Below are 72,089 nucleotides of genomic sequence, written 5' to 3' on the forward strand. Positions count from 1 at the left end.
CTATTTTCCCAAATAGGCCAGTGTGTAAACAGGAAGGTGTTTGAGAATACTATGTCTCCCATATAAAATCTCCTGGACTGAGAAAGGAGGGGCGCAAATGTCCAGGGTCCTGGGCCTCATGAATGAGCCCTAGTTTGTGCTTCAGTGTACCTTTAACCAGGACAGGAAACACTTGCTGACGTGAATGAGGAATCATGTCTTGTGTTTACTTCAGAGGGAAGAATAGGGGTCTAGAAGCAGGAATAAACAAACCTTGGTTACTTCTTTAATTCATTACCCCAAGCCCAAACTCTGTTTAAATTCTTCAGTAATTGAGGACCCCAAACTTAAGTTTCTCTGTCCTGTCAATTACTCACCAAACATTGTTTCTTTGTCTAAAAAATATAAAAGCTGTCTGCCTTGGCCACTTCTTAGGTGTCATTTGGGTCTTTCCTGGTGACTCAGACTGTGAAGAATCTGCCTGCCAATTCAGGAGACGTGGTTTTGATCCTTGGGTTAGGAAGATCCCCCGGAAAAGGGAATGGCTACCCACTCCAGTATTCTTGCCTGGAGAATTCTGTGGACAGAGGAGCCTGGCAGGCTGCAGCCCACGGGGTTGCAAAGAGTAGGACATGACTGAGCGACTAACTTGCTAGGTCCCATTTGGAGTTCCCAGGTGGTGCAGTGGTAAAGAGTCTGCCTGCCAGTGTAGGAGACACAGGAGACATGGCTGTGATCCCTGGGCCAGGAATCTCCTCTGGAGTAGGAAATGGCACCCCACTCCAGTATTTTTGCCTGGGAAATCCCACGGACAGAGGAGCCTGGCGGGCTACAGTCCATAGGGTCCGAAAGAGTTGGACATGACTGAGCATGCACTTAGGTCCCATTTACATGTACATGAATTAAAATATGTTTCTTTTTCTCCTGTTAACCTGTCTTGTGTCAATTTTATTATTAGTCTAACAACAAGAATTTAAGATAGGGAGAGGGGACAACTTCCCCCTCCCCAACTATAAATTCAATTAATTCTTAAATAAACAAGGTATTGCATTCGATACTGAAGATGCCCTCCTTTAACTAATAAGAATTGTAAAGCACAGATACTCTGGAGAAATAAAAGAGTGGAAAGACTGAGATAGGAACTCATATTTACGGAGATTTGCCTAGAGAGTTCCTCTTCTCTTCCTTTCAGCACTGCTACGAGTATAGTCAGCTTTTGCTTCATCCAGCATATTAAAAAGCAGAGATGTTACTTTGCCAACAAAGGCCTGTCTAGTCAAGGCTATGGTTTTTCCAGTAGTCATGTATGGATATGACAGTTGGACTATAAAGAAAGCTGAGCACCCGAGAATGGATGCTTTTGAACTGTGGTGTTGGAGAAGACTTTTGAGAGTCCCTTGGACTGCACAGAGATCCAACCAGTCCATCCTAAAGGAAATCAGTCCTGAATATTCATTGGAAGGACTAATGTTGAAGCTGAAATTCCAACACTTTGGCCACCTGATGCGAAGAACTGACTCATTAGAAAAGACCCTGATGCTGGGAAAGATTGAAGGCAGGAGGAGAAGGGGAGGATGACAGAGGATGACAGAGGATGAGATGGTTGGATGGCATCACCAACTCAGTGGACATCAGTTTGAGTAAACTCTGGGAGTTGGTAAACTCTGGGATTTGGGGGAGTTGGTATTGGACAGGGAGGCCTGGCATGCTGCAGTCCATGGGGCACAAAGAGTTGGACATGACTGAGTGATCGAACGGAACTGAACTGAGTGTAGTAGTTTTTTGGCTTTTTTTTTGCATTTACTTATTTATTTGTCTGTGCTGGGTCTTAGTTGTGGCCCACAGGATCTTAGTTGCCACATGTGGGATCTTTAGCTGTGGCATGGAGGATCTAGTTCCTTGACCAGGGATCAAATGCCCCCTGCAATGCGAGCTCAGATTCTCAATCACTGGGCCATCAGAGAATTCCCATGTGTAGTAGTTTTGATTTGTTCTAAACCCATATTTCTAAGTTCTTTCTTTAGTTATAAATACTGATGAAAGTTTATTTATGGGCCCTCTGGAACTCACAAAAAAGAAAAAAATTTACTGATTTTAAATGTGGAAACAAGATTCTTGTTTTTCAGCTAATTGTTGAATAAGCTAATTTTGTTTCTTCCTCATAACAACTCTAACAGAATATCAGTGAAAACTTTTGGAAAATATTTACTTTCAAACACAAAAAAAATTCTGTGAAATCTCTTTCACATACCACATAGTAACATTTGCAAAGATTATCTTTGAACAACTTGTCTAATAAAAAGCCCAAGAGTTAACAAAGCCCTCTTCTTCTTCTTTTTAAAATAGATGTTCTGTCAGAGGATGATTTTTCAAGGTTTTTTGATCCTCCTTGGTCATGTACTGTCTCATCCTGGAACACTGATTGCATTGAGAACAAGTACACAACAGACTAAGTTTGATCCTTGGGCCCTGTCTTGCTTATGCAAGCAAGCTATATCACTGATTTGTTTATTGTTCAGCTATGGATGAACCTGTGAAGACAGTTATTGCATGGACTGTTGCAGTGAGTGTTGCTCGGAAAGACTCTAGAGAAACATGTGCGGGGCTCCCGCCATAGTAATTCTATACTTCTTTGAATAGCACTGTAGCTGCACTATAGGTTCTCTAAGGAAATGAGGGGAGAGGGAACAGACAAGTGCTTTACTGAACACTTATATTTGCCAGACATCCTGCCAACAGGACTGTATAGGAGTTTTTTCTTTTACTCCATTTTATGTCTAACTGGCTCCTATTCTTCTTTCAGATCTCATCTCAAGTGCTGCTTCTTAAAAGTGGAGCTTTCCCAGACTTGACCATTTCCACCTATCATAAATTCTCAGAGCACCCTGAACCTCCCTTCCTGATGTCAATCATAGTTGCAACTTGGCATTTATTTGTGTGGTTACATTTTTAATGTTTCATCAATATCTATCTCTCTGTCTAGAGTCATGAGGACAGTGCTCCTGATTGCTTTTCTTTTTTAAAATGTTTATTTGGCTGCACCAAGTCTTAGATGTGGCAGACAGGATCTTTGATGTTTGTTGTCACATTCGCACTCTTAGTTTCGGCATGTGGGATCTAGTTCCCTGACCAGGGATCAAACCCAGGCCTCCTGCATTGGGAGCTCGCATTCTCAACCAGTGAGCCACCAGGGAAGTTCCCACATCATTGGTTTTGCTCGTTATTATATCTACAGTACCAACTACTGTCTTGTACACATCAGGTATGTAATAAATATTTACTGATCAAATGCATGGTTTAGAATTTGAGCTTACAGTCATACAAACCTAAATTTGAATCCTGGTGTTGTAGACTGAATAATGACCCCCAAAGGATATCAGGTCTTAAACCCTGGAACCTGTAAATGTTACCTAATATGGAAAGAGGGTCTTTACAGATGTAATTAAGGATGCTGAGGCAATAAGGTTAGCCTAGATTATATAGAAAGAAAGTGAAAGTCATTCAGTATTGTCCGAGTCTTTGTGACCCCATGGACTATACAGTCTATGGAATTCTTTAGTTCAGAATGCTTGAGTGGGTAGCCTTTTCCTTATCCAGGGGATCTTCCCAATCCAGGGATCGAACCCAGGTCTCCCACATTGCAGGTAGATTCTTTACCAGCTGAGCCATGAGGGAAGCCCAAGAACACTGGAGTGGGTAGCCTATCCCTTCTCCAGCAGATCTTCCCGATCCAGGAATCAAACCGGGGTCTCTGCATCACAGGCAGATTCTTTACCAACTGAGCTATCAGGGAATCCCAAGATTATATAGGTCAGCACTACATGAAATCCCAAGTGTTCTTATAATAGAGAGCTAGAGGGGGGATTGACACAAACAGAAAAGAGGAAAGCAGTGTGATCATTTGGAGTGCTGCAAAGTGCTGTGACCACAAGCCATAGGATGCCAGCAGCCACCTGAGGCAAAGAATGGGGATTGTCCCCACCAGCCCCCAGGAAGAGTGTGGTTCTGACACCTTGGTTTTTTTTGTTTTGGCTGTCCTGAGTCTTCTCTAGTTGTGGTGCATAGGCTTAGTTGCCCCACGGCATGTGGAATCTTGGTTCCCCAACCAGGGATCCAACTCACATCCCTGGCATTGGAAGGTGGATTCTTACCTCTTGATTACCAAGGAAGTCCCAACTGACAACTTGATTTTGGGTACAGTGCAACTAAATTAGGACTTCTGGTCTCCAGATTGTGAGAAAGTAAATTTCTGATTTTTTATACTACTAAGTTTGTGGTAACTTGTTACAGCATGCTAGGGAAACAAATACATTTGCATTTACAAATTATTAGATATACTGTGTGATCTTGGGCATGTTACTTAATATTCTTGAGCCTGTATCATCCTCTCTAAAGCAGGGAAAATCACATGAGCCCTCTTGGGATTAGGGTCATGATTAAGAATAATGATGGGACTTCCCTCGTGACTCAGACTGTAAAGAATCTGCCTGCAGTGCAGGAGACCTGGGTTTGATCCCTGAGTTGGGAAGATGGGCTGGAGAAGGGAATTGTTACCCACTACAGTATTCTTGTCTGGAGAATTCCATGGACAGAGGAGCCTGGTGGGATACAGTCCATGGAGCCACAAAGAATCAAACACAACTGAGCGAATAATGCTAAGTGTGGTACTATGTATAAAGACCATAACAAAGAATAGGCACCATTATTACAATTTTGTTAGACATTTAGCAAAAGTTATTTTTAATTCTCATAGCGCTATGATGTTGAGTACCATGTTTCCTCATTTTACAGCTAAGGAAACAAGCATAGGGAAGTTAAGTAATTTGCCCAAATTACAAGTCCAAAGGGGTAAAAGAAGTATGATGAGGACAGGACTTTGGAATTATTTTTAGAGGTGTTTTTTATATTCTGTGTAACTTACTGCTCTGGGTCACCCCATCCATTGTCATAATAGTTTCAGTGTTTCAGAGGGAAGAACAGACATGAAACAGAACAAAGTAGTGACTGTCAAATGGGATTTCTGAGGCTCTAGCACGGGACTAATCTTGAAAACCAGGCTTTGTCAAGTGAAAAAGGGCTTTACAGTTTCTTTCAGCATGCAATAACTTCTTAAGAAATAGGACTGGTGGGTGTGAAGTTTCTTCTGATTAAAAGAACATGGAAGATATGAAGAAATTCCTTGCCATAAGGGAATAGAAGAGGGAACTAGGCTACTTCTGATGCAATGGATTATGGTAAAAAAGAGAGAGCTAACAGTAGTGAATTCAAATATTAGGAATCCAGAGACTTCCCTGGTGGTTCAGTAGTTAAAAGACTCCATGCTCCCAATGCCAGCGGCCTGTGTTCCATCCTTGGTTAGGAAACTAGATCCCGTATGCCACAACTAATTAAAAACAAATAAGAAGAGTCTGCAGGCTGCAACAAAGATCCTGTGTGCCACAACTAAGATCAGGTGCAGCCAAATAAATTAAAAAAAAAAAAAAAAAAAAGAATCCAGTAACTTGGCTTCTGACTCCAACCCCCATCCTAATGTTCTATTTATCCAGTTCCAACTTTTATACACTTACTTCTTTACATTATGAGTAATAAAGCTTGGCAGAGTATTAATGGCTAAGACCTTATGTGATTTGACTCTTGTGTCAAGATCTTCACATAAAATAAACCCAACCATAGCAGCTAGCCAAATAGGGGCTTATTTTCCTCATTGGTCCAGAAGCAGTATATTCAGGATTGGTGCAACTACTTGAGGAAGTCATAAAAGACTCAGGCTCCTTCTTACATCCTTGTCTGCCAACTTTATGTGTGGCTTTTGTCATCATGGTCTCAAGGTGATTGCTCTTTCTTCAGAAATTTTGTCCTCCTTTTGAGGAGGAATAAAGGAGGGAGGGGGAAATGGCAAAGGGTTAATAGTTTCTGCCATATAAGCTAGTCTCTTTTTCACCAGGAAAACAATAGCCTTCCCAGAAGACCCATACAGCAGGCTCCACTTTCATTTCATTGGCCAGGAAAGGTCAAATAGCCACTTTAGCTGCAGGGATCGCAAGGAGATAAGTTTTTAACTGGGCATATTTCTCCATATGACATGGAAGAAGAGAGAGTAGGTAAACAGGTACTGGGAAGCAGCGAGCTGTGTCCTCCATACTGGTTCACCTCTCTGGTTTCTTTGAAGATCAGGATTCCTCTGGTTTACTGCTATGCCATAGTATACTGACCTTTTCCTTTCTTTTCTTTTTAAAATAATTTAATTAATTAATTTTATTTATTTATTTTTGGTTGCTTTGGGTCTTTGTTGCTGTGTGTTGGCTTTCTCTAGCTGCAGCCAGTGGGGCTGCTCTTCAATGCGGTGCACAGGCTTCTCATTGCAGCGGTTTCTCTTGCTGCAGAGCCCGGGCTCCAGTAGTTGCAACACGCAGGCTCAGTAGTCGTGGCAGACAGGCTTAGTTGCTCCAAGGCATGTGGAATCTTTCCCGACCAGGGATCAAACCCGTGTCCCCTGCTTGGGCAGGCAGAATTCTATCCACTGTACCACCACCAAGGAAGTTTCTCCCCTCTTTAATTGGGGCCAACCTCTTTCTTATCTCAAAGACTTTTGCATTTATAATCCTGTCTGGAAGCTCTTTTCCCAGATTTTCCAGGGGCTGCAACTTCATGTCATAGGTAACTTGCAGAACTCCTCAGAAGAGCCTTGTCTCACACTTCTCCCTTATCATCTAAGGTAGCCAGCCACTTCTGCTCCAATTAGTCTTTTCCACAGCAAGTTGTCTATTCATTGCACTTCCTCTAATCTGTAATTTCCAGTTTGTTTACTTATTTATAGTTGATTTCCCTCCCCTTGAAAGTAAGCTTCCTGCAAGCAGGACCTGGTCCAGCTTGTTCATGAAGGAAGGAGTTCAGAACAAGTCTCCCTTAAATGTGTTAGTTTGGCATGTGAATTATTTTGAGGTGAAGAAAATCAGGGCTCAAAAGACTCAGGAAGAGCTTTCTACCACCCTTAAACTGCTTGAAAGAAGTTAGATAGAGTGTCTGGTCCAGAAAGAGATCACTACAAAGAATGTGGGCTAGGTGGGGTGGGCTGGGGAGAGCTCGGTGGATCCATTTATTTTGAATTCCTCACTGTGTCCCATTGTTTCTGCCTAGCATGACAAACATTTGCTCTTCCAATCTTTCTGTGAGTTGTCTTCCTTCTCTTTGAAGACCCTCATGCCTAATCTGTCTCCTTAGCTCAGGATGGCCTATAAGCTTTAATTGCCTGCATGCCTTTGACCCTCTCATGTCTGTGTGAAGCTCTCATATGTATGAAATTAAATTTATTCCTCCTTAGTTAATCTGTCTTAATTAATCAATAAGCCAAAAATAAAATTTAGAAGGGTGGACTTCCAAGGTGACAAAGTGCTAAAGAATCTGCTTGCTAATGTAGGAGATTCAGAGATGTGAGTTTGCTCCCTGGGTTGGGAAGATCTTCTGGAGAAGGAAATGGCAACCCACTCCAGTATTCTTGCCTGGAGAATCCCATGGACAGAGGAGCCTGGCGGCTTACAGTCCATGGGGTCGCAATAGAGCCAGACATAACTGAGCATACATGCATAGAAGGGTAGAGGAAAATTTTTTCCTCCCTTACATTCACAGTTGTATTCCTGGCATTTCAGGGATGCATGCATACTAAGTAACTTCAGTCATGTCCAACAGTTTGGGACCCTATGGTCTGTAGTGAGAGAGTTAATTCTTAGGTAGATTGATAAGGAGTCTGGGGCCTTCAAGGAGGAAGGGGTCCAGAGCCCTTAAGAAGCAGAGAGGGGTCCAGGGCTCTTAAGGAGGAGAAAAGGACAAACTTTTTTTTTCTACGTTCCTTCCTCTTAGTCACATAAAATGTTTTTTCTTTAAACCCAGAGCTAATGGCTCAAGGGTATATTTTTCCTTAAGCTCTGTTCAGTTCAGTTCAGTTCAGTTCAGTTGCTCAGTCGTGTCTGACTCTTTGTGACCTCAAGGACTGCAGCACATCAGGCCTCCCTGTCCATCACCAACTCCTGGAGTTTACTCGTGTCCATTGAGTCGGTGATGCCATCCAACAATCTCATCCTCTGTCGTCCCCTTTGCCCTCCACCTTCAATCTTTCCCAGCATCAGGGTCTTTCCCAATGAGTCAGGTCTTCACATGAGGTGACCAAAGTATTGGAGTTTCAGCTTCAACATCAGTCTTCCCAATGAATATTCAGGACTGATTTCCTTTAGGATGGACTGGTTGGACCTCCTTGCAGTCCAAGGGACTCTCAAGAGACTTCTCCAACACCACAGTTCAAAAGCATCAATTCTTTGGTGTTCAGTTTTCTTTATAGTCCAACTCTCACATCCACACATGACTACTGGAAAAACCATAGCTTTGACTAGACGGACGTTTGTTGGCAAAGTAATGTCACTGCTTTTTAATATGCTGTCTAGGTTGGTCATAACTTTTCTTCCAAGGAGTAAGCATCTTTTAATTTCATGGCTGCTGTCACCTTCTGCAGTGATTTTGGAGCCCCCCAAAATAAAGTCTGCCACTGTTTCCACTGTTTCCCCATCTATTTGCCATGAAGTGATGGGACTGGAAGGAATGATCTTAGTTTTCTGAATGTTGAGTTTTAAGCCAACTTTATCACTCTCCTCTTTCACCAAGAGGCTCTTTAGTTCTTCTTCGCTTTCTGCCACAAGGATGGTGTCATCTGCATATCTGAGGTTATTGATATTTCTTCCAGCAATCTTGATTCAAGCTTGTGCTTCACCCAGCCCAGCGTTTCTCATATAAGTTAAATAAGCAGGGTGACAATATACAGCCTTGACGTACTCCTTTTCCTATCTGGAACCAGTCTGTTGTTCCATGTCCAATTCTAACTGTTGCTTCCTGACCTGCATGCAGGTTTCTCAAGAGGCAGTTCAGGTGGTCTGGTATTCCCATCTCTTTCAAAATTTTCCACAGTTTATTGTGATCCACACAGTCAAAGGCTTTGGGATAGTTTATAAAGCAGAAATAGATGTTTTTTCTGGCACTCTCTTGCTTTTTTGATGATCCAGTGGATGTTGGCAATTTGATCTCAGATTCCTCTGCCTTTTCTAAAACCAGCTTGAACATCTGCAAGTTCACAGTTCACATATTGTTGAAGCCTGGCTTGGAGAATTTTGAGCATCATTTTACTAGTGTGTGAGATGAATGCAACTGTGTGGTAGTTTGAGCATTCTTTGGCATTGCCTTTTTTTGGGGATTGGAATGAAAACTGACCTTTTCCAGTCCTGTGGCCACTGCTGAGTTTTCCAAATTTGCTGGCATATTGAGTGCAGCACTTTCACAACATCATCTTTTAGGATTTGAAATAGCTCAACTGGAATTCCATCACCTCCTCTAGATTTATTCATAGTGATGTTTCTGTTAGATAGTTAGAATAGGGAAAAAGAGTCCAAAATGGCGGTGGCTAAAAGACCTGGAAGGGAAAGCCTGCGAAAATAGAACAAAGGAAGGTTGGAGGACCTGAGTGAGAACCTCAGGTAAAACACACAACGCTCCTGCCTAAGCCCAATTTGCATAGGACAGGCCCAGGGGGAACAAAAAAACATATAAAAAGAGGAGCCAAAGCCCTCTTCTCTCTCTCTCTCTCCCACACGATGGGGCGCTCTTCTCTTCCCGTCTTTGGATTGAAGTGCCCTCACACCTCGAAGATGGGTTTTCCTGCTATCATCTAAATAAATAGAGCTGTAACACTGAGCTATAACAGTGATTTATTTAAGAGCTATAACACGGTCTGTCCTCCGAGAGCTGTGACCCGCCAAGGGGCTTTAATGTCCATCACTCCAAATCTTTGTTGTGATGAGACAAAGAACCGAGGAGCATACACTCGCCTGACACTTCCTAAGGCCCATTTGACTTCACATTCCAGGATATCTTGCTCTAGGTGAGTGATCACACCATCGTGATTATCTGGATCATTAAGATTTTTTTTGTACAGTTCTTCTGTGTATTCTTGGCACCTCTTCTAAATATCTTCTGCTTCTGTTAGGTCCATACCATTTCTGTCCTTATTGATATGCCACAGCCTTTGACTGTGTGGATCACAGTCAAAGATCACAGTTAAAGATCCACAGACTTGTGGATCACATGGCTGTATATTGTCACCCTGCTTATTTAGTTTGACCCCAGCTCCACCCATCAACAGAATATTGGATTAAAGATTTACTGAGCCCCTCTGATCAGAACAAGACCCAGTTTCCCCCTCAGTCAGTCTCTCCCAGCAGGAAGCTTCCATAAGCCTCTTATCCTAAACTCTGTACTAAGGATTATATAACAACAATGTATCTTGCTCAAGGACATGTTTCTCCTTTTTAACAGGAACCTTATAATTAATCTTGTTATTTTATGTTGTGGGAGTAGGTCTAGTAAGACCTTTCTATTGTTAGTTCTAATCTTGTTATATTAAGATGTATGTTGTGGGAGTGGGTCTGGTAAAAGCATATAAGGCCTTAATAAGACTAGTGAGTGGGGGCACTCTCTGTTCCCCTTCTGATGTCTATGTCAGAAACTTTCTCTGTCCTTTTTTATACCTTAATAAAACTCTGCTACACAAAAGCTCTTGAGTGATCAAGCCTGGTCCCTGGCCCCAAAGCTAAATCTTCTTTGGAGATCATGAATCCGACATCATTCAGCATAAGCTATCAGTAGTCTGCCAGGCTCCTCTGTCCATGGGAATCTCCAGGCAAGAATACTGGAGTGAGTTGCCATGCCCTTCTCCAGGGGATCTTCCTGACCCAGGGATGGAACCTGTGTCTCTTATGTCTTCTGCATTGGCAGGCGAGTTTTCTTTGCCACTAGCGCCACCTGGGAAGCAGTTGCTGGTGAATGGTTAAGTGACCAGTTAATATCTGTTGTATACAAAATAAATGGAAAAGGGGAAAACAGTTGGAATTCTTTTAGCATATCTATCAATTCTAGTAATCACCTACACTGCTTCCCTACTGAAAAGTATTTATTTGTCAGAGTCTTTTGTCTGTCTCACCAACTATTATAAGATGCCCGTAAGTGTGTGCAGACCTGGGAGTAGACATCTCTGAAGGGAGATGGAGACCTGAAGGAGACCTGGTTGTTGGAGCCAACTGTGGTGCAGGTCCAGTGCCAGGAAGCTGGTTTTGTCTGCATGGGAGTTGGTTTTGCCTGAGTGGCTGTGTAGTTTCTTAAACTGAGTCCACTCCAACTTCCCCTCAAGGAATGTAGTGTTTGGAGACTAGGACTTGAGGAACTTCTATGAGAACACCTTTCAGATTTTCTGTTCTTTGGTCAGAGGTTTTGTGACTCACACTGCCTTATTCCTCTTCTCCCTAATGACTAATAAGTTGGCTGAACTATTTGATAATTTGGTTGATAAGCGGAGCCTTTTTTTAACAGAGCCTGCCTAGTACCTTTTCAGTGTTGAAAAAGGGACAACAGGTCCACACTGAAGTCACTTATGTTAAGTCCCCAGTATTCTTGCCTGGAGAATCCCATGGACAGATGAGCTTGGCAGGCAATAGTCCAAGGGGTCACAAAGTTGGACACGACTGAGCAACTAACACTTTGTTCACTTCATGCTAAGCCCCACAGAAGCAAACTAAAACTTCATACCCAATTGTGGTTTCAGCATCTCTTTGAAATGTAATTTATTAAAACCAATCAGCCTGGAATTTCCTGACCAGCACCAGTGAGGTGATACCCATCATAAACCCCAACCCTTCTCCCAAAGAAAGGTGATCTTGCCTGAAAGAATAATCCCCCCCCCCCCTTTTTTCATTTTGACTTTCTTGTCCCACTCCTTCCTGCCTTTTTAAAATTTTTGGCTGCACTGGGAGGCATGGGGGATCTTAGTTCCCTGACTAGGTATTGGACCCAGGCCCTCTGCAGTAGAAGCAGAGTGTTCTAACCACTGGACCACCAGGGAACTCTTCTTTCCTGCTTTTAAAAACCTTCCATTTGTACAGTTCCTTAGAGCTCCTTTCTATTTGTTAGATGGGATACTGCCTGATTCATGAATCATTCAACAGAGCCAATTAGATCTTCAAATTCGCTCAGTTGAATTTTGTTTTTTAAGTTTAAGCAGAGGTTAGTGGCTGTCAAAAACTTTGACAACAAAGTTTATCTGACTTCAGGAAGCCAAGTCCAGATATTTATTTTTTAAAAGTTTTAAGTATATTTTAACAATAGTACTTTGCTACCTGGATAGAGTGTTAAAGATAATCAAATCTGAACACTAAAGTGGTAAAGACATATTTTGTTTAGTAACACTGTAACCAAAAGTAGGGTTCTGGGGTGTGCCGCGCAAAAGCCAATAACAAGGCCAGGTTGGTGGAAAGGCAATTGTGTTTTACTTTGGATGCTGGTAAGGGGATGGGGAGGCAGTGGGTGTGGCCAATGCCTGTCCAAAGGCTGCCCCCTGCAGCACCCCACGGGCAATCAGGGGCTAGAGCTGTTCTACGCTGAGGGAGGGGCTGCCTGCAGAAACAGCACAGTCAGCTCTGACAGTCATCTGGAAATTGGTCATTGGGGATTCAACTAGCATCATCTTGACTGTTTTAAGTACAGTTAATTTTCAGTTCTAGGGTTGGTTCGTTTCCACCTCTTGAGGCCAGTTCTCAGAATCGTGGCAGCTTATGTCACACAATCTGTTCATCATGTGCTAACTTCTCCATCTTGTGGAGTGTTCAGTATCTATAAGACAGCTCACAGGATATGGCTCAGAATATCATCTATAGCCCTTGAGAAGGAGCTAAATGTCCTCGACTGTACTTAATTGTCAAACTATTATTCTTTGGTCCCTTTGACTATTTTCCTTTGTTTCTGCATGTTCTCACTTCTCTGAGCAAACGTATTCTTTGGCTAAAGTTCTTTCACAGACAAAAGGCAGGCAGAGGATATGGGGGACAAGGACCATAGGGTCTTGCTTTGTTTCAATACTGCAGTATGAACTAAACTCTACTTCCCTGAAACAGAAGGCTGGAGACTATTCAAGGGCTGGAGTGTGCTAAGGGGTGGTAGAGAGGTGGGTGGGTGATCCATGTGACTAGGCCATCTGGTTTAACAGGTATTTGTCAGAGGAGAAGAAGTAGTACTAAAGAAAAGTTCTGGGTGGTAGATTTATACCACCAAGGCAGAGAAAAGATTTCTAATTGCAAGCTTTCTAAACTGCCCAAGAGAGGGGTCTGGGGTCTGACTGCCTATCCAGGTTTTGCCTGGAACAAAAGGGGTTGAAGGGGAGGGTGTGGGTAGGGGTTGATGCTGGGATCACTCTATGGACAAGACCTTAAGCTTCTAGAAGCCAAAATAGAGTAATGAAATACAATTTATATTTTAAGGCAGGACAAGAAAAAATTAAAACAAACTTCTCTGAGAACTGGGGCTCCTCCCTTCCTCATTACACATTAACCAGAACTTGTCAAAGATCAGTTTGAGAATTTACAAAGTTCTCAACCATAAAGATCCATTTTTTTCCTTTATTCTGACCCTAGCGATATAACTTCTTAAAAGAAGTATGTTCTTTCCCTGCGCTGTAGGGGGGGTCATGGTAACTTAAGGCTATCTTGACATGTGCTTACCTGGAGTATATATCTTGGTAAAATTTATGTAAATATATTAGTCATTTTGATGGATGATCCTTTGTCTCAAAAAGTTTTTTGACTGTGCCTTCAACTTCTAACAGGCAGAATGGTTCTCAGAGCTTTCTGAGACTCTTCTTCCTGCATTAACCTCATCAGTTCAGTCGCTCAGTCGTGTCCGACTCTTTGCAACCCCATGGACTGCAGCACACCAGGCCTCCCTGACCATCACCAACTCCCAGAATTTACTCAAACTCATGTCCATTGATTCGGTGATGCCATCCAACCATCTCATCCTCTGCCATCCCCTTCTCCTCCCACCTTCAATCTTTCCCAGCATCAGGGTCTTTTCAAATGAGTCAGTTCTTCGCATCAGGTGGCCAAAGTATTGGAGTTTCAGCTTCAGCATCACTCCTTCCAATGAATATTCAGGACTGATTTCCTTTAGGATGGACTGGTTGGATCTCCTTGTAGTCCAAGGGACTCTCCAGAGTCTTCTCCAACACCACAGCTCAAAAGCATCAATTCTTCGGTGCTCAATTTTCTTTATAGTTCAACTCTCACATCATCAGTTAAAATCATCAGTTTGGCTCAAATAAAATACTCTTGTTTTCTTCTTAACTTGCTAGTTAACTGAATTTTCATCAACAAAAGTTTGGTTCAGTTTCTCAGTACATTGGTTCAGATGGAGCTTTCACATACCAAGAAGTCTATGGTCTTCAGAAAAGTTGTTAAGGTTTGATAAATCCGGCTTTTGAGATGGTGAGAAGTTTTATGTCTGTGTCCATACCCCACTACTGAAACAGTGGATTACATACTTAAAAGGTAAATATCCACACACACTTTAATAAGATAATGAGATACATGCATCCCAATGTTCACAGAAGCACTATTTACAACAGCCAGGACATGGAAACAACCTATATGTCCATCAGCTGAAGAATGTTTAAAGAAGATGTGGTACATATACAACAGGCTACTTCTTTGCCATGAAAAGGAATGAAACTGTGTTATTTGCAGAGACATGGATGGCTGGCATACAGAGGTAAGTCAGAAAAACATATATAAGAATATTAACACATAAATGTGGAATCTAGGGAAGCGGTAAAGATAATCTTATTTGCAAAGCAAAAATAGAGGCACAAATGTAGAGGAAAAAAAAGTATGGATACCAAGGGGGAAAGGGGAGGGGAGTGGCATGAACTGGGAGAATGGGATTGACCTATATACACTATCATGTATAAAGTAGATGATTAACGAGAACCTAGGGCTGTGTAACTAGAGATTATCATACTAAGTGAAGTAAGTCAGGAAGAGAAAGATACTAACCATAGAATATCACCCATATGTGGAATCTAAAAAGAACGACACATAAGAATCTATGAAACAGAAGCAGATCCACAGACAACAGATCTGTGGTGGCCAAGGGGCAGGAGAGGAAGAGACTTGCTCCTGGAAGTCTGGTGTTGGTAGATACAAATTATTACACTTAGAATAAAGAAAAAACAAGGCCTTAATGTATAGCATAGGGAACTACAGTCAACATCCTGTGATAAACTATACTGAAAAATATTAAAAATATATTAAAAAAATGTGTATACTACTGCATCTTATAATTTCAGACCTAAAAAAAGATAATGACAAACCAAGTGTCAAACAGAAATCGCTTTACAAACTGTTCTGACAATGTTGATGTACAATTTCCGGTTCGGCCAATCGCTGCCTCTGGAGTTATAGACCAGATGCTGCCCTTGTCCCTCCTCCACGCTGTGTGCTTATTTCACAGCTGGTTTTACTCCTCCGCAGGTTTGCTAAGGCCACACAAGGCAAAGCCTCGTGAAATTTACTCATGAGGTGAACATCTTCGTAAAAAAAGGAACTGAAAAGCCTCAGATACGGGAAGTCCAAGTCTCTGGCCTACCTCCTTCTCCTGTAACCAACTTGTAATCAGATATGACTAGGATTGTAACTCCTTCCTCCCTGAGGGGGGAAAAAAAAAAAAAGGAGGGCACACTTCTCTTAATCCCCTTCCTTTTTCTTCTCCTTCCCAACTTCTCGGTTTCTTTCAGCTTCCCTTTTCCCTACCGCTTTCTCGATGGTACCCCGAGACCCCTGTCCAAAGCCCTCACAATCACGGGATCCGCAAGGATGAAAAGCCGAAGGCGGGCGCTATGAAGCCCGCACCTCCTCTCTTTTCGGCGCTGTCGTAAAGTGCCGTCGCGCAGCGGAGCGTTACTGGAGCTGGTACCTTGCGCGTCACTTGGGGATTCGAAGTGGGCTTTTATTTTGGGAGGGCGTCTAGTCCCTGTGTGTTAATGAAATTGACGTAGCTACTTCCTCTCCGGAACCGGAGGGCCGCCCGGTCCCAGTACCCTCTGGACGCCCGGGGCTCGGGGCTGTGGGGCGGGCGGAGCCTGAGGCCCAAGCTACCTCGCTCCGCGAATCTTCCGGGCCGCTGATGGCCGGAGGCTTCCTGGGGAAGACTTTAGCCGCCGTCTCCCTCTCTGTCGCCCTGGCCTCTGTGACTGTCAAGTACTTGGGCGGCTGCAGCGTCGCGGCGTGCAGGTATTCCCGCTTCTAGCGCTGACTCCTTCTCCCGAGTCTTTGCGTTGCGGCTGGTAACCAGCTTCTGGTCGGGTGGTTTCAGGAGGCTCTGCTTGGGTCCCAGCTTTTTACAGCCATACGCACGTTTTTTTTTTTTTTAAAGTCTCTAAAATATTTTACTTGTCTTTTGAGAAAAGCAAGTGGTGGCACGCTTTCTTATGATACTTGAAGTCTGTCCTCTGCCGTGAGTCACTAACATTATTTGTCCCCAGAGAGTTTAAATAGCGAACCGTTTAAATGGTGTAAAATGAAAAGTGTAAGTCGTCATTCCTCTACTTCTCCATTTCAGTGTAGATAAAATATTTATTACTTACCTCTTTTAAAAAAAATTTGCCTTGGATAAATTTAGGGATTTGTGGTATCTCATACTGTCTCCTCTTATTCGTTCCTCCTGGTTTCTGAACACATGTCCTAGGTACCATGCCCATGCCTGGCATCGAGTAATAAACAAGTGTTGTGAGGCTGCCTCTAGGAGTGTGTGTGTTTTTAATTATTTTTGTCACGTCATTAGACACAAGGAAATTTTCTTCTGTTTGTTTCTTCCATTTTTTTCTTCTGTCTCCGCCCGGCCCCGCCAACTCCAGTGATAGCCTTCTGGACTGGAAGGTTTCAGTTGAGGGTGTGTGAGCAAGTAGCAGCCGGTGGACAGGCTGGAAACGTCCCCTTCCTCTTCTGGTCCAGACTTTACACTTGTGGAACAATTTTTCTGCTGATTGTAGCTGCCTCAACTTTATTTCTTCAGTGTGAACTGTACAGATACTAAGCCGAAGTTTCTGCTGTGTTCTTTAATACCTAACTCACCATAGAGGTTCTAGCCCTTTTCTTTACATTTTGGTTTTATCCTGGGGATCAACAAGTACTGCCGACTTTTTGTTTGTGAATGGGGAGGGAGAGAGGGCTGATTTCCGTGGTTACTGTCCCACTGCTCATGTAGGATGTTTTGGCCCCCTTATTTCAAAGGTATTAACTTCTCTGGTGGCTCAGACAGTAAAGCGTTTGCTTGCGATGTGGGAGACCTGGGTTTGATCCCTGGGTTGGGAAGATCCCTTGGAGAAGGAAATGGCAACCCACTCCAGTACTCTTGCCTGGAAAATCCCATGGATGAAGGAGCCTGGTAGACTCCAGTCCATGGGGTCGCAAAGTCGGACACAACTGAGCGACTTCACTTTATTTCACATGTAACTCTCCGGTGGGGCGTGTTGTTGGTGGTGTTGGGGCTCTTCGTGTTTGTGGTGAGGAGGCTGGAGTTCTATGGGAGCTCTATTATTTTCTGCACAATTTTGCCTTGCAAAATTTGAAAAAAACAGAAGTATTAAAAAAGCAGGTAGAATCCTTTGTTTCCTCAAAGCACAGAGGGACTGGTATGTGGAAAATAAAAGACATAATGCTCTTGTTTAAAAAAAAAAGAGTTGACAAAACCAATGAAAGCATAGTGTTTCAAGCAAGAATGGTTTGAGTATCAAAGGAGTAAAGGAGATCTTGGGGAAATTTTGATGAAGGCTTCTAATACTTTTACTAGAATTGATTTGACTCTGATTTGACTTCAGTTCAGTCGCTCAGTTGTGTCCGACTCTCTGCAACCCCATGAACCACAGAATGCCGGGCCTCCCTGTCCATCACCAACTCCCGGAGTCCACCCAAACCCATGTCCATTGAGTTGGTGATGCCATCCAACCATCTCATCCTCTGTCATCCCCTTCTCCTGCCCTCAATCCCTCCCAGCATCAGGGTCTTTTCAAATGAGTCAGCTCTTTGCATCAGGTGGCCAAACTATTGGAGTTTCAGCTTCAACATCAGTCCTACCAATGAACACCCAGGAGTGATCTCCTTTAGGATGGACTGGTTGGATCTCCTTGCAGTCCAAGGGACTCTCAAGAGTCTTCTCCTTGACTATGAAGGTATAAAAGTAAAGTTCGCTATATAATGCAGTTACGTATAAAATACAACAAACAAAATAGAATAAAAACAAAAATTGATGAATTCTTTGTTTGAAGACTTAGTATATAGATTTGGTTTTAACCTAACTTATTTACCTGTAATATAAAATTTATTTTCCCTCCAGTTTTATTGAGATAAAATTGATGTTCAGCACTGTATAAGATTAATGTGTATATCATAATGATTTGAAACACAAACATCATGAAATGATTGTCACAATAAGTTTAATGAACATCCATCATGTCCTATAGATACAACATGAAAGAAGTAGAATAAAAAAATTTTGTTGTGATGAGAACTCTTAGGATTTACTTACTATATAATATAGAGCAGTATTAGTTGTATATATCATGTTGTACATTATATCCCTAGTACTTATTTATCTTATAACTGGAAAGTCATATGTACCTTTTGACCACCTTTACCCAGTTCCCCCCTCCCCTCCACAACCTTTATGAGTTAGTTTTTTGAAGTATAATTGACCTATATAACACTATGTTCCTGTTACACAACGTACTGATTTGATATTTCCATACATCTTAACATGATCTCCAGGGTGAGTTTGGTTACCATATGTCACCATACAGGGATAACAGTTATTCTCCACACCTTATATTTCATACACATAATTTATTTATTTTGTACCTAGAAGTTTGTACCTCTTAATCTTATCCCTTTACTACTTCTTTCCACCCCCTACTACCCTCTCTTTTGGCAACTACCTGTTTGATCTGTGTATCTATGACTGTGTTTCTGTTTTCTTACGTTTGTTTTGTTTTTTAGATTCCACATATTACTAGAATCATACAGTAGTTGTCTTTCTTTTTTTTCTGACATTTCACTTAGCATAATACCCTCTAGGTCCAACCATGTCATCACAAATGGAAATATTTCCTTCTTTTTTTCTTTTAAATAGCTGAGTAATATTCCATTATGTGTGTGTGTGCATGATATCTTTATCCATTCACCTATTGATGGGCAGTTAGGCTACTTCCATATCTTGGCTGTCATAAATAATGCTGCTGTGAATATGGGGTGCATGCATCTTTTCTAATTAGTGTTTTTATTTTCTTTAGATAAATATTCAGGAGTAGAATTGCTGGACCATACAGTAGTTATATTTTAATTTTTTGAAGGAATCTCTACTGTTTTCTATAGTAACCGCATCAATTTGCATTCCCATTAGCAGTGCACAAGGGTTCCCTTTTCACCACAACCCCACCAACACTTGTTATTTGTTGTTTTTTTGATAATAGCCATTCTGACAGGTATGAGGTAGGTTTTGATTTGCATTTCTGTGATGATTAGTGATGTTGCTACTGCTGCTAAGTCGCTTCGGTTGTGTCCGACTCTGTGCGACCTTATAAACGGTAGCCCACCAGGCTCCCCCGTTCCTGGGGTTCTCCAGGCAAGAACACTGGAGTGGGTTGCCATTTCCTTCTCCAATGCGTGAAAGTGAAAAATGATGTTGAGTGTATTTTAATGTTCCTGTTGGCCATCTCTATGTTATCTTTGAAAAAAATATGTATTTGGAGCTTCCACCCATTTCTTAAGTTGGGTTGTTTGTTTTTTCTAGTGTTGTATTATGTAAGTTCTTTGTATGGTTTAGATATTAACCACTTACGAGATATATTGTTTACAAATACATTCTCCTATTCAGTAGGCAGCCTTTTTCTTTTGTTGGTAGTTTCCTTTGCTGCACAAAAGCTTTTTAGTTTAATGCAGTCCCATTTGTTTATTTTTGCTTTTGTTTCCCTTGCCAGAGGAGACATACCCCAAAAAATCTTTCTAAGACCAGTGTCAAAGAGGGTACTGATTATGTTTTCTTCTAGAGGTTTTATGGCTTCAGGTCTTGCATTTAAGTCTTTAATTCATTTTGAAATTATTTTTGTGCATGGTGTGACAGAGTAGTCCAGTTTGTTTCTTTTGCTTTTGTTGAAAAGGCTGCCTTTCCCTAGTGTGTATTCTTGCCTCCTCTGTTGTAGGTTAATTGCCCATTTAAGTGTGGGTTCATTTCTGGGCTTTCTTTTCTGTTACATTTATCTGTTGTTTTTTAGTCTCTATTTCTTTTGTTTCTGTTCTGGTCTTTATGATTTCTTTGCTTCTACTAGCTTTGGGTTTTGTTTGTTCTTCATTTTCTAGCTCCTTTAGGTGTAAGGGTTGGTTGATTGGTTGAGATTTTTCTTGTTTTATGAGAAACAAGAGAGCTTGTTTCGCAAGATAGGCTTGTAATACTATGAATTTGGGGTCGTAAAGAGTCGGACATGACTGAGTAACTTTTACTTTCCTTCTTAGAACTTCAGGTCCCTTAATTGTTCTGAAGTTGATTGAAAATAAAATTGTTTAGAAAATAAACCGTGCTAGGAAATAATAAAACAGAAGTAAAAAGGAAATTTACATCGGGATTGGTTAGATCAGCTTCTGATCTCTCTATCAAATCTGAATGAAAGCCTTGCTGGCTACATGAAAGTCTTGCGGCCCTGTCTACATGTTGGTTTTAGCCCAGTAAGACTTTTGGAGAACTGTAAGATAATAAATTTGTGTAGTTTTAAGCTGCTGAATTTGTGGAAATTTGTTATGGCAGCAGTGAAAAAATGAATACATTATGTACATAGTCTTAAATATATGTTCTTTATTTTTTCTACCATTTCTGTGTAAGATGGGATCATGTTATACACACTTTCTTGCATCTTGCTTTTCATTTTCAATAATATCGTATGAAAATACTGTCACTTGATGTCATTCTTTTTCATAGCTACTTAATAGTCATCCCATCGTGTAGCTGTTCTAATATTTATTAAGCCATCCTTACATTATTGGGCATTTCCTTTAATTCCCATTAAACACTGCTGAAATACTTTTTGTATGCATAATTGATTATTTCATTTTTATGGGCTAGGTTAGTGGAATGAAATTACTTGAGTTGCAGGATGTAAGTATGTTCATCTTTATTGCCAAATTACTTTACAAAAATTCTGTAGCAGTTCACATCTCTACCAGCAATGTATAGGAGATGGTGTTACCTTTTTAAAGGTTTGTCAGTCTACGTGGAAAAAAGAACTTACGGTTACTTAAATTTTCATTTCTTTAATCGCTAGTGATTATAACTGTCTTTTAATGTTTATTAGCCAGTTGGATCTGCTTTTCTTTGATTATTTGGTCATAATCTGCCCAATTTCCTATTCCAGTTCAGCCTTTGTCAGTTTATACAAACTCAGTATATTATAGTTACTAACCCTTTGAATGTCATCTACAGTATAGTTTGTGATTTGCTTTTTTCACTCCACTGATTGTGTCCTTTGATACACAGAAGTTTTAGTGTTGATACAGTCTGATTTACTGATTTTCTTCTGTCACTTGTGGTTTCGGTCATATCTGAGAAATCATTGCCAAATTCAATGTCATGAAATTTCCCTCTGTGTCTTCTTTTAAGAGTTTTATAGTTTTAGGTCTTAATGTTTGGGTCTTTGATCCATTTCAAGTTAATGTTTATGTATATGTAATGTATGGGTCCATCTTCATCTGTTTGCATGTGGATATCTAACTTTCCCAGCACCATTTGTTGGAAAGACTGTCCTTTCCCTTTTGAGAGTTGACACCCTTTTTTGAAAATCATCTGACTATATATGTAAGGGTTTATATCTGGACTCTATTCTATCCTATTGGCCTGTATATACACATACATATATATATATACACATAAATATATTTTTTCATATTCCTTTTCCATTATGGTTTATCACAGGATATTGAGTATAGTTCCCTGTGCTATACATTAGGACCTGGTTGTTTATCCATGTTATATATACCAGTTTGCATCTGCTAATCCCAAGCTCCCATTCCTTCCCTCTCCCCCACCCTCTCCCCGTTGGCAACCACACATCTGTTCTCCAAGTCTGAGTCTGTTTCTGTTTAGTAGATATGTTTATTTGTGTCATATTTTAGGTTCCACATATAAGTGATATCATACAGCATTTGTCTGACAGAGACTTTTTTGGGCTTTGGTAGTTGTAGAGCATGGGCTTAGTTGCCCCATGGCATATGGAATCTTCCTGGACCAGGGATTGAACCCGTGTCCCCTGCATTGACAGGTGGTTTCTTAATTACTGGATCATCAGGAAGTCCTACTCTAAAGTTTATAATTTGTACATCTATCAGTCTGGCTTCAAGTAATACTACATTAATTTGAATACAGTGTAGGAACCTAACAACAGTATATCTCCATTTCCTTTTCTTCTTTTGTGCTATTTCTGTCATTCATTTTTGACATATGTACATTAGACCAGAGATCCCCAACCCCTGGGCCCTATTGGGAACTGAGTCACACAGCAGGTGAGCAGTGGACGAGCAAGTGAAGCTTCATCTGCCGTTCGCCATCGCTTGTATTACCACCTGACCTGTTCCCTACCTCAGCACTCCCATTACCACCAGGCCTGAATTATCCATCCCTGCCCCCTCACCCTGAGCGGTGTAAAAATTGTCTTCCACAAGACCAGTTCCTTGTGCCAAAAAGCTTGGGGACTGCTGTCTTAGAGCATTAGCTTATTATTTTCTTAAAAATGGATTCCTTCCTGTAGGCTTTAATAGTCTTTCTTTATATTTGTTTTTATGGTTGAATTTTTATTATAAAATTATCTTCTCCATCATTTGTGCTAACAAAAGTAAACTTCTGTCCCTTTTTCTTAGCTAAAATAAACTCTGTAAGTTTCAATTAGTAAGATTTAGCAATATTTTTATGTTTATAAACAGTTTCACAGATATTGGACCTTTATTCCAGTATACATCAAATTAGGATTTTCTGATTTTTAAGTCTTTGAAATTGAAAAGTTGTATTTTAGAGACTGTGAATTAGGTTCTTAAGTTAAGTATTTTGTACTGACATAAAACATTTTTCTTTTTTTTCCTGTCAGAAACTCACTTTTATCCTGCAGATTTCATGTTAATTCCAACATGATGTCTGGTTTTCATGGTACCAAACATTCTCACAACAAGGCTCGGACATCTCCTTATCCAGGTTCAAAAGTTCAACGCAGCCAGGTTCCTAATGATAAAGTGGGCTGGTTTGTTGAGTGGCGTGACTATAATCCTGTGGAATACACTGCAGTTTCTGTCCTGGCTGGACCTCGGTGGGCAGATCCTCAGATCAGGTGAGTAAATTACCTGGTGTTAGCTGGGTAGGAGACTTTTGGAGAAGGTAATGGTTGTATTTGTAAATTGTCATTTGATAGCAGAAAAATAATTTTTATCTACTGCTTGACTTTAACTGTTTCCACATTTACTTGAATTTTTGCCAAAGCTATTCAATTCATGTTTATTTATTCTTTTGGGGGTGAATGCAAAAGTAGGAAGTTAAGAAGCACTTGGAGTAACAGGCAAATTTGGCCTTGGAGTATAGAATGAAGCACGGCAAAGGCTGATAGAGTTGTGCCAAGAGAACGCACTGGTCATAGCAAACACCTTCTTCCAACAACACAAGAGAAGACAGACTCTCCACGTGGACATGACCAGATGGTCAACACTGAAATCAGATTGATTATGTTCTTTGCAGCCAAAGATGGAGAAGCTCTATACAGTCAGCAAAAACAAGACCGGGAGCTGACTGTGGCTCAGATCATGAACTCCTTATTGCCAAATTCAGACTGAAATTGAAGAAAGTGGAGAAGACCACTGACCATTCAGGTATGACCTAAATCAAATCCCTTATGACTATACAGTGGAAGTGAGAAATAGATTTAAGGGACTAGATCTGATAGACAGAGTGCCTGATGAACTATGGATGGAGGTTTGTGACATTGTACAGGAGACAGGAATCAAGACCATCCCCAAGAAAAAGAAATGCAAAAAAGCAGAATGGTTGTCTGAGGAGGCCTTACAAATAGCTGTGAAAACAAGGGAAGTGAAAAGCAAAGGAGAAAAGGAAAGATATACCCATTTGAATGCAGAGTTCCAAAGAATAGCAAGGAGAGATAAGAAAGCCTTCCTCAGCAATCAATGCAAAGAAATAGAGGAAAACAATAGAATGGGAAAGACTAAAGATCTCTTCAAGAAACTTAAAGATACCAAGGGAACATTTCATACAAAGATGGGCTCAATAAAGGACAGAAATAGTATCCACCTAACAGAAGCAGAAGATATTAAGAAGAGGTGGCAAGAATACACAGAGGAACTATACAAAAAAGATCTTCACAACCCAGATAATCACGAAGGTGTGATCACTCACCTAGAGCCAGACATCCTGGAATGTGAAGTCAAGTGGACCTTAGGAAGTGTCACTACAAGCAAAGCTAGTGGAAGTGATGGAATTCCAGTTGAGCTATTTCAAATCCTGAAAGATGATGCTGTGAAAGTGCTGCACTCAATATGCCAGCAAATTTGGAAAACTCAGCAGTGGCCACAGGACCGGAAAAGGTCAGCTTTCATTCTAATCCCAAAGAAAGGCAATGCCAAAGAATGCTCAAACTACCGCACAATTGAACTCATCTCACACGCTAGTAAAATGATGCTTAAAATTCTCCAAGTCAGGCTTCAGCAATACATGAACCGTGAACTTGCAGATGTTCAAGCTGGTTTTAGAAAAGGCAGAGGAATCAGAGATCAAATTGCCAACATCTGTTGGATCATTGAAAAAGCAAGAGAGTTCCAGAAAAAGATCTATTTCTGCTTTATTGACTATGCCAAAGCCTTTGACTGTGTGGATCATAATAAACTGTGGAAAATTCTGAAAGAGATGGGAATACTAGACCACCTGATCTGCCTCTTGAGAAACCTGTATGCAGGTCAGGAAGCAACAGTTAGAACTGGACATGGAACAACAGACTGGTTCCAAATAGGAAAAGAAGTACGTCAAGGTTGTATATTGTCACCCTACTTATTTAACTTATATGCAGAGTACATCATGAGAAATGCTGGGCTGGAGGAAGCACAAGTTGGAGTCAAGATTGCTGGGAGAAATATCAATAACCTCAGATATGCAGATGACACCACCCTTATGGCAGAAAGCGAGGAAGAACTAAAGAGCCTCTTGATGAAAGTGAAAGAGGAGAGTGAAAAAGTTGGCTTAAAGCTCAACATTCAGAAAACTAAGATCATGGCATCTGGTCCCATCAATGCAGATGGTGATTGTAGCCATGAAAGTAAAAGATGCTTACTCCTTGGAAGGAAAGTTATGACCAACCTACACAGCATATTAAAGAGCAGAGACATTACTTTGCCAACAAAGCTCTGTCTAGTCAGGACTATGGTTTTTCCAGTAGTCATGTGTGGATGTGAAAATTGGACTATAAAGATAGCTGAGTGCTGAAGAATTGATGCTTTTGAACTGTGGTGTTGGAGAAGACTCTTGAGAGTCCCTTGGATTGCAAGGAGACCCAACCAGTCCATCTTAAAGGAGATCAGTCCTGGATGTTCATTGGAAGGGCTGATGCTGAAGCTGAAACTCCAGTACTTTGGCCACCTGATGCGAAGAGCTGGCTCATTGGAAAAGATCCTGATGCTGGGAAAGATTGAGGGCAAGAGGAGAAGGGGACGACAGAGGATGAGATGGTTGCATGGCGTCACCGACTTGATGGACATGGGTTTGGGTGAACTCCGGGAGTTGGTGATGGACAGGGAGGCCTGGTGTGCTGTGGTTCATGGGGTTGCAAAGAGTTGGACACGACTGAGCGACTGAACTGAACTGAACTGAACTGATGATGATCTTTCCAAATAGGTAAATCTATTTTATCATGGAGTTTTTTATTTTATGAAATGACAAGTGGTAGTTTCTGTTTTCATTTCTTTTGCTTGGGTTATCAATAACATCTTTTGTGGTTATTTTCCAACATAGCTAGACTTGTGTTTGAATAGTGAAAATGTTTTTCAGAAAGTTTTTCTGGATTACTAACAACAAGATGATGATAAAATTTGACCTGTGTGAGAAGATAGGAAAGGGATAGATAAAGGAGAGAAGAAAGAAGGAAACAAAAAACTCAAGCAGAAACATTTTGATTAGAGGTAGAATGGCTGAATGAATACAAAAACAAGACCTGTATATATGGTATCTAAAGGAGACCCACTTCAGACCCAGAGACACAGACTGAAAATGAGAGGTTGCAAAAAGATATTCCATGCAAATGGAAGTAAAAAAAAGGCTGGAGTAGCAGTATTCCTATCAGATAAACAAGACTTTAAAATAAAGACTGTTACAAGAAACAAGAATGCTACATAATAATCAAGGTATCAATCCAAAAAGGAGATATAACAATTATAAATATTTCTGCCCCCAATATAGGAGCACCTCAATACATAAAGCAAATGCTAGCAGCCCTAAAAGGGGAAAATGGCGCAACACAATAATAGTGGGAGACTTTAATACCCCACTTCCACCAATGAACAGATTATCCAGACAGAAAATAAATAAGAAAACACAAGCTTTAATGACACAATAGACCAGATAGAATTAATTGATATTTATAGGACATTCCATCTGAAAGCAGCAGAATATACTTTCATCTCAAGTGCACATGGAATATTCTCCAGGATAGATCATAACTTGGGTCACAAATCAAGCCTTGGTAAATTTAAGGAAATTGAAATTGTATCAAGCATGTTTTGTGACTACAACACTATGAGATTAGAAATCAATTACAGGAAAAAATAAACTGTAAAAACATGAGCACATGGAGGCTAAATAATAGACTACTGAATAATGAAGAGATCAATGAAGAAATCAAAGAGGAAATAAAAAAATACATAGAAACAAATGACAGTGAAATCAGGATGACTCAAAACCACGGGATGCAGTAAAAGCAGTCCTAAGGGGGAAGCTAATAGCAATTCAGTTCTTCCTCAAGAAATGAGAAAAATCTCCAGTGAACAACCTAACATTATACCTAAAGTGGCTAGACCAAGAAGAGCAAATAAAACCCAAAGTTAGTAGAAGGAAATAAATCATAGGCAGAGCAGAAATAAATGAAATAGAAATGAAGAAAACAATAGCAAAAATCAGTGAAACTAAAAGCTGGTTCTTTGAGAAGATAAAATCAATAAACTTTTAGCCAGACTCATCCAAAAAAAAAAAAAAAAAGGATTCAAATCAATAAAATTAGAAATGAAAAAAGAGAAACTACAACCGACACCCCAGAAATACAAAGAATCATTAGAGACTACTATAAGCAACTCTATGCCAAAAAAGTGGACAACTTGGAAGAAATGGACAAATTCTTAGAAAGGTACAGTCTCCCAGGACTGAAGCAGGAAGAAATAGAAAATATAGACAATCACAAGTAATGAAATTGAAACTGCAGTTAAAAATTGTCCAACAAACAACAGTCCAGACCAGATGGCTTCATAGGTGAAATCTAGCAAGCATTTAGAGAAGAGATAACATTTATCCTTCTTAGACTCTCCCAAAAAATTACAGAACACTCCCAAGCTCATTCTGCTAGGCCATCATCTCCCTGATACCAAAACCAGACAAAGATACACGAAAAAAGAAAATTGCAGACCAATATCACTGATAAACATAGTTGTCAAAATCTTCAACAAAATACTAGCAACACATTAAAAGAATCATACACCCTGGTCAAGTGGAATTTTTCCAAGGGATGCAAGGATTCCTTAATATATGTAAGTCAATCAATGTGGTACACCATGTTAACAAGTTAAAGAATAAAAAACATAGGATCATCTCAATAAATGCAGAAAAGCTTTTGACAAAATTCAACACCCATTTATGATAAAAACTCTCCAGAAAGTGGGCATAGGGGGAACCTACCTCACCATAATAAAGGCCATACATGACAAACCCACAGCAAACATCAGTGGTTAAGAACTGAAAGCATTTCCTTTAAGGTCAGGAACAAGACAAGGATGTCCACTCTTGCCATTATTATTCAGTATAGTTTTGGAAGTCCTAACTGTGGCAGTCAGAAAAAAAAGAAATAAAAGGAATACAAATTGAAAAGAAGAAATGAAACTGTCACTGTTTGTGGATGATATGACTATATATAGAAAATCCTGAAGATGCCACCAGAAAATTAGAGCTAATCAATGAATTTGGTAAAATTGCAGGATACAAAATTAATGCACAGAAATCTCTTGCATTCCTATATACTAACAATGAGAGATCAGAAAGAGAAATTAAATAATTCCAGTTACTATTACAACAGAAAGAATAAAATACCTAAGAATGAACCTACCTGAGGGGGTAAAAGACTTCCCTGGTGGCTCAGACGGTAAAAGAATCTGCCTGTAATGCAGGAGACCTGGGTTCAATTCCTAAGTCAGGAAGATCCCCTGGAGAAAGGAATGGCAACCCACTCCAGTATTCTTGCCTAGAGAATTCCCATGAACAGAGGAGCCTGGCAGGCTATAGTCCATGGGGGTCACAAAGAGTTGGACGCGACTGAGTGACTAACACTTTTACTTTCGAGGAGGTACATGAAAAAGTCCTGTGTTCAGAAAACTATAAGAAAGAAATCAAAGATTTCTTTGATTTATGAAAGAAATCAAAGATGACACAAACAGATGGAGAGATATACCATGTTCTTGGGTTGGAAGAATCAATATCATGAAAATGACTATACTACCTAAAGCAGTAGTTTTGATGAAAGTTTTAGTTTCATTTTAGTTTTGAAGGATTTATTAACCAAAGAAACCATGCATCACACAAACAATTTCAGTATTTAATAGAAGGTTATTTGACTTAGTTTCAGTATACAGTCATTAAAAGAAGAGAAATAGACACAAAGAGAAAAGTAATAGCATATACATCACCAAATTTGGGCCAACCAACCTCCAGACCTAGACAGTGCTGGTAAGTCCCTCATTAACAGCAGTCTGGAGTCCTAATTGGGATAAAGTCCCAGGTGGTGTGAGACTTCAGATTGCAGTTTTGGGGACAATCCCAAGCAGCAAACTGATATCATCATCATTTTGTCCACAGAAATGCAATTCTGGCTTTACTTTAACTTTTTGCTGTTTGTTTCACCTGTGAGTCATAAGGGGTAGGGAAAGTGTCTCAGGCAGTAAAGAATCTACCTGCAATGTGGGAGACCTGGGTTCAATCCCTGGATGGGGAGATCCCCTGGAGAAGGGAATGGCTACCCACTCTAGTATTCTTGCCTGGAGATTCCATGGACAGAGGAGCCAATTTCTTAGACCCTGGAGGTGGGAGCTAGGGTTGGGGGAATTGGCCAGACCCTCAGGGGCTTAAGAGAATCTAAGACCCACTCCCTGTCTTATCTAAAGTGCCACCTGACTTGCTTTCCTTGCAGGCAAGCTCAGAATCTTTATAGTATCCAGGTAGATCAGAGGCCTGCTCTCCTCCTTCTGATGTCTGCACAAGACTTCCTCCATTTTAATTTCCCTAATATAAGTCTATAGATTCAGTACACTCCCTATCAGATTACCAATGGACTTTTTCACAGAATTAGAACAAAAAACTTTTTACAGTTTTTGTGGATCCATAAAAGACCCCAGATACCAAAGCAATCTTGAGAAAGAAAAACAGAACTGGAGTTATCAGGCTCCCTGACTTCAGACTATACTATAAAGCTACAGTCATCAGGACAGTATGGTATTGGCACAAAAACAGAAATATAGATCAATGGGACAGGATTGAAATCCCAAAGATAAACCCACATATCTATGGTCACCTAATCTATGACAAAGAAGGGAAGAATATTCAATGGAGAAAAGAGTCTTTTCAACAAGTGGTACTGGGAAAACTGGACAGCTACATGTAAAAGAATGAAATGAGAACACTCCCTAACACCATATATAAAAAGAAAACTCAACATGGAGTAAAGATCTAAGTATAAGACCAGACACCTATACAACTCTTAGAGGAAAACATAAGAAGAACATTCTTTGACATAAACCACAGCAGTATCTTTTTTGACCCACTTCCTAGAATAAGGAAAATAAAAACAAAAATAAACAAATGGGACCTAATTAAACTTAAGGGCTTTTGTACAGAAAGGAAAACTATAAATGAGATGAAAAAACCACCTTAGAATGGGAGAAAATATTTGCAAATGAAAGTAACTGAGAAAGGACTACCATATGACCATAATTCAAAAAGACACATGCACCCCAGTGTTCATTGCAGCACTATTTACGTTAGCCAGGACATGAAAGCAACCTAGATGTGCAACTACAGATTAATGAATAATGAAGATGTGGTACATATATGCAGGGAAATATTACTCAGCCATAAAAATGAACAAAATTGGGTAACATTCGTGGAGATATGGATGGACCTAGAGTCTGTCATAGAGTGAAGTAAGTCAGAAAGAAAAAAGTATTGTATATTAATGCATGTATGTGGAATACAGGAAAATGGTATAGGTGATCTTATTTTACAAAGCAGAAATAGAGACGCAAATGTAGAGAACGGACATGTGGACACGGCCTGGTGGGGAAGGGGAAGTGGGGTGAATTGAGAGGTTGGGATTGACCTATATATACTACCACGTGTAAAATAGATAGCTAGTGGGAAGCTGCTGTAGCGCACAGGGAACTCAGCTCAGAGCTCTGTGGTGACGTAGATGTGTGGGATGGGAGGGGGTGGGAGAGAGGCCCAAGAGGGAGTGGGTATATGTATACATATGGCTGATTTGTTTTGTTGTACAACATTGTAAAGCAGGTATACCCTGATTAAAATAAATACTTGGACTAAATTCAGAGAAGTGCTGTGTTGATTCACATTTTATATTTATGTTTCTTTTGAGAAATATAATGATAGATTTGTAAAATGTATGACTACAAGCTAGGCACTGTACTAAATGTTTTATAAACATTGTTTCATTCTTATAACTATTCTGGAAGGCAGACAGGGTTGTTATTTCTTCTTTATAGGAAAAAAAAAACACACAAAAAATGGAAGCACAGAAACTTTGTCCTTTACATATGGTCATGGAGCTAGTAGAGGGGATAGCTTGGACTTGAACTCAGAATGACTTTAGAATTTATGCCCTTAACTACTCTGCTAAATGGCCACTCTAGTTTTGGAATATTTTAGAAGTTTGATTTAATTGTAAATGATAGTCCTCTCAAGGCATTGTTTAGTCAGTTAAATAAAAATTTTTGCTAGTTGGGTTGATCTAGTATTAGTTCATTAGATTGTTAAACTTTACCAGTCACATATTGCTGTGACTTGATTTTGACCCACAGTTTCCTTATTTAATCCAAAGATATGTTTGTCATAATATTTGGGTTGTTAATTAATCATGAAGCCAACTTGTGGAGAAATTATTACCTGTAAATGAGTTCCATTTCCCTCATTTTAGAGGATGTATTAATATATATTTACATGTACATTATACATACACATGCACAGTTAGAATTAGTGACGTTACAAGGGGTGCTATGCAATATAAGTAAAGGATGACTGAATGAGTCTTCCTCTGTTTTATTCAATTTATTTTTTCTAAGTTAAATTTGTATCACTGTCTAAATCAAGCCTTACTAATGTTAATGTTTAAATTATAACTAGATTCATGCTTTCCCCCCCCCCCAGAAAATGGCTCTCTTTATCTAAAATTTTTTTCTGAAACATTTCCAACATACAGGAAATTTGAAAGAACTTTACAAGGGACAGTCATAACTCACCACTTTGATTTTCTTATTACCATTTTATTATACTTCATCACATATATATCCATCTATCCCTCCTTCATCCATCTTGATTTTTGATATATTGGTACATCTCTGCCTGTATACTTCAACAAGTATTTCATTAACTAGCATTCAATGTTTATTTAGTTTCTTTTATGTTAAAAAATTTTAATGGAATATTGTTGATTTACAGTATTGTGTTAGTTATCAGTTCAGTTCAGTTGCTCAGTCATGTCCAACTCTTTGTTACCCCATGGATTGTGGCACACTAGGCCTCCATGTCCATTACCAATTCCCAGAGCTTGCTCAAGCTCATGTCCATCGAGTCGGTGATGCCATCCAACTATCTCATCTCTGTCGTCCCCTTCTCCTACCCTCAATCTTTCCCAGCATCAGGTTCTTTTCCAATGAGTCAGTTCTTCTCATCAGGTGGTTGAAGTATTGGAGCTGGAGCTTCAGCTTCAGCATCAGTCCTTCCAATGAATATTCAGGACTGATTTCCTTTAGGATTGGCTGGTTTGAATCAGTTATATATATACGTATATTCACTGTTTTTTAGATTCTGTTCCCGTTAGGTCATTACAGAGTACTGAATGAAGTTCCCTGTGCTGTATTAGAGAGTTCTTATTAGTTTTCTGTTTTAGACATAGCAATGTGTATATGTCAGTCCCAGTCTCCCAGTTTATCCTCCCTCCCCACCTTGGTAGCCATAAGTTTATTTTCTACATCTGTGACTCTATTTTTGTTTTGTAAGTAAGTTCATTTGTACCATTTTTTTGTTTGTTTGATTTTAAGATTCCACATTTAATGGTGAATTTCTAGAGGCCCAAGAACATTGTAACTCTGGTTTTGTAATTTTATGACTTTTACCGTTTAATTTTATAGGTATGTTAGAAGTCTTGGGAAAATGCCTGGATCATTCAAGTTGTAAACTATTTCCAAAACAGAGCACAAATATTTCTATGCTCTTGCTTACTGGAATTAAAGCAAGAAAGAAAGTGAAACTTGTGTCAGAACTGCCCGTGAACTATCCAGTGCTATATAACTCTTTATTCACTGTCAGTGCAATTATGTCAGCAGTTTCATAATGGTGAAGAAAGTAGTTTATAGCTTTTAAAAAATATTTTTATTGAGTGTGACATAAATGCAGTAAACTATACATTTCTTAGGTGTGCAGGTGTAGCTCAGTTAGATTTTATATTTATCTAACTCTCTAATTCAGATCCGTGTCCAGATCAAGATCTGGAGTAGTTCCAGTTTACATCTGTTTTAATCTACATCATGGTTATTATTTCCAGCTTATTATATCTATTTTAATCTGCATCATGGTTATTATGAAGTTTGTGGGGTGTTTTCATGTTTTGTGGGTTTTACTTTGATACAGATATTAATCAGTGTACATTAGAAGACGTTAAAATTACTTTGAAACAGTAGAAACAGCAAAATGTCAGAAGGAATCTTATTTTTAGAAGTATTTATTGATAGGAACTAGTAATTGCCATATTGTGCCCACAGACAAATCCGCTTTGCTGATAGTAATGTGTTCTTTTCTGTAGTATGTAGGAGCAGCTCCAATTTGCCTGCCATTAATCCTTCCCCACAGGGGTTACAACATACCTTCTTGTCTTATAAGGTCTTTTGATTAAACAAAAATTTTTTGCCAGAAGGTGTTTTGAAGGAGTTGATGAGTTTGTAAATGAAAACTAAGTTTGTAACTAAAAATTTAGTTTCAAGGATACTGGTTGTTATAACTAACTGGCTGGCATTATTAAGCTGTTGGTAGTATTGGATCATTATTTCTTATTTTGCATTGGTATTCTCATTACAGTGAAAGCAACTTCTCTCCCAAGTTTAATGAAAAGGATGGGCAGGTTGAGAGAAAGAGCCAGAATGGCCTGTATGAGGTTGAAAATGGAAGACCTAGGTAGGTACTGGGGTGGGCATCTTACAATAATGGGTCTTTAAAAGGTAGAAAATAATTGTCAATGAAAATTCACTTAACAATCAAGGTAAGAAGACAAAAGCAAATTTTATGTAAACCAAACTAAGAGTTACAACTTGGAAGACAGACTCTCAGGAAGCTCTGAGAAATGTTCCACCTGTTAGAAGATACTGTTGTTGTTTAGTCGCTAAGTCGTGGTGAACTCTTTTGTGACCTCAGAGCCCTCCAGGCTCTTCTGTCCTTAGGATTTCCCAAGCAAGAAGGGGGAGCCTTCTGACCCAGGGATCGAACCCACATCTCCTTCATTAGCAGGTGGCTTCTTTACCACTGAGCCACCAGGGAAGACCTGTTAGAAGGTGTAGTCATACACATTTTCTAGACAAAGGATTGTACATCAAAATGGGGTAAGATACTGATATTTTACATAAGGTTCCCCAAAGATACATAGTCCAGGTAAGCATGTACAAAGCAAGCAGTGAGTCACCATGACCCCTGGCAGAGTTGGGAAAGCATGCTGTTCTTTTAAGAAGTTACATTGCTAGTGTCAGAAGAAAGGGAAAATAATAATCTTTGTGGTCAAGAAAGCACTCTCATCTTTGAGGAGGTCTGATTAATGTGCAGATTCACTGCACATTAGGGATGCTTGGAGAGGCCCAGATGGACCCAGAAAATTTTATGTCTAAATTTTTTTGCCCTGCCTTAAAATACACATTTTATTTTATCAATATAATTAACATTTATTGAGGGCTTGTATATGCCAGACCTTGTCTGGAAGAATTTATATATGTGATCTAATTAAATCATGATAATAACCCTGTGGGTGGATATTTTTAGTTCTATTTACAGATAAGTAGAGAAAATGCAAGTAGTTTGCATATGGTGAGTAAGTGCTGGAAGGAATTGAATGCATTTTCTTATAACTTTACCTTGAAATAGAAATAATAACAGTTGACTCTTGAACAAAATGGGGCTTGAAATACACAGGCCCACTTATACATGGATTCTTTTTCAGTAGTAAATATTACAACACTACTCCATCTGAGTTTGACTGAATATTTTGAATGTGGAACCACAGATACAGGGGAACTGTGGGTACAGACGGCAGACTATAAGTTTATATGGAAGCATTGTTCAAGGGTCAACTGTAATAGAATAAATTATCAGAAGGAAAGGATTAAGAATTGTATTTCAGTGATTATTTATAAAATGAGGTAATACTGTTAAGGATTTATCCAAATATGTAAGAGTAAAAATAAAAACAACCTAACAATTTAATATTGCTTTTTTCTCTTGGCCATGTCATGTGGCAAGTGGGTGGAATGTGGGAATCTTAGTTCACCAACTAGGGATCAAACCCGTGCCCAGTGGAAGCATGGAGTCTTAACCACTGGATCACCAGGAAATCCCTCTTTTTGTACTTTTAAAAGTGATTTTTCTACACAACTCAAAAATTTTCAGTTTTTCTTAAGTCATCATAAAAGGAAGAAATGTAAAAATTAGCTCGCCTCCAACAAAACAGTAGAAAAATCACAGATTTGGTAATCATACTTATCACCTTGTAGAAATGTTGCAAAAGCTAAAAATATTTTTAGTTCTTCTAAAGCAAGGAAATAGTAGTGCTCCTCTCACACCAACCTGGTCTTTCAGTTTTGCTAAATTCTTTCTTTGTTCATAGCTTACTCACTTTTCTGTGTTATTGAGTCTTTTCAAGTCAAACTTGCCTTTCATTGACTTACTCCTTAAGTTCTCTTCTGGGCAAAATATATTAGAAGATATATACACATATAAAAGGACAGGAAAGGCACAGGAAAGATAGCCTATTGTTTTAGTCAAGACTCTGACTAACGGAAACCAGCTCTAGCTTGCCTGAGTAAAAAAGTGAACTTTACTCCAGGCCTATAGAATCATGTCAGGAATCCAAAGCAGAAATGCAGCTAACTTAAGGAAAGGGGTAGAGTTTGGAAATCCATTAAAACTGTCTTTCTGCCTTACGTCTGCTTTCCTTTATATGTTGTCTTTGCTTTTGTTTTTTCTGCAAATAACTTTCTCTGTTGCTCAGGCAGTAGGGTAATCTATATGTCTTTTCTGCAGCTTCTATTTTATCAGTTACAGGCTTGGTCATCTATAAAAACTCTTAATATTGGCCTTGATCGTTTGTATTCAAGGGTGTATGGTTACATGGAATAAAACATAGTTACTGACCACCCTGCCCCTCCTTCTGAATTTGAAAAGTAGAATAATTGCAACCTGGCCAAGTGTCTTGCCTTTCTGTTTTTATTTGCACGTCTTGCTGAAATATTTCTGAGTCCAGTATAAAACAATATAAAGTGACTCAATTTTCATAACAGTCGCAATGAAGAGCAAAATAAAAAAAGAGTGGCTGGGACTTCCCTGAGGGTGTAGTGGTTGAGAATCCGCCTGCCAGTGCAGGGAACATGATTTGGATCCCTGGTCCAGGAAGATCCCAAATGCTGTGGAGCAACTAAACCTGTGACCCACAACTTCTGAGCCCACGTGTTGCAGCCACTGGAGCTCCCGTACCTCGAGCCCATGCTCCGCCATAAGAGAAGCCACTGAAATGAGGAGCCTGAGCACTGCAGAGGAGAGTAGCCCCTGCTTGCAGCAACTGGAGAAAGCCCTTGCAGCAACAAAGACCCAGTACAACCATAAATAAAAAAATAGTTTAAAAACAAAAGCTGAAAGGGAAAATCTGACAAGTTGTTTATTTACTTTCACATACTGGGAGGACCAAAGATATTAAATAGATAAGATTGCAGATTAGGGCATTTCATTTTACATAATGAAAGTTAAACATGTAAGGAATATTGACTGGAAGAAAATTACTCAGGTGTGAGTGTGCCCTGTTTATCTGATAGACTTTTAAATATTGGGTTGTGGCATTAGGTTAGTTGTTGGCATTTTTATAAAATTGTTTTTAAAATTTAAATTTGGTATATTTGAAATCTTGAAATATTAAGTTTTTTTACTTTGTTATATGCTGTGTGCTGTGGGCTACGTTGCTTTAGTCATGTCCAACTCTGTGCAGCCTTTATGGACTCTAGCCCGCCAGGCTCCTCTGTCCATGGGATTCTCCAGGCAAGTATACTAGAGTTGGGTTGCCATGCCCTTCTCCAGGGGATCTTCCTGACCCAGGGATGGAACCTGTGTCTCTTATATCTGCCTTCATTAGCAGGCAGGTTCTTTACCACTAGCACCTCCTGGGAAACCCTCATATGCTACACAATATCTATTACTGATAAGAAAAATCTAGAACCCACTATGAAAAAAATGGACTTTAAAATGTAATCAAAACCATATGAGTGAGACCGGTTGTAAGAGAGTGGAGTATGAAAAGAGGATGATGAGAAAGGGAAGAGAAGTGTGAATATACTGGATAAAATGTTGCTGTTGCAGAGTTAGACTGTGATTAGGTGCAGAGCATTTCAGCCTTTCAGATTTAAAACAACTTTGGAAATGAGATCCTCCTCCTGGATCAAGCCCAGGCATGAAAGAAAAGTTAAATAACACTGTAAAGAAATATGTACTTTGAGTGTCAACTACGTAGCAGAGCTACTGGATTTGTGTGGAGATCTTATTTCCCTCTTAGTACCTTGTTTTGGGCCATATCAAGTTTGATTCAAAAAGATGAGTACATTCAGTTGGTTTTATGGTTTTTTGTTTTTCCAGAAATCCTGCAGGACGGACTGGACTGGTTGGCCGGGGGCTTTTGGGGCGATGGGGCCCCAATCATGCTGCAGATCCCATCATAACCAGGTAAGAGCTAAAAACACATTTCAGTAACAAAGAGACAAGTAATTGGAAAAATATAGACACTAACCATGTTTTTACATGTCCAGCATATGCATATGCAAATATATGTATGCATATGCATGTGTTTATATATCTAGTTATCCCTTGGTATTTTAGGGGCTTGGCTCTAGAAGAGGCCCTTGTGCCTCAAGCAGGTAGCAAAATCTGTAGATGTTCAGGCCGCTTACATAAAATGGAACAGTATGGTTGACTCATCTTATGCGTGGGTTCCGCATTTGTGGATACGGAGAGCTGACTGCATGTGTGTGTGTTTGTGTTGGTATATACACAGGCATATATATATGTATGCAACCTTGAAATTAAAAGACGCTTGCTCCTTGGAAAAAAAGCTATGACAAACCTGGACAGCATATTAAAAAGCAAAGACATTACTTTGCCAACAAAGGTCCATCTAGTCAAAGCTGTGGTTTTTCCAGTGGTCATGTATGAATGTGACAGTTGGACTATAAAGAAAGCTGAGTGCCGAAGAATTAATGCTTTGGAACTGTGGTGTTGGAGAAGACTCTTGAGAGTCCCTTGGACTGCAAGGAGATCCAACCAGGCCATCCTAAAGGAGATGAGTCCTGGGTGTTCATTGGAAGGACTGATGTCCAAGCTGAAACTCCAATACTTTGGCCACCTGATGCGAAGAACTGACTCATTTGAAAAGACCCTGATGCTGGGAGAGATTGAGGGCAGGAGGAGAAGGGGACGACAGAGGATAAGATGGTTGGATGGCATCACCAACTCAATGGACATGAGTTTGGGTAGGCTTCTGGAGTTGGTGATGGACAGGCATGCTGTGGTTCATGGGGTCGCAAAGAGTCGGACACGACTGAGCGACTGAACTGAAGTGAACTGAGCTGGCTTTTCTTGCTTTTGGTCTTGATCACCTCCAAACTAACTTCCAAACTTTTGTCAAAGTGAGTGAGTTTTCTAAAATACAAATTGCTAACAGCTTTTAACCTGCTTTAAAACATTCTCTGGCTCTCTAAGCAGGTAAATTTGAGGAATTCTTTGCCTACTTCTTCAACCTCATCATCCATCTTTCCCTCACTGATGTTCATACTGCGGTGTATACGTTCAGTTTCTTGAATACATTATTTTATTTTTATAACTTTGTTTCCTCCCTCTTCATCCTTAAAATCAGATTTGTCTTATACTAATTGTTCTTTCATTTCTAGCTAACTGTACTCATCAAGCTGTCAGTCTTACAGTTTATTCACCTCCATGTCTAGCTCCACTCCTAGGCTGTGAACTCTTTTAGGGGGAATTATGGGTTAGATGGGGCTTCCCTGATAGCTCAGTTGGTGAAGAATCCGCCTGCAGTGTGGGAGACCTGGGTTTGATTCCTGGGTCGGGACATCCCCTGGAGAAGTGAAAGGCTACCCACTCTAGTATTCTGGCCTGGAGAATTCCGTGGACTGTATAGTCCATGGGGTCATAAAGAGTTGGACGTGACTGAGTGACTTTCGCTTTCACTGGTTAGATATAGTGTTCAGCCACATTATAAAGAAACTTGGACACTCATATCTAAGCTGGTATATTTTAGTCTCATGCAGAGTGAAGATTAGATTTTAGACTTTCTGTTTTGGTTTTGTACTGCAAGTTCAAAATCTTTATCTTTGCCTAAGGGACTGTTAGAACTAATCTTAACATTTGCCAGGGGGAGGTAGATGTGATGTAGGGAAGGGGAAAGGGAGATTTATCAACATCTTTGGGAAGGAGGCTCTGATTACAAAAAGCACATTTTGAAATTAGCATTACCTTGATGTTTTAAAAATATGCAATTTGAAATATAAAATTAAAGGATAAAGTGAGATTTCTTTTTATCAAAAAAGGGGATAAAGATTGAGAAGCATCTTTTTTTTTTTGAGACCAACTGAACCTGTATCACATAATCTTTTCTGAAAACAGGGTGAACTGTTAAAAGCAATTATTGCAGATCTTTTTTACTACTTATATTAATAATTCTTAAAAAGGATCCTTGAATAAAAAAATAAGAAACTCTCAATGACCCTTCCTTTAAATTCTGTTCTGCTTTAAAATCTTTTTGATAAATTTTACTTTAGTAAAAACTATATCTCGAATTTTTATTATGGAGACTATAATATACTTTATGGAAAGTAGACATTTGTCTTGGTTTGTAACAGTGCTAAATAAAGAATATTTTTAATGCAAAGCAATATTCTTTATAAAACTAGCTGATTTGGGGTAAACTTATATACACTCTGTTATAAAGAAAAATACATCTTTATATTTTTGTCTTAAGCTTGATATAGGACCTTGATCTTTGTTCTGAATCACTTGTGATCTTACATTACTGTTTATAGGTGGAAAAGGGATAGAAGTGGAAATAAAATCACCCATCCCATTTCTGGGAAAAACATCTTACAGTTTGTTGCAATAAAGAGGAAAGACTGTGGAGAATGGGCAATCCCAGGGGTAAGCATTAAAATAAAGTCAAATCAATGTTTTATGTTCTTTTTAGTTGCTTTATTTGTATAATGCAAGGTTATTGCATATGGATCTTTTCTCCTCCCTTTAGTCTCTTTCCTCCCTACTTCAGTTAGTAGTTCCTTTGCAGTGAAGTATCATTGTTAATGACAAACATAGAATAATACAACAAAGCTATTAGAATCTGAGTCTTAATTCTAAAACCTTTGAGAAAGAACATGGACTTTGATGTTAGACCTGGGCTTGTGTTTTAGCCTTTCCAGTTGGAGCTGAGTGCTGTGGAGTTCAGACCTTTGTTCTAAAAATAATTATATCTATTTCATAGGATTATTAGAGAGCACATTTAAAGCACCTGGTATTGTAGATACTCAATAATGCTGAGTCTTGTCTTAGAACCCATCCCCTATTCTAAGACCAAGGTAACATTTTTAGTATTTAAAAAAAAGATAACACATTACTTACTGTCCCTTATAGTTTTTTAAGTTTGTATAATATCATCAGGAAGAGTATACTTTTATTGAGTTCATATCAGTAGTATTTCAGGTGACTTTAAAAAAATGTGTATGTGTTCAAGAGCGGGTTTTATATTTTATGCCATATTGTGAAATGGAGATAGTTTGATAAGAGTATGACTCGTCATATACACATTCTGCTATCTGGAAGAATGGCTTCTTTCTTTGGAGGGTAAAATGGAAAGAAAATGAAGGTTGTAGCTGACTGTAATAAAGGCTTAGGCTAATTATTACGAGCCAAGTAAACTTGACTCATGCTGAATGTAAAATACAATGATATCATCATCATAGGATCTTCTGTTTTTGTTGTCATTTGAAATTCTGATCAGTCAGGGAACTGTTGTCATTGAATATAATTTTGAGAGTCGTTCATCTCAGTGTATTTTGATCATCCACCTTTTGTCAACTAATATTTTAGACATTGAGGATACAGCAGAGCTATATGAACAAGCATCACTCTCTTCTTGGTGCTCACACTCCAATGAGGGAGACCATACAAGATAAATAAGTTATTGTATGTTCGAAGGTGATAAGTACTAAGAAAACTAAAGCAAGGAAGGGGACTAGGAAGTGTTGGGAGAGCTTGCAGTTTTAGATAGAGGGTGGTTATAGAAGATCTCCTGAGAGAAGGTGACATAAGTGAAGATCTGGAGGAGGTGAACAAGTGACCCATGGGGATATCTGGGGAAAGCGTCTTTAGGTAGAAGTAATAGCAGTGGCAAAGGCCTAAAGGTTGGGACATGCCTGGCACATCCTAGGAACGCTGAGGAGGTCACTGTGACTGTAATGGAGTGACCAGTGGGGAAAGGATCAGTTTGTTGTATTCTTTCTTGCCTCCAGCCCTTCCTTCTGTAGCTTGACTTTGGAAAATACCAGGAAAGGAGTCTGACAGGCTCAGTTATCATAGGCTAACCTTGGACCATTTACTGTGGTTGAGTATATATATGGTTGATACCCTGCTAAGCTGCTTCTACTAGAAACAAATGATTTAGAGAAGAACATATTACAGAATATTATGGGCAGATGGAGCAACATTTCCCTGGAGAAGGAAATGGCAACCCACTCTGGTATTCTTGCCTGGGAAATCCCATGGACAGAGGAGCCTGGCGGGCTACAAAACATTGGGTTGCAGGAGTCAGACACGACTGGGCGCCTAAACCAACCCCACCACAGAGCAATGTATGTCCACTGTACCAGTCAGGAAGTATTTATTGGTTGAATGAAAGCTTTTTCCTTTTTTTTTTTTTTTTAAACAAAAATGTGACTCTCAGGGGATGGTGGATCCAGGAGAGAAGATTAGTGCCACACTGAAAAGAGAATTTGGTGAGGAAGCGCTCAACTCCTTACAGAAATCCAGTGCTGAGAAGAGAGAATTGCAGGAAAAGTTGCACCAGCTCTTCAGCCAGGAACATCTAGTGGTAAGAAATGAATTCTAAGAAGGATTTAGTCCTGGGGATTAATGAAAATTACTTAAAATTCACCTGAAAATCTGGTAGAATATTTTCTGAATAAAGTGAAATACCTGTATATTTGAAATACATGTTCATAAACAAATTAAATTGTAGCTCTTCTCTGTGAATAGATTCCTACTTAAATTTTTATAGCCCAACTTTACATCATTTATTATAATATTTTTTTTCTCATAGTTTTTCATTAGCCTCAGTGTGAGCTAATGTGATACTGAGTTCACCCATCTAACAGTAAATCTTTTCTGTTTTTAAAAATTTTGCAAGAATTCAGCTTTTTTGAAAGGACATTTATATTTTAACTTATGTTGTTCAGAGCTTTTCTCATTTATAACAGTTTAAGTCTCATGTCTGTTTTGCTTATGTATCCTTTGTGATTTAAAAAAATCACTATAAGGTATATGTGCACTAGTAATAAGAATAATGGATTTTATTTTTTGTTGCTGTTGGCTTTTGTTTGATGGGCTTTGTTTTCTTCCTAGAATTAGGATTTCTTAATTGTTTATATTGTCTGGATTTTGGGTCACATTTATGTTAGATGGCTGGATCCAAGTCTTTTCATGTATCAAGAGCTTAAATATTAGTCTTTACTAACCTTGTTTATAGATCTTTGTTTAACTAGAAGAATCTATCTTTGTATGTCTGAAACTGTAATCATGGGAATTATTTTTAAATTGGCGCATAATTGTTTTACAGCGTTAGTTTCTGCTGTCCAGCGGCATGGATCAGCTCTATGTATACATATATCCCCTCCTTGAGTCTCCCTCTCACACCCCCCGCAGAAATTATTAAAACAGAAAAATATTTACATGAAGAGTCTTAAAAAAAATCATATGGCCCAAATATGATTATTTTCACATTCTGAAATTAGAATCTGAGGTGCTGAGGGTTTTGTGAATGTTAGAGCTACCTCAGAATGTTCTTGAGAATATTGTTTCCTGGGAAATTTATGTAGTTAAAAAAATATTTTGTTCATTTGATGCTATTATAAATGGAATCACTTTACTTTCTTAATTTCATTTTCACATTGACTTTTTTTGACCACTTTTTCTTTTTGAGGAATCTTAGTTCCCTGACTAGGGGTTGAACCTGGGCCCTGGTGAAGGCACCAAGTCCTAACCACTAGACCACCAGGGAATTCCCTCCCTGGGACATTTAGAACAAGCATATGGAATGTTACATTAAAGGTTCTGTAATATTTGCATTTCTTTTGTGTGTGTGTGTGATAAAAAGCACATAGCATATACTATGCCCACTTAACCATTTTTTAAGTGTACAATTAATTAATGTTAATTAAATGTGCATTGTTTTGCAATGGATATTTCTGATTCTGAAGAAGGCAGCACGCTCTGCGACCATTTCCTTTTCACCCTAAACTTTTTTTTCATCTGTCTCCTTCTAAAAAATAGATATATAAAGGTTATGTTGATGATCCTCGAAACACTGATAATGCATGGATGGAGACAGAAGCTGTGAATTACCATGATGAAACAGGTAATTTTACTAATGTTTATTAAACTAACTGAATTAGTGGATCAACTTGTCAAGCAGCCTACCTGGACACAATTAAATCTGGACTATTTCAGTATTTTAAGTCAATCATCTAGTGATTATAGAAGTTTATTTGTATGAAATCAAATTGTTGATATTAAAATAATATGTTAAAAAAATGAAAGAATATGTAGAAGAAAGCTTTAAAAGTGTTACCAGTAATGAATCTCCTTTAATCCACTGGTAGCATATAAAATCAAGGTTAAAATTATAAACTAATTATGTGCCTTAAAGTTGTCAAATTGTTTGAGTCCATTTGTAAAAAACAAAAGCAGAAACAACTGGAGATTTGAGTAGGAAGTATGGGTATAATAAAGGAAATGGGATTTATGTCTGTCTTAATGTTTGAAATAATTTTATAATAATCATGTACTCTTAAAATGCAAAATAATACCAAAAAAATTGCAACTATTGAGCAAACTTCAAATGGATGATTTTTTTCTGGTCAATGGATTTAAAAAATTTAGCAGGTGGGTGGAAATCTTTTATTATAAAAAGAAAGGGAGAATCTGCTATTTAGAAAATTAATTACAATTTAATATATATGGAGTGGCTTCTCTTGAAATATTTTACTGCTAAATTGGATGACCTTTTAGATACTTTGTTTTCATCTGTAGCATAATGAAGTGGTACCATATCAGAGAACTAATTGTTCCATTCATGGTTCCTTTCTTTTTTTTTTTTTTTTTTCATGGTTCCTTTCTGAGCTGTATTGTTGATGGAAAAATGGGGGGCGGGGAGAGACTGGTCATGTCTGAGGTCTCAGGCGAGTCCTTGGGATGGACTGCCAAGTGAGAGTCCTTGGCTTCGTGCAGGAAGGAATTCAAGAGCGAGCTGAAGCAGAGTGAACACAGGTTTATTCAGGGAGGTACACACTCCAAAGACAGAGTGTGGGCTGTCTCAGAAAGCAAGAGACTCTGAAATATGGGGTGTTTGGTTTTTATGGGCTGGATAATTTCATAGGCTAATGAGTGGGAGAATTCCAGCTATTTTGGGAAAAGGGGAGGAGATTCCCAGAGATTGGCTCACACTCACTTTTTGACCTTTTATGGTTAACCTCAAAACTGTCCTGACTCCTGTGGGTGTGTCATTTAGGATATGCTGATGTATTGTAATGAACATATAATGAAGCTCAAGATCTAGTCTGCCATCTTGGACCTAGTTGGGTTTAACAAATTTATATTGTGTCCTCAATGGCTGTATCATTCTTTTAAAGGTTGTGCCTTACCCTGTTCCTGTCTCAGTATAACCTTGTGCAAATCACATGTTCTCTTGGACTCAGTTTTTTCCTTAAAAGATGGGCTGCAACTAGAAGATTTGTCACTTTTACATTCTTGCTGAACTTGGGGGAACTCCCAGCACAAATTTCATTACTTCTCTACAACAACTCTAGCCAAAGTATTAGAACAATTCATTTTGGTATTAAGGACTTAAATATTTCAGAGGGAAAAATAATGCATATGCAATTTAGAAGCAGGTCTCTGCAATTTAAGTAGTGATACATTTGTTAGCTATTTATTTTTGAAGTTAAAAAACAATGACTGATCCTCTAGTGGTTGATTATATAGTGTCTGAGTTGTTCAAATCACTGTTTTCACTGTTTGATTCTTTATCTAAACTTAAAAAAAATTTTGCAGTCTGATAATTTCAAATCTCTGCCATATCTGGTCTGATTCTGATCCTTTGTCTCCTCAGACTGTGGTCTTTGCCTTTTAGCATGCCTTCTAGTTTTTTTGGAAGGTGAACATGATGTATCTAGTAAAAGGGACTGAGGCAAATAGACCTCTAGTGTGAGGTTTTATGTTTGTCTAAACATAGCTAGAAGTTAGGCTATACTTATTATTTGCTATAACTGTAGGTGTCAGAGACCAAAATTTCCTCCCAGTGTTTTTGTTTTCGCCTCCTTTCATTTTTTGATGTCCCTAGAGACTACTTAGGGAGAAGGCAATGGCAACCCACTCCAGTACTCTTGCCTGGAAAATCCCATGGGCAGAGGAGCCTGGTGGGCTGCAGTCCATGGGGTGGCGAAGAGTCGGACAAGACTGAGCGACTTCACTTTCACTTTTCACTTTCATGCATTGAAGAAGGAAATGGCAACCCACTCCAGTGTTCTTGCCTGGAGAATCCCAGGGATGGTGGAGCCTGGTGGGCTGCCGTCTATGGGGTCGCACAGAGTCGGACACAACTGAAGTGACTTAGCAGCAGCAGCAGAGACTACTTAAATAAGGTCTGAGCCATGCAGTTCTTTCAGTTAATGCTCTCTTGTTATTTTATGGACTCTCTATTGCTGTGGTGGTAAGTTGGGAGTGATGCTAAAAGTTTAGCTTCTCTGAGCTGGTGCCAGATCGAATCTTGGAGACAGAGTTTTGGGTGAAGTAGAAAAGTATAGCTTCCTTTGCTAAGCAAAGGGGGTCATAGCAGGCTCCTGTGCAGATCCAAGAAGAGTTGTTGATTTTCAGTTTGTTTGTATTTTTTTGGTGTGAAGATGGGAGTGATGATTTGCAAGCTCTTTAAGTGTCAGACATATAAAGTTTTTAAAATTTCCCTTTGTGTAGTTTATTAGTTGACCAGAGGACAGGATGCTTTCAGACGTTATTGGGTCTGATAAAGAGCATGTTGGAGAACATCGTTATTTAGATGATCGTATTTTAATTTAACTTTTAGATTCGGATTTACTTCTTAATTCTGGTTCTCCATTGGTTATTGTTTATTGTATTTGCCATGAAGGTACACAAAGAGCTGTCATTTTAGCACTGGGATTTAGAAATCTTTGTGCTGAAATGGGCTTCCCTGGTGGCTCAGACAGTGAAGAATTCTCCTGTAATGCAGGAAACCTGGGTTTGATCTCTGGGTGGGGAAGATCCCCTGGAGAAGGAAATGGCAATCCACTCCAGTATTCTTGCCTGGGAAATCCATGGAGTCACAAAGAGTGAGTGACTAACACTTTCTCTTTCATGTGCTAAACTATTCGATTGATTCTTTTAAGAAGCAGCGTTATTATTTTATTATTACGAATGTAATCATTATAAAGGATATGTGTGTTTATAATGAGTTATTTAGAAAATAGGTGACATAAAGTGGAAACAGTTTTAAAGCAGCAGTTATTTCATTTCCCAAAGATAATGACTATTAACATTTTGATTTATTTTCTTCCAGATTTTGTATAAATGTTTTTAAAATAAAAATGGGTTAACACTCTACATTCTTTTTTTTACTTACAATTTCACTTAATATATTATGGACATATTTCCATGTCAGTATGTGGAGAACTGCTTCATTTTTAATGACCATATGGGAGTCCAGTGGACTCTTATCATTTATTTAATCTGTGCCCTCTCAATGGAAAGTTTGGTTATGTCCTCTTTTTCCTCTTTGTTTATAAATAGTGTTGTCTTGAAATACTTCAGTAAGCTTGTCTTTTCATTTCCTTAGGGTAATCCTTTGAAGTGAAATCATTTGGTTGTTTATGGTCTCCCTAGTGCGTCTTACAGGGTCTGGTGCATAAGAGGCAATCTGATATTTGTTGTATGAAAGTGAAGTCGCTCAGTCGTGTCTGATCCTTTGAGACCCCACAGACTGTAGCCTACCAGGGCTCCTCCGTCGATGGGATTTTCCAGGCAAGAATACTGGAGTGGGTTGCCATTTCCTTCTCTAGGAGATCTTCCTGACCCAGGGATTGAACCCAGGTCTCCTGCATTGTAGGCAGACGCTTTACTGTCTGAGCCACCAGGGAAGCCCACTTGCTTTTTAAAAGCTCTTGATAAATACTGCCAAACTGTCCTACAGAAATATGCCATTTAGATTGCTAATTGTGATTGAAAACATTTATTTTTAATTTTTGATAATTATAAATATTTTAATATTATATTATATAATAATATTATTTTAATATTTTCATATAATATATTACATATTATCTAATATTAGTGTTAAATATTAATATATTATTTAATGTTATTTTATTATTATATAATATATAATAATATTATAAATATTTTAATAAATATTTATAAGTATATGGTTTCTGATTTGGTGTAATACTTGGAAAAGTGTACTTACCTTATGACTCTAAGTGAATCATTTATAATTGTTTTCTTTCATTTTTTTAATGTTTAAATCTAATCTCTCTGGAATTTTGATGTGAGGTTTCATGTTTAATGTTAACTCTTTTTTTTTTTTTTAAGAGTAATATTTTTACTTTTTAAAGAGAAAAGCTGGACTTCCCTGGTAGTCCAGTGGTTAAGAATCTGCCTGTCAATACAGAGGACATGAGTTCAGTCCCTGGTCTGGGAAGATCCCACATGCCGTGGAGCAGCTAAGCCCACACACCTCAACAAGAACAGCCACCTCAATGAGAAGCCCATGCTCAGTGATGAAGAGTAACCCCCACTTGTCGCAACTAGAGAAAGCCAGCACAGAGCAACGAAGACCTAAGTGCAGCCGTAAATTGTTGTTCAGCCGCTCAGTCGTATCTGACTCAGTCGTGTCTGACTCCTTGCGACCCCATGGACTGCAGCATAAATACATGGACTGCAGCCATAAATACATAAATAAATAGATAGAGTGGTATTGGAGAAGACTCTTGAGAGTCCCTGGGAAAGCAAGGAGATCCAATCAGTCAAAATCCTAAAGGAGATCGGTCCTGAATATTCACTGGAAGGACTGATGCTGAAGCTGAAGCTCCAATACTTTGGCCACTTGATGCAAAGAACTGACTCATTGGAAAAGACCCTGATGCTGGGAAAAATTGAAGGCAGGAGGAGAAGGGGACGACAGAGGACAAGATGGTTGGATGGAGTCGCTGATTCAATGGACATGAGTTTGAGCAAGCTCCGGGAGATGGTGAAGGACAAGGAAGCCTGGCGTGCTGCATTCCATGGGGTCATAAAGAGTTGAACATGACTGAGTGAGTGAGCTGAACTGAGAAAGAGCAAGAGAGAGAGAAAAGCTTTGTTTTTTTTTGGCTGCGCTCTGTGGCATGTGGAATCCTAGTTCCCTGACCAGGGACTGAGCCCATACCTTCTGCACTGGAAGTGCAGATTCTTCACCACTGGACCTCTAGGCAAGTCTGAGAAAAGCTTTCTTATTGGTACCTTTACTTGAAATTTAGAAACTTGGTTAAAATTTGGGCATTTGGGAAATTTGGAATATTCTCGTTTTTAATTCAGTCTGCCACTTAATATAATGATGATTTAAGATTATTTTGAGTAAGAATACTTGAAGGTACAGAATTATGCAGACACAGAAGTGACTAAATAAATTGCACTTTCTTGATGATGATTTTTCTCTGGTAACCAGGTGAAATAATGGATAACCTTACCTTAGAAGCTGGAGATGATGCTGGAAAGGTGAAATGGATGGACATCAGCGATAAACTCAAGCTTTATGCTAGTCATGCTCAGTTCATCAAGCTTGTAGCAGAGAAACGAGATGCACACTGGAGTGAGGACTCTGAGACTGGCTGCCCTGGCTAACAGCTCACAGTCTCCATGTAAGCCAAAAGCCAGGAACGGAGCATGTACGGAGAAGAAGACAGTATCAGAACTCATATATAAAAAGGGCAGGGCAGGGCACTTGGAAATTACTTTATTCATTAAATGACAGGCAGTTAGGTTTTGCATCAGAATAAAATTAGCAGGTGTGGTGAAACAACACAGAATTTTCTGCTCTTCTGTCAAAAGTGCTGTAAACAATCATTTTTGTATGTATTCTACTTAAGCATGGCTTAACCCAAATTGAAACAACTGATGCTCTTTGAAGAATCAGAATTCGAACAAAGATAAATTTAGATAAATTTCTGTTCAGCCATAATTTCTGCTTTCTGTGTAATTCTTGTTTGTCAGTTTTGGTTTTCCCCATTGACTTTTGAGGTATAAAGGATATTCCTACCATATCAAGCATCTCTCAGAGGAGTGCCAATCTCCATTGTCTAATCTGATTTATCTTTAAATTATTTGGTTCACGCTTTGCTTTATATGATCTTGTTGAAGCTGGTTTCAAAAACGGAAACCTTTTGTATTCTTGACTTTAGGGTTGTAAGTTATATGAGGAAATTTGAGTCACTCTTTTAGTCGAAAAATATCAAGATCAATGAACAAGAGATCATGTCCTCATTTCCAAAAATTCTGAATTACAAAAATGTGTCCAGGAAACTAGTAATTTAAATTTATATATGCATTCCACTCTACTGTAACTGTGGGAAAGGCTACCCACTCTAGTATTCTGGCCTACAGAATTCCATGGACTGTATAGTCCGTGGGGTCGCAAAAGAGTTGGACACGACTGAGCGACTTTCACTACTGTAACTGTATGTACCATAAATGAATTAAAAATGATGTTCAGAAAGGAAGTGAAATGAGATGGAGACAGAGGAGGTCTTTGGGAGTTAAAGTGTCTTGTTAGGAAGGGATTGTTAAGGACTGACTTAAGTTTTTGAGACTCACTGTTAACATTGTCATTCCTTGAGGAAAGGAAAGAGTTTGTGTTCCAGGTGTTCTTGGAAGCAGGAAAGAGGAAGGAAAACAACACTGTCTTGTCTCAGTGGACTTTTAGATCACTTTCTGGCCTATATAGCCATTGGGAAGGTCCCATAGTGCTAACACCTATAGACCTGAGGTAGGGACTGTCATAATTCCATCCTCATTCCTGTTGGACTGTAGATGGGTCATCTGAAGAAAAGGTGGTTTAGGGAATAGAGGCATGGTTGTTTTCTTCAGATGTTTGAAAAAGGTATTAGGCTTACGCTGTAGCTAGAGAACAAAAATGAGGGCTAAGATAAATTAATAAAAAAAGGTTTCTGTTTTTTTTTTTTTTTGCCCCCCTTGTTTATGTCAAAGCTCTTGGTGGTAAACTTGAACCGAACTGACAGGAGGCTTTTTTCCCTCTGTTTTGCTGAGAAACATTAGAATGTTTGATTTCAGGTTGTTGCCTCAAACCCCTCTGAAAGAGTTATAAGGTTTATGTTCAGTATTAGTTTTCTAAAATCCATAAAATCATGGTCCTTGGGTGTGTAATACAGGACTTGTGCTTGACAAAGGTGGTCTGCTCACTGAGTGAAGGGTAGGACAACCTTGACTCAGTGTGAAAGAATTTGATTCTACTTTCACTGTTTGACAGGAAGAAGTTGCTTCTTACTGACACGGAATAGGATTTCTAGAACAAGCTGCTCACAAAAGCTCTTGAAAAAGCTTGAGTACTTGCCTGAAGAATGACATTTACTTATGTTTTAATAGTTTTGATGCATCTAAACTGACATTGGTAAAGATTTTAGGTTATATTAAAAATTATCTTTAAAGAATAACTAAAGCACATAATCCATAGATAATAAATTTTTTGTTGCATTTTATAGTTTTCATTGGAACATTTACAAACTATGCAAAGTGATAAAACTGCTATACACTGTAGATAGGGTAGAAGTAGATAATCTCATTGTAAGTATCCAGCACCATCTATAATAGAGAAAAAACAGATTAAAATTTTAGTTTAAGACATTTCTGGAGGAATATCTGCTCCTATAATAGGTGATATTGCCTTCACATTTGCTTTTCTTATATTTTACATATAAGGAACATTTTTGTTTTTTAGAGACACTTAGTAAAACAAATAGTGTGGATACCATTTCTTGAGTATCTATATTATATCTCTCAATCCTCACAAGAATCCTGTGAAGTTAGGTGGTTATTATTCCCACTTCACAGAAATTTAGAGAGGTTGCTCCAAGGTTTATTCAGTAAGCAACAGAGCTGGGTTTTGCTAGGTCCCAGAAACAATTCTCTGTCTTTTGTATTCCTTACTGAGGTTACGAAGCTTTTATTATTTCTTACTTTAAGTTTGTAGTTTGGTAGATTCTTTATTACTTAAGCAATACTCGTGTTATCCATAGTATATCTATGGCTTGTTACTTGAAATTTAAGGGCCACATCTGATTTGCCTAGTGTTAGTGAATTTGTTGGCATAATCATGGCCCAGAGACAATTTGATAATATCTTAACCTACGGATGAGTGGTTGCACCCAGTGTTTGTCTTGGTAGCAGGTGTTCTTAAGACTTTAAAGCATTTCAAACTCAAATAGAAGCAAGATACTAAATCTGCTAAAGAGGGCACCTAAAATTTCTAACCACTTTCAGAGGCTAAGTGCTACTCTGTCTTACAGTATAAGGACTTGTGGTGGTTGCTGTTATTTTCCAAAATATTTGTGAAGTTTTAATAAATATATTGATTTTAAAGTACATCATTTGAAGAAGCACTTGTCATTTATTTGGTCTTATTTACATCTACTTTAATCATATTATTAACATCAGTATGGGGCTATTAAACTCTTAGGATAAAAGTATTTAAAATGTATAATAATGCTTAAAAGATACTTGGAGGGACTTCCTTGGTGGTCCAGTGGCTAAAACTCCATGCTCACAACACAGGGGGCCTGGGTTTGATCCCTGGTCGGGAAACTAGATTCCACATGCTGCAATCAAGAGTTCACATGCTGCAACTAAAAAAGCACCCTGCAAGCCACAATGAAGACTAAAGTTTCAAAGTGCCAGCCACAACTAAGACCTGACACAGCTAAATAAATAATTAAAAAAAAAGATATTTGGAGATTTTACTCACCGTATAACTTCTGACCTAGTAGTAAGAGAATTATTTCTGCCAAAATAAACAATATAGGTTATAATTACTAGGTATTTTTGCCATCATTTTTTTCTTGCCTCCTCCCATGTCTCCCATATTGTGTTTATTTAACATTGATGGATTAGTATTGGTACAGTCATGTGTGTTGGGAGATAGAAAATAATGTGGTTCTTTTATACCTAAATGCTGATAAATTGGACCATTAAGTGTCTTTTCTGCAACACAGCTTAATTCCTCTCACTTCACCCTTAGTGGCCTGATAAGATCATTTGAAGTGGTAAGAAACAGAGTAAGTACTTTGGGGCAATGAAGCTTTGTCAGAAGAAAATCTTGGGTGAAATCCAGTTTCTTTCTCAAAATTCATATTGAGAATATTTTGATTCATCAGTTTCTCTTGAGATAAGTTAAAATAAATACATACTGTATATAATTTTCAGTTAGTTCAGTTGCTCAGTTGTGTCCGACTCTGCGACCCATGGACTGCAGTACGCCAGGCCTCCCTGTCCATCACCAACTCCCGAAGTTTACTCAAACTCATGTCCACAAGTCGGTGATGGCATCCAACTATCTCATCCTCTGTCATCCCCTTCTCCTCCTGCCCCCAATCCCTCCCAGCATCAGGGTCTTTTCCAATGAGTCAGTTCTTTGCAGGTGGCCAAAGTATTGGAGTTTCAGCTTCAACATCAGTCCTTCCAATGAATATTCAGGACTGATCTCCTTTAGGATGGACTGGTTGGATCTCTTTGTTGTCCAAGAGAATCTCAAGAGTCTTCTCCAACACCACAGTTCAAAAGCATCAATTTTAATTTTATTTGACATGAATTTAGATATTTAAAAGGAATATACCTTTTTGGTCTCTTTCTCTCTTTTATATATATTTTAAATGAAAGCAAACTTGGGTGAGAATCAGAGTCGAAGTCTCAAGGTTTGTAGAGTTTCCATCAAGAGTGCTGAGGCTTTTGTGTTAAGGACATTTGTTGCCTTGCCTGGAGATGAGAGCATTTCTAGATTTGGTAGTTTCAGAGCGGGCTTTTCTCACTGTTAACTATGATTTGTCCGTAAGACAAAAATAAGCTTGAGGTAAAATTTACTGTTTGAAATTTCTTAATGTAATTTCTGTAAGCTGAAATTTCATCAAATGCTATGGGCATTATGAAAAGAATGCCTTTTTAGACCTGCTGAAATTCTGATCTAAAGATCTTGGAGGAAAATGAGTTTATAACTCATGAGTTTTACCTTAGGTAGATTGCTTGGGTTCCATTCTGCCATAAATTTTTATGGTTCAGAAGAATTATTCTTACATTTGCGGAGATTAACTATCACTTGCTTTTATCAGTATAACCATAGCAAAAAAGTCTTACCCAAAGAAGCCCTAAAAAAAAGTTATTGAGATAGTTTCAGCCCATTAAGTAGATTTGTAGTTTATAGTAGCTTAAAAATAAATACTTACCCTAAGTTGGTTCAAGATAGAAATGATTAACTGTGAAAGAAAAAAATACCAAGGATCAGTGAAAACAATGGGTTTATTTACCTTTTAGCTTATTTTTAACTTAGTATGTATGTAAGCTAAAATATTTTCTATATGAAAATCTTTGTTTTTGCTGAAAAATTAATTCCATTTTGCTGCTTATGTTTTATTTATGTGATGTAAGATTTTAAAATGAATATGCAATGTTTAGATTTGAACTCCCTTAATTCACAGAACTGTTTTTTTGTAACTGCCTTGTAATGGTATTCACTGTATCTGAAATACAGAAAATTGATGTGAATGGTTGAGAAACTGGCTGTATAGACTTACATACAAGTGCTATCTTTCTTAAATTGTATGTGAATTCCCTGTGTGAATGATACTTGAACCAGAATCTCAGGACAGCTATGATTTTGCTTCAAGGATTTGCTCATGCAAAGCAGCTTCACTGGTTAAGTGTTGCTTTGTAGCTTCCATGTGGTCCTGTTTTAAGAGATTGGCAGCTTGCTTGAGGAACTGACCACTGTGTCAAAAACGCAAATGCCTCTATTTATAGTGCCGTCCATCCCGACATATATGCAAGAATGTGTAAGCTAAACACTGATCTGTTTATTCTTAGGCAAGAACAATGCCCTTAAATAAAGTTCAGAAAAATAAAGTATAGGTATTACCAAATCAGATTTGGTAACTTTTGAATAAGTCATGTGTGTGAGGAGTCAGTATTTTCACTGGAAGAGACTGGAGGTAAATCAATACATCTGCCCAAGGTCACACAGCTAATTTAAAGATGAGCTTAGAATCTAGACTTACCCACCAGAGGCCAATGCTCTTTTAGCCATGTTTTGACGTGAAGGTGAGCTTGCCAATTTTGGAATCATCAATAATTAATTGTTGACAGTAGTTTCCCCAAACATTTTTAGAATATGTATTCCTATATATATGTATATATATAAATTCTAACATGATTAGGAGTATGCTAGAATTTTTATGATTTACATTTGGAAATGGACTGTCATAATGCTTAGAGTGGATTGTAGAAAGAGCACTAATTAAAACTTGGCTTCCACTCTTATTTAGTTTGACCTTAAAGTTTTTGGAACACTTAAATATTCCTCAAGGTGATTGCCTTTAAATAATCTGTATAGACAAATCCTGAAAAGTTTTACCACAGGCACACAGTGATTTAGGCCTAATTTTCTGCCATTTTTATGAAATACTGCAGGTCTCTAATTCTAAGATGCCATCAACTATAAAGTATACCATTTAGTTAATGATGCATCTTAAAGAAAAAGATATCCCAGGTTAAATACATCCATTGTGAGATGTGTCTAGATTTCAGAAAATGTTTGTGTGCAAAGTATGTGGGAAATGAAATTTTTTAGTTTTCTCTTTTTTAACTCCCAAGTGTTTTACCTGTGTTTTCATAAACTGAGATTCAAAATAATTATATCAATAAAGGGCCTCATTAAAAAGTTGAACTTTGTGCCGTTCTGTAAAAAATTATCTATTGGGCTTTAGGTTTTATTATAATATATTATGCATTTATGCAAATACTTCATTAGTGAAGAAATAGTCAAGTCTATTTCATCTCTCCTAAAGTAGTTTCTTCTATACCTCTTAAATCTTTTGACTCTTCACCTTCATCCTCATCAGTGATAGAACAGGTTATTTTGTCAGTTTATAGTTTGGAGGAGATGAATAAGTGAATGTAGAACTATTTGCATGCATTGAGATAGCTTTCTGGCTTTGAACTTAACAACTGTGCTTTATTTCATTTCCAAATGAACTGGATTAATGACAGTAATTTGAATGATGAACTGGCTCATCTTAAATGTAATGTGTTGTTGTAGGTGTTGAATGTAGTATTTTTTATAAACTTTATAGATTAACAGAGCAGTATTTACCGCTATGAGATCATTAAGTGTCAGGACCTAGAATAAAGAAGATACAATCAAATAATCAAGAAGTTATAATTCAGCATTTTACCTTTTGTATGTTATATAGTTTATAATAACTTGATTAATGAAAACAAGCTTTTTGGAATTCTTAGCGTATATAAAATTACATCAGTAAGATTGATAGTCACTGATATTTTAAGGCTCCCCCTTCCCCCCACGCCATGGTACCCACCCAGCCTTCACACCTGCTATCTCTGGAAACATATAGTCCAAATTTTTGTTGTTGTTGTTGTTGTTGACTGCAAATGTAGCTGGGATTTCTTGGAAAGATGATGAAATCTATGCTTACGAGGTTGGAAAAAAGACTATATTTGGGAATCTTTTTTTTTTTTGGGCAAGACTCACAGCTTGCAGAATCTTAGTTCCTTGACCAGGAATGGAACCTGGGCCTATCAGTGAAAGTGCCCAGTTCTAACCACTGGACACCAGGAAATTCCCAACAACTTCACAACTTTAAAAATATAATTTCCTATAATTGTAATAGAAGTATCGTTAAAAGTTTTGAATTAACATGCTGTGTTATACCCTATTTTTTGGTTTGTGACTTTGTCATTCTGTGTAATTTTTCCTCATCCAGTAAAGTCTTGTCAAAAATAAAATTTACATAATCCTTTTATATCATAACCATAACCTTAAATCTAGTTCAGAGGCTTCACTAATAGTTCCCACTAATGGTCCCCAAAGGATAATGAGAACCTTTATTTTTGGTATCAACTTCCTTTCCAAATGAATCTCAAGAGTTTTCAAGTTTTTTGTTTTGTACTCATTTAAATACTTTCTTAAAACTTTAAGTATAGTTACCTGATTTGGATTATTAGGAAATGGAAAAGGAAGAGAAATTGGAATCTACAAAAAAAAGGGGGGGAGGGGAAGTGAGTTGTGAATAAAACAAAGCAGAACATTTTGTTTTAGCTTTTTTCCCTCATGTGTTCATTGATTACTCATCCGTCCATCCACCCACCCAGTATTTATTGAGCAATTATATGCTCTCATGGAGCCCACCTTCTAGTTGGTTGAAATTAGGCTCTAGAGTGAACTTCAAGTCATTTTTTTCTTTTAAAAAGTATGCTTATGTTGCTTAATTAGTCAAACCTAAAGCCCAGAAGCCCTCCTTATATGCGTTGGTAGTTACGGTAGGCCATCTTTGCCTGGTTTTTAATACTGTTCTGCCATCTGGTGGAAGGAAGAGCATCTGTTTCAAATACTAGTAATTCTTTTTATTGCCATATGTGTGTGCTAAGTCGCTTCTGTCGAGTCCAACTCTTTGCGATCCTGTATACTGTAGCCCACCAGGCTCCCTCTGTCCATGGGATTCTCTGGGCAAGAATTACACATAGATTTACATAATTTTAGGCATATGATTTTAGTAGCAATTAATAAATTCGAATTATAAACCAAGGCTCCAGGGTTTTGCATCAATTTAAAACAAATCTTACTGATTTCAGCCAAAAAAAAACAAAAAACAAAAAACAGTGTGCCTGGAAACAAAATAAATAGCAGTTAGTTATAAATGCAAGAACTTAGAAATTTAGTGTCTTAAGAGTCCATTGCATGCAGGCTAAGTCCTTATGCTTCTGACTCTTTGTGACCCCCTGGACTGTAGCCTACCAGGCTCCTCTGTCCATGGAATTCTCCAGGCAAGAATATGGGAGTGGGTTGCCATCCTCCAGGGGATCTTCCTGACCCAGGGATTGAACCTGCGTCTCTTAGGTCTCCTGCACTGGCAGGCAGGTTCTTTACCACAAGTGCCACTTGGGAAACCTAAGAGTCCATTAGGCCATGTGAAAATATTAGAGGGAAAGAATGTTCCATTGAGGACAGTCACGTTAGTGACAGTTTACAAAAGCCTACTTAAAGCGGAATTTTGAAATTTCAAAACAGTTTGAAATTAAATATAAGCAAAGGGAAGGTGTTTTGTTACATTTAAATATAGAAAAAATTATGCAAAGTTGTGTTTCTACTTTAAAAGTATTTAGATGATAGACAAGAAGTTAAACAAGATGCTATTTTAAAATGTGTATAAACTTTTCAAAGCAACATTGCCTAACTATTGTTTATTTTTCATGACCCGGCCCGTGTTGTAGCCTCATTGCCCTGGTTGTTCCCTGAGTTGCCGCGCCCTCAGCACTGACTGTTCCGTGCCTGGCGTGCCTCACTTACGTCTCATAACCTGGCGTGGCTGCCTCTCCTCTGTGAATGGCCTCTGACACACAGCCTAAGTCAGTTGGTTTTGTATTTGCATCTAGAAGCACTTAGCAAATTATTGCGTTGACCAAAAAGTTCATCGGGGTTTTTCCATTAAGATGTTACAGAAAAACCTGAGCAAAATTTTTTGGCCAGCTCAGTGCATTTTTTTTTTTTTTCATTTATGAATCTCCTTTCTTTATCAGATTGCGAGCTTACTCATATTTTTTGTTTTTCTAGCAATCACTATAGACCACTTTATCTGGCAGACAGTAAATATTAGCCAAATGAATCCTGTCTGTCCCAATAAAGATGTCTCTGTTATGTAGTTAGCGTTGTTCTGGCCTTTATTAAACAAGATGTAAGAATTCAGATATTAAGAGGTTGAAGAGGGTACAAGAAGAGCAAAATAATTATATTGTTTGACCTGTGAGAAAAAATTAGGGGTGGGGAGGAGAAAAAACTTTTTAGAAAAGACAACAAGGTGATTTAAAAGGAGAAAAAGAACAGGTAATATAGACAAAAGTCAGCATTCCCTTCCTGAAAGTAACTAAGCTCATCATAGTCGAGGTAATTCAGTATAAACATCTCTTTGATCGCAAGTGTAGGGAGAAATTGGAAGAAGTCATTGAAGCCCTGGAGGGGGACACTCTGGTCACACTGATCACTCTGGTCCCCTGGTCACCTCTGTGAGCTGTGCAGGGAGGGAGGTGGGAATAGCAGCTGCCTTTTATGTCTGTGTCCAAATCTGGAAAATGTTATAACTTTCATCTGACTAATAGCCACTTTTTATAACTTGAGATTCCCCAAACCCATGCTTACCAGGGGCAGTTGTACGGGTGGGGGAAATGGGATCTGAGGGAAAAATGGTGCTCCTGGGGGTGGGTAAAAGTTAAATCTCTGTAACAAGAGACATGATGTCAGTCATTTCAAACATTTAAAAACTGAAAATGATGAACGTATCATTTGAAAATACAACCAGAAGTTTACCTGAGCACTGGAACTTCCTCCAGCTGTTCAAGCTTGTAAAACAACAACAGCAACAAGGTAAAACAACATATGGCAATGCCTTATTTATTACAAAGAGGTTTGATTCTAAATGAGAACAGGCCAGAAGCCACTATCAAGCATTATACTCATCAGCAATGTACCTTTCCCTCTGGAATAAAAAGCAGTTGAGTCTAATGTACAAACTGTTATATTTAAAATGGATAACCAACAAGGATCTACTGTGTTGCACAGTGCTCAATGTCACGTGGCAGCTGGATGGGAGGGGAGTTTGGGTAGAATGGATGTATGTATGTATGTATGACTAAATCACTTTGCTGTCTACCTGAAACTATCATAACATTGTTAATCATCTATATTCCAATATAAAATTAAAAGTCTAAAGAAAAAAAAAAGCAGTTGAGTCTAATAGAAAAATTGAATTAATTTTGTCCAGTAATGTAGACATTGTACTTTTTACCTTTAAACTTATTTCCAAAGAATATTTGTCTGTACATTTCATACGATTAGTTACATATCGCATGCCTCTTTATCTGCAAATCAGCAGTGTTCTCAATTTAATTCTCAAAGTTCAAAGTAGAGAGAGTATGGAAGTGTAAACTTAAATTTGGTATCCCCAAATAAAGTTTTGAAAGCTTCCTCACTTCTCTGAGAGCTCCTTTGTTACAAAATGTGCAGGGAGCAGGTGTTCCTGCCTTCTATTCGTAGCTGTGCTCAGTCAGCTCAGCCCTGTCGGAGTCTTTGTGGGCCCCCTAGACTGTAACCCGCCAGGCTTCTCTGTCCATGGTCTTCTCCAGGCAAGAATACTGGAGTGGGTTGCCACTTCCTACTCCAGGTGATCTTCCCAACCCAGGGTTCGAACCCACGTCTCTTGGGTCGCCTGCATTGGCAGGCAGGTTCTTTACCACTAGTGCCACCTGGGAAGTCCTCCTTCTTCCTCGGTGCCCTACATATTCAGATCATAATAAACACAGCTTAAACTCACAGATCTCATTCGTATAGATGAGGAAGCATGTCTATAGTCAACATGAGACGAGTTGGGGTGAGGATACTGCAAATGAAGCAATTTAAACTGCCTAATTAAGACTTAGGTCAGTGTGGAATACTTGCTCTATATTGCAAAGTTTATTTGAGAGCTTCTTATATTCCAATTAGGACTCTTAAGTGCATTGATGCATTTTTATCATCCTTGCACAACTCTGAGGTAGTTCTTACAACTCATGATACAGGCTAGGAAGCCATGGGTTATTTCCTCCCTCAAGGTCGTACACCTTGCGGGACTTCCCTGGTGGCCTGGTGGCTAAGACTTTGTGCCCCTAATGTGGGGGACCTGGGTTCGATCCCTGGTCTGGGAACTAGATCCCATATGTTGCAAGTAAGAGTTCGCATGCTGCAACTAAAATATTCCACATGCCACAATGAACTCAAAGATACTGTGTGCCACAACCAAGACCAGCTCAACCAAATATACATCTATCTACATACATATATATATTTAAAAAATATACATGCGGCTTGCAAATGGCATGCAGAGCTGGGATTTGTACTGGGAAGACCCTTGGACTGATGAAGAGTGGTAAATTCCTAGTTCTACAATTTTCCTGGAGTCCACTTTCCTCTTCCATGAAATGAAAAGATACAGGAAGTGTTTTCTAGGTACTGTTTCTAGGACAGAAATGGAATGGAAAATTGAGGGCAGTACTCACAGGGATGGGCAAAGCAGTGGCCGTAATCAAAAGGCCAGCCAGGAGAAGACATTTCATTCTGAAGGAAGAGTCTGGAATTGAAGGGTGAGGAGATCATTTTTGGGTTTTTTTCCAGTTCTTATCCCTTTATTAATAGACTGTTTAGTCAGAGGTGTTGAAATAGTGATAGTGAGACTAAGTTCTGCCCCTAGATCCAGGTTTTGTAAGCCTACGTCAGTGCTTTAAAAATGGTGTTTAGACAAGACGTGCATTCTCTGGTTCATAACATTACTTACTCTTACCACTCTTCTTTGTAATTTCATGGTTCAACATGTACTGCTTGGTCTCTGAAGTTATTCAAATTTGTGATCTCTACCCACGTATCAAACATCAATATCATAGCATGCTTATTATCGGAGATATAGAACCACTGGCTCAAGTGTGATTTCTTATGTATACAAATAAAGTATACAAATAAATCCACTTTGAGCTTCTACCCCCATGAGATTTACCAGGTCTTCACATAGTAATACTGAAAATTACAATTTCTCAAGAAGAAAATGATACGGGAAAAGTCTTGAAAGGCATTTTGGATTGGTAGAGAAAATGCACATTATGAACAAATTCAACAAAGCAAGTCAGTGTGGTCTTTACTGGCCAGCAGTTTCTGAAAGTAGACCTTTTTATGATCTTAAATCACATTTAATTCAGATTAACTTACCTTAGGAGTTTCAAACCAAATCACTGTACTCTGGAATTGAATTTTGGAAGAAAAATCAATTTCATCATATTCCTATTAAGACTTCTCTCCAGCATCTGAAGCAAGTTATGTCTCTTGATATGCAAGTCACTCTTCCACTATTTTACCACATATGTACTTGAAAACTCAGATTTATCTTTGTGCTATTTCACTTTGCCTTAGTTTAGGCAGCTCATCTCCCTTTCCCCTTTTCATGTTTCTTCTTTGCATTTTTCTTCCTTTGAAAAGTGGACCTATTTATTAAATTATCCAACACAATAACTTTTACCAAGTGCAATAGCATCAGTCCAAAGTATACTGTGTCTTTTCAATTACCTTTGCTTCAAATGGTCCTTGGGCAACAAATTCAAAGAGCTGTGTAATCTAGAATCTCTATGCCCATCTCATGTTTAAGCCATATTGCTAATGCCTTTGTGGTCATGGGTAATATGAGTCACAGAATTTGAAGCTAAATTGAATAATTGGTTCTACACTAGGAACACCAATGTCTAAAGAATTTAAATTACACAGAGATAAGCTTAAAGACTGATTACTGAGAAATAACTGAATCTCCTTGGCTGGGATTAATGTCTTTATTGCAAACAACTCACAATCAAAAATTGTGATTATTAAGGATATTAAAGTGCTTTTACAATATATCATCCAAGGCAGTTATACATGTGGGAGCCTTAACAAAATATTTTAAAGTTCTAAAGCTTTCTATTATTAAATAATATTTTATTTCAAAATGAAAGTTATTTTCAAATAAAACATTTTTAGTGAATATTTAGGTAGTGTCCTTAGCATTAAAATCACTTTCATTATTTAAAAATATTTAAAATCCTTAAAACATTAAGAATAGTAAATCAGGTCTTTTAATTTTACTATTCCGAACAAACGTGCAATTAGAAACTTGGTTTCTATTTAGTTAGGACCTTCCGTGATATTTCTGTGTAGGCATGCATAAATACAGGACCTTCCGTGATATTTCTGTGTAGGCACGCATAAATAACATTTTGAATTTGGGGACAATTTCTAAATTATTTCTGTAGTTGAAAGAAATTATAAACAATGCTTAATTAGATTTTTTAAATGTATTTTTGATTGAAGAATAATTGCTTTACAATATTGTGTTGGCTTCTGCCATACATCAACATGAATCAGTCGTAGGTGTACATATGTCCCCTCCCTCCTGAACCTCCCTCCCACCTCCCACCCCATCCCACCTGTCTAGGTTGTCTCAGAACCCCAGTTTGAGTTCCTTGAGTCATAACAGCAAATTCCCACTGGCTAGCTTAATTAGAGTTTGATTAATCACAGTGAACTTAATCATTTAGACATGACCTGGTGCGATGTGGTCTGATTAAGAACAAGTGAGTCATTGAACTAAGAAAAGAGATAGTAAATATAATTCTGAAAAAAAAAAACAACAAAAAACAACTCTTCCACAAGTATCCTTCAGATAAAACTCCTAGGGGAATATTCTCTCAGTGACTATTACAAAACGTCTCTAAATAACAACACCGTTTCGATTGTTTGAAAAAGACAATTGCGTTGACACATTCCGTTTCAGATGGGAAATGTGGGGGCTCCCTGTGGCCCAGTGGTTAGGACTGCACTTCTGCTGCAGGATGCGTGAGTTTAATTCCTATTCAGCGAACTCAGATCCCAAGTGTCAAGTTGCATAGCCAGAAAAAAAAGATAGGATAATATGTAAAAGATATTTTATATTAAAAAAGAATATGGTAAGTAGATATTTAACTGGGTGACAGTTTTTTTTATTGCCTTGTTTCAGCCCTTGTTAAACTTTTTTTGTATCTTTTTTGTATAATCTGGCTTTTACTGTGTTAATAGTTACTACAGAAGAGCTCAAATAAAGGTACCAGTGTTCTCTTAGGACACATTGTCCTGCTATCAAGACACTAGTACTGTTCATCTCTGACTACACCGGACATCAAGACACCTCAGGGCTCTTCACTGTCTGTTATCTTTACAGTCTCTTTATTTTGAGGACATGAAATGTGTAGAGATTTTGCTGGGCCTCCCTTTTATCAGACACACATGCATACCCGCACAGAAGCTAAACTTAGTTGTATCAAGCAGTGTATAATCATCCTTATTTTAAACTGAATTTGGTGAAGAGTGCTTGGCTTTAGTTTTTTTCTGTTTAAACTTAAATTATGACAAAAAACATTGATGAGCAGCTACCATTTCACAACTGAATATTTGTTTGCCATAGGAAACATCCCCCTCAACCACACTCACACTTTTTCTTTTTGTTTATTTAATTTATTTATTTTTAATTGGAGGGGAATTGCTTTACAATATTGTGTTGGTTTCTACCATACATCAACATGAATCAGCCAAAGTTATACATACGTCCCCTCTCTCGAACCTCCCTCCCACTTCCCACCCCATCCCACCCCTAGAGCTTGTCTCAGAGCACCAGATATGAGTTCCCTGTGTTACATAGCAAATTCCCACTGGCTGTCTAATTTTACACATGGTAATGTCTGTTTCAATGCTACTCTCTGCATTTGTCCCACCCTCTCCTTCCCCCAGTGTGTTTACAAATCTCTTATGTCTGCATCTCCATTGCCATTAGAGTCATTTCTAATGAGGTGGATGAGCCTAGAGCCTATTATACATAGTGAAGTAAATCAGAAAGAGAAAACAAACTAGAAATCTAGAAAAGTGGTACTGATGAACTTATTCTCACTTTTTTTTAAAGTAATAGGTTCTAGAAGGTGTGATTTGATATGAACTATGAGCCCTGGGTTGGTCATTCACATATAATTATTTAAGTAAATGACTGTAAATAAACTTGAATAAGCATTGGATTTATATGGATTTTTATTAGGATATTAAGATATTGACAATAACACACACCAGTATCAAAGAGACTTATTTCACTTTTTTGAAGTACACATGATACTATGAACAAAATGAGTGTATTTTTTAGCTTTATAATCCTTAAGTATATTATAAATGGATGCAGAGAGTAATGAGTTAAACTCCTGTTCAGTGTGCAATATTTTACATATATCGACTCTTTAATTTTAAAGTTTTATTTCCAAAGCGAATGGTAAATGCCTGGTGCCTATACTGTTATCAAGCAATTACTCTCATTGTCTTCTCAGACATGCAAGCATTTTGCTAACTATAGATCTACAAGTGTCACACTGGATATACTTCAGAAGTGGTCAGAACAAAGGAGGAGGCTGGGTATTTTGAGTTCTTTCAAATCTTAATTCAAAACAGGAGATTTTCATCTATGTCTTCTGTAAAAAACAAACACAAAACATACTTTTAGAAAACAGTCAGAGCAGTAACACAAACAATGTTAGAACTAGGGCATCAGAGAAGCCATGAATAAGGCAGTACGACAGTGGTTCTCAGTCCTGGAAGGCTGTTAACATCACCCATGAAACTTGAAAATATACATATCCTCGGGCCTAGCTCCTGGCCTCCTGAATCAGCATCCTCAGGGGTGGACCAATGACATGATGACATGTATACATTTAGGAAAGCTCTGAAGCTAGTTGTGCCTTCCTTGGTGGTTCAACAGTAAAGAATCTACCTGTAATTCGGAGAGACAGGATGCATGTGTTCGATCCCTGGGGCAGGAAGATCCTCTGGAGGAGGAAATGGCAACCCACTCCAGTATTCTTGCCTGGGAAATCCCACAGACAAAGGAGCCTGGCGGGCTAAGGGGCTGCAAAGAATTAGACATGACTGTGTAACTGAGTTCCAAATAGGAAAAGGAGTACATCAATGCTGTATGTTGTCACCCTGCTTATTTAACTTATATGCAGAGTACATCATGAGAAATGCTGAGCTGGAAGAAGCACAAGCTGGAATCAAGATTGCTGGGAGAAATATCAATAACCTCAGATATGCAGATGACACCACCCTTATGGCAGAGAGTGAAGAGGAACTGAAAAGCCTCTTGATGAAAGTGAAAGAGAAGAGTGAAAAAGTTGGCTTAATGTTTCAACATTCAGAAAACTAAGATCATGGCATCTGGTCCCACCACCTCATGGGAAATAGATGGGGAGACAGTGAAAACAGTGTCAGACTTTATTTTTTTAGGCTCCAAAATCACTGCGGATGGTGACTGCAGCCATGAAATTAAAAGACGCTTACTCCTTGGAAGGAAAGCTATGACCAACCTAGATAGCATATTAAAAAGCAGAGACATTACTTTGTCAACAAAGGTCCATCTGGTCAAGGCTATGGTTTTTCCAGTGGTCATGTATGGATGTGAGAGTTGGATTGTGAAGAAAGCTGAGTGCTGAAAAATTGATGCTTTTGAACTGTGGTGTTGGAGAAGACTCTTGAGAGTCCCTTGGACTGCAAGGAAATCCAACCAGTCCATCCTAAAGGAGATCAGTCCTGGGTGTTATTGGAAGGACTGATGCTGAAGCTGAAACTCCAATACTTTGGCCACCTGATGTGAAGAGTTGACTCACTGGAAAAGACCCTGATGCTGAGAGGGATTGGGGGCAGGAGGAGAAGGGGACGACAGAGGATGAGATGGCTGGATGACATCACTGACTCGATGGACCTGAGTTTGAGTAAACTCCAGGAGTTGGTGATGGACAGGGAGGCCTGGCATGCTGCAATTCATGGGGTTGCAAAGAGTCGGACACGACTGAGCGACTGAACTGAACTGAACTGTGCAACTGAGCACACAGGTAGTTCTGATGTAGGGTGAGAACCGCTGATAGAGGAGGTTGAGGGGAAACCCAGCCAAGAACTGCCAAATAGTAAGTCTCCTACATATGAAGCTTCAAGTTGCGAACTTTCAAAGATGTGAACATGCATTCTTAAGTCCAGTCACGTAAGTTCGTTCATATCTGGTGTACATTGTCACATGCCTGCATCCTCTACAATTAGCTATATTTTTGTGTACTTTACTGTACAGCCCTGTATAGAGTACAGTAGTGCAGTATCTTTATTACAAACCCAGGATGTCGAGAAGCAAGCATAAGAGCAATTGTATATAGCTGATTGTATTAGATGGGTACCTAGGCACACGTTGTTGGACTTAACAAACCAATTGAATGTGCTCTGGGAACGGAACTCATTCGTATGTAGGGGACTTACTGGACTAATATATAAGGGTTGTTGAGATATAACCCAAATAAATAGAAGTATACATGAGTTGGTGATGGACAGGGAGGCCTGGCATGCGGTCCATGGCGTCACCAAGAGTTGGACATGACTGAGCGACTGAACTGAACTGAGTGCCAATTATATCAAATTTCCAAACAAGTAATTGTAAGAGAACTTGTTGCTACACTTATGGAAGAAAACAGCATCCTCTGGGGGATAGAAGACTCCTTATCAGGGTGGCCCACTCTTAATTCTTGAACAGACATATAAAGTGGACTAATCTGAGGCTTACTACCCTGTCTGGAACACCAGGTAGCTTCTCTGCCTGATGTCAGTCTTCATCTTGACCCAGAGAGGGGAAGATTACAGACTTCTGGTATGTTTCTCTTGAGCACTGGCTTCATTTGTAAAGTAGGGGTAATAGTCTGCTTACTCATAAATTTACTTATATTTGCACTCATACTTTTTGTCTTCTTTCTGTTGTTCAAATGAGAGATGTTCCTCCTATTGTTGTTGTTTAGTCACTCAGTCGTGTCCGACTCTTTGCGACCCCGTGGACTGCAGCACACCAGGCTTCCCTGTCCATCACCAACTCCTGGAACTTGATGAAATTCATGTCCACTGAGTTGGTGATGCTCTCTAACCATCTCATCCTCTGCTGCCCGCTTCTCTTTTGGCCTTCAATCTTTCCCAGCATCAGGGTCTTTTTCAACGAGTCATCAGGTGGCCAAAGTATTGGAGCTTCAGCACCTGTCCTTCCAATGAATATTCAGAGTTGATTTTCTTAGGATTGACTGATTTGATCTCCTTGCTGTCCAAGAGACTCTCAAGAGTCTTCTCTAGCACCACACTTCTCTAGTTTGAAAGCATCAATTCTTCAGCACTCAGCCCTCCTGTTGACTTGGAGGCTAATCCTCTGCCTGTGTTCAGGGTCTCTTCACCCCTATTTTCCTCTTTTTTCTTATATCGTCAGTCTTTCCTTTCCTTTCTTTTTTTAACCAGGCCCTTCCCATTAATGTTTAACTATGCTGCATATCCAGCCTTGAGAACAGCGCCTGGCACTATGCAGACTGCCAGTAAAGATTTGTTGAAGGAATGAATGAATGAGAGAATGAGTGAGAGCGCAAGGCTCTTTTATTCTCGAAAAGGCTTCTCTCAACTCTGTATCCCTCTCTAGCACATTCCTGCCTTCAAACCTCCTCTCTTTAGCCTTTCTCATCACCTCTTCTTTCTTACCGTGTCTGGCTTCCATCCTGATCGTTTCACAAAAACCGCTCTTCCAAGGCTACTGAGGGTATTGTTATTTCTACATCCACTGGAAATTCTTTTTAACTTTACTTGACATCTCAGCAGCATGTAGCACTGTGGTCTCTTCCTCCTCTTTGAAACACCTCCAGAGATGTGGCCCTATCCTCTTTTTTTTTTCCCTTTCAGGAGCCTCTTCATTCTCCTTCACTAACTCCTTCCTCCTCTGTCCATTGTCTGGATGTTGCTCCTTGGTACTCAATGCAAGACCCTTTCCCATGTAACTCGGCACCCTTTCCTTAGGGAATTGATTTCCTTCCCTGGTATCAGTTATTTTCTGTATGCTTGCAATCCCCAAATACATATTTCAACTCCCAAACTCTGTCTTGAAAAGCAGACCCATTTATTCAACTAGCAACTGTATGCTGTCACCCAAGGAACTAAAAACTCAATGTGTCTCAAATGGGATTTAACATTTTCCCCAAACCAGCTTCTGTTCTTGTGTTTTCTGTTTCAGTGGAAGGTATGTCTCCTTAGTCTGCCTGGCCTGAGCCAGGAACCTAGGCACTGTATGTCTCTTCCTCTCAGTCTCTCAACTGCCGGCTTCCCGTCTCCACGTATTTCCTATTAAACATTGTCTTATTATTTCTACATACTATACATCTTGAATACATTTATATTCTCAACTATATCTTGAATATGTTGATATTTTAAAATATATTTGAGGGGACTTCTCTGGCAGTCCATCGGTTAAGACTCCGTGCTTCCAACACAGGGGCCGCAGGTTTGATCCCTGGTAGGGGAACTAAGATCCCACATGCTGTGTGGCCAGGCCAGGAAAATATATAAATAAATAAAAAATAAGTATAGTTGAAATATGTTTACTTGTCTTTTCCCCCCACTACAACTGCCTTTATTTTTTTGGGCTCCAAAATCACTGCAGATGGTGATTGCAGCCATGAAATTAAAAGATGATTACTCCTTGGAAGGAAAGTTATGACCAACCTAGATAGCATATTAAAAAGCAGAGACATTACTTTGCCAACAAAAGTCCATCTAGTCAAGGCTATGGTTTTTCCAGTGGCCATGTATGGATGTGAGAGTTGGACTGTGAAGAATGCTGAGCGCCGAAAAATTGATGCTTTTGAACTGTGGTGTTGGAGAAGACTCTTGAGAGTCCCTTGGACTGCAAGGAGATCCAACCAGTCCATCCTAAAGGAGATCAGTCCTGGGTGTTATTGGAAGGACTGATGCTGAAGCTGAAGCTCCAATACTTTGGCCACCTGATGTGAAGAGCTGACTCATTGGAAAAGACCCTGATGCTGGGAGGGATTGGGGGCAGGAGGAGAAGGGGACGACAGAAGATGAGATGGCTGGATGGCATCACCGACTCAATGCACATGAGTTTGAGTAAACTCCAGGAGTTGGTGATGGACAGGGAGGCCTGGTGTGCTGCAATTCATGGCATCACAAAGAGTCGGACACGACTGAGCAACTGAACTGAACTGAACAACTGCCCTAACTCAAGTTCTCATCAGTTCTTGCCTGGATTTACCACAAGGGTTCTCTGGCTTATCCACAATGCAACCAGAAGAATCTTTCTTAAATACAAATCCAGTGAAATCACTGCCCTGTTTAAAGCACTTTGGTGATCATCCAATACTCTGAGGATAATGTCTTTAACTGGCTTAGTAGGACCAGCATGATGTGACTTGTTTCCCCTATTAGTCTTACTTGGAAGGTTTTCCCAAAGATTCACGTGGATATATGTCAGCCCATGGTATGCCATAGGTATTCAATAAATAAGACTCCTCACCTCTGCATTGAATCCCATTTTACACACATGGAAGATGAGACTTGCTGAGGTTAAGTGGCATGCCCTAATCCGCAGAGCTCTTTAATGACAGAGTTGGAATATTTGAGCACATCTAGTTCAGAGCAAAGGAAGTTAAAATTCAGGACAACACTGGCTAAAATGTATTTTGCCCTGTGGATTTCTCAGTCCTAAGGGAGTAAAGGGTATGCTTTCAAACAGCCTTTTTTTTTTTTTCTTTCCCCTAGCTGCATCCCAAATCAGTACTTGTTTACATGTTCTGACTGAATATTTAATATCTGCTTTATTGGCTTACTCTGTGATAAATCTTTCCTTTTTTCTAAATAACATAATCATGGCCAAACCACAGTGAACAAACAAGATCATTAGGGACTTTGCGAGTGGCTGAACTTGAAGCTCTTCCTACTTCTCCCAGACAATCAGCCCGCACAAGGCCTGAGTGGGCCCACGTGCTGAAGAGCTGCCAGAAGCTTCAAAACAAACAGTGAAGGGCAACTGGGTTCCTGAAATGGCCTCTGTTTAAATTTGCCTTTGGATCGCTCCCTTAAAATCGTGCTGTGTTAAGAGGGCGTGCATAAATATGTCCTGTCTCAGCTAAGTTTTCCCCTTGATTCTGGTAGAGGGGAGGGGGTGGGGCAGCTTGGGTACATTTTGTCTTTTTTTTTTTTTCATTTTTGTCTTTTTAACATGGGAATTGGAAAAAACTGTGTTAACCCTTTTTAGGGATGTATATGAGTGTGTAAGACAGATGTTAGATATCTATGAAAGTCAAAGTGAAGTCATTCAGTCGTGTCCGACTCTTCGAGACCCCATGGACTGTAGCCTACCAGGCTCCTCCGTCCATGGCATTTTCCAGGCAAGAATACTGGAGTGGGTTGCCATTTCCTTCTCCAGGGGATCTTCTCTACCCAGGGATCAATCCCAGGTCCCCCACATTGCAGGCAGACACTTTACCTTCTGAGCCATATAGATAACATATATTCTGTGTTTATAGAATAGATGTCAGAAAGGTAATTGGCATTATTTGCTTGAGTCTGGTTTTTAACTTCCCATTAACTTCCTATGATGCTAATAGGGTGCAAACAGTATGTGGTTGCCAGTCTCCACGAGGGCCCCCAGTGATCCCCATCTCCTCTGATCTCCTCCCACACTGTGGCAGGGTTTGACTGTGTGACAAACAAAAATATGGCAGAAAAACGTCACTTCTGAGATTAGTCCTAAAAGACATTGCGGCTTCTGTCTTGGACTCTCTCTCTGTCTTTCCGTCTCTCTCTGATCACTTGCTCTGGAGGAAACCAGATACCGTGTTAGGAGCAGCACTGCGGATAGGACCACGTGGTGAGGAACTAAAGGCTCCTGCCAACAGCCATGTAAATGAGCTTCGAGCGGATCCTAAAACGTGGATCCTCAGCGTGGACCCTAAGGCAGATCCATCCAGGCAATTCTTTCAGGGATTCCTGATCCTCCGAAACTGGGAGAGAGGTTTTAAACTTCTAATTTTTAGGGCAATTCGTTATGCAAAAAGTAGGCAACTAATACACAGAGTGAGGTGCTTCTTCATTGCTTGCTCATTACAATTATGCTTATGTTACCAGGATTCTCTGGTGGCCCAGACAGTAAAGAATCTGCCCGCAATGCAAGAGACCCGGGTTCAGTCCCTGCATTGGGAAGATCCCCTGGAGAAGGGCATGGCAAGCCACTGCAGTATTCCTGCCTGGAAAATCCCATGGACAGAGGAGCCTGGCAGGCTACAGTCCATCTGTTCTGAGTCAGACGTGACTGAGCAACTAAGCTTTCACTTTCAGGTGCTTATTCATTCCTGGCTCACTACAGTTGTGTTTATCTCATAGAAAAACATTGTAGAGAAATGCTTATCTGTTTATCCATAAATGACTAAATCCTCATATTCCAACTCTTTCTTTCCAACGTCAAGGCATCACACATGTGCATGAAGAATATTTTTAAAGTGAAGGTCCCACAGATTCCCTCTTTTGGGGAAACTCTGACCTTTGATGAACTTACTTTTCTTTTACTTTTTGGTTGTATATTTATCCTACATGTATGTATATTGTGAACATATGGGTCAAACCTCTGCTTTAGAGATTTGATGTTCATCGTTGATTTGTATTCTGCAAGCAGATCTGATTGCTCGTTTTGGACTGTTTTTCATATCTTGATTATTAAAAGCATGGTTGCTCAAAAAAAATTGACTGTAACTTAGGAAAAGAAAAGGAAGTACATTAAGACATAACCTAGCAAAATAAATGTCTAAATTTAAATTCCTCCACTGCAGGAGGAATTCCTTTTGGATTAAAGGAGTTATATCTGGGCACAACTGGTGAAAATCTTTCGTGTTGGTAATAAATTCTAAGATTCTTCTGGCATCTCCGATTTTCAGAATCAAGCTTGCTGTTTTACCCTTCATGTTGTTGTTGGTCAGACGCCAAATTGTGTCCACCTCTGTGACCCCATGGACTGCAGCACACCAGGCTTCCCTGTCCTTTACTATCTCCCGGAGTTTGCTCAAACTCATGTCCATTGAGTTGGTGATGCCATCCAACCATCTCATCCTCTGTCACCCCCTTCACCCTCAATCTTTCCCAGCATCAAGGTATTTTCCAAAGAGTTAGCTCTTCGCATCAGGTGGCCAAAGTATTGGAGTTTCAGTTTCACATGCAATGTTTAAAGTTTGGCCCAATATTCAAATTAAGGAAGGATATAAAATCCTTCCTTCCTTGCTCAGAAGGGTAGTCTTCTGAGATTTGGCTCAGCCCTCGGAGT

At 39.0% G+C, this 72,089-nt stretch overlaps 2 protein-coding genes across 3 annotated transcripts in view; one reads left to right on the forward strand and one right to left on the reverse strand.

The window, feature by feature from the left end:
• Positions 1-15,759: 15,759 nt before the first annotated feature.
• On the forward strand, positions 15,760-57,922 carry NUDT9 (nudix hydrolase 9). Of its 2 annotated transcripts, none has more exons than XM_043447763.1 (8): positions 15,760-16,127; positions 23,015-23,251; positions 33,532-33,627; positions 37,333-37,419; positions 39,789-39,900; positions 41,696-41,842; positions 43,300-43,384; positions 57,580-57,922. In XM_043447763.1, exons 1-8 carry the CDS (start codon positions 16,021-16,023, stop codon positions 57,624-57,626), a joined length of 918 nt encoding a protein of 305 aa, XP_043303698.1. In that variant the 5' UTR covers positions 15,760-16,020; the 3' UTR covers positions 57,627-57,922. The 2 variants fall into 2 exon arrangements, with proteins under 2 accessions (XP_043303698.1, XP_043303697.1); XM_043447762.1 differs by lacking the exon at positions 57,580-57,922 and adding an exon at positions 48,740-51,674 and having other exon boundaries at positions 15,765-16,127.
• Positions 57,923-63,946: 6,024 nt separating this feature from the next.
• Positions 63,947-72,089, reverse strand: part of SPARCL1 (SPARC like 1) — a 54,270-nt gene continuing 46,127 nt past the window's right edge. The window contains exon 11 of the mRNA XM_043447653.1: positions 63,947-64,392. Within this exon, the coding sequence (XP_043303588.1) occupies positions 64,364-64,392 (29 nt within the window). The 3' untranslated portion in view covers positions 63,947-64,363. The remainder of the gene's footprint in view (positions 64,393-72,089) is intronic.

Source organism: Cervus canadensis, chromosome 26 (genome assembly GCF_019320065.1).
Source record: "Cervus canadensis isolate Bull #8, Minnesota chromosome 26, ASM1932006v1, whole genome shotgun sequence".
In the NCBI taxonomy this organism is placed as follows: Eukaryota; Metazoa; Chordata; class Mammalia; order Artiodactyla; family Cervidae; genus Cervus; species Cervus canadensis.

Excerpts from the sequence above, each read along its gene's own strand:
- NUDT9 (XM_043447762.1), top strand. The coding sequence starts at position 16,021 with ATGGCCGGAGGCTTCCTGGGGAAGACTTTAGCCGCCGTCTCCCTCTCT. Across the intron at positions 37,420-39,788 it reads GCAGATCCCATCATAACCAG|GTGGAAAAGGGATAGAAGTG; the intron begins GTAAGAGCTAAA and ends TACTGTTTATAG. Across the intron at positions 43,385-48,739 it reads GAATTACCATGATGAAACAG|GTGAAATAATGGATAACCTT; the intron begins GTAATTTTACTA and ends TCTGGTAACCAG.